The sequence below is a fragment of the Pogona vitticeps genome, chromosome 1 (genome assembly GCF_051106095.1).
Source record: "Pogona vitticeps strain Pit_001003342236 chromosome 1, PviZW2.1, whole genome shotgun sequence".
Lineage (NCBI taxonomy): Eukaryota > Metazoa > Chordata > Lepidosauria > Squamata > Agamidae > Pogona > Pogona vitticeps.
In genome coordinates, this window is record NC_135783.1 from 311,648,082 (window position 1) to 311,720,170 (window position 72,089).

Consider the following 72,089-nt stretch of genomic DNA (forward strand, 5'->3'; position numbering starts at 1 on the left):
CAAAAAAATAACAAGAATTTTGAAAGCTCTGTTATGATTTCTGTAAGTCAGTTCCAACTTGAAGGCACATAACATTCATCTGCGTATTATTAAGGCTATAGAACTGATCACTTTTGAGAATATTGAAGAGAATGTGAGAAAATATACCTTTTTTAAAAAAATACCCTCTTTTCTAGAGAGAAAGGAAGTCTATAAAATTTTCAAGTCTCTGTCACCCACACACTTTAGATTTCAATAAGTGTAGAAATTAGTATACACTGTAATTATGAGGGGTTGTATCTAAGGGTGGTGATTCTACTGGCGGAGGGCATCCACCAGCCATAATGGCTTATAAGCTATTTCAATTGTGCCCTCTCTATTCTGTGGATCTTGTTCTCTCAAATTTGTTCCAGAAGATCTGCCAACCACACATTGCTTCCTTGCCCATTCTGTGGGTTATTAATGGACTGACAAATTGAGAGTCCAATTAATGAGCCTGTACATACCTAGTAAGAAGTTGTGTTACACTGAGCTTCCTTCCTTCCCAGTACATTTGTACATGACTGCAGACTGAACCTATTAAAGCTCATGGTCTTCTATGGAAGCAACCACAGAGAGAACACTGAATAGAGGTGGTACGCCAGAAAACCTTGGGTTCCCTCTCTGTGATCTAAATTCTGTATGACCCAACCTGTAATCTTGATAGGACACACCTCTGTATTAGTGTTTGAAAATATCCAGAAGTTTCTTTTAGCCACCACAGATTGCTCTTTGCCACTGCTAAAATATAATAGCATTATTAGAATACCTCATGTAGGAAAAATAGTAATAAATAGTAATATGCCAGGCAAGAATCCATAGCATTCATTCTTTGAGTACAATGCAGCAAGCAGGGAGCTGATCAATTTTTTTATGGTTACTCTTTTAAAGGATAATTTTAATTTCAAATGTATAATCATGTCCCACAATTTCAGATATAGCTGAGAGCTCCTGCTTCCCCAAGTTAGTGCTGGTTAGCTTTCTGGAATGAATACAAAGTTTGGGTGCTCAAACAGCCTGCCCAATGCCACAATGGCTTTTCAGTGGGGAAGAAAGATAGTTAACAGAACCATAATGGTCTTTAAAAGGTTTCTTACAGGGAAATGATAGATATGTAATTTACCCAGGAAACTATTCAGCATATACCTAATGGAACCCCCTGGAAATAATTAACGGATACTATATACAACCTTTGCATTTTTTCATATATATGCCCCTCCCCCATTTTTATAAAAGAGTACATGGCATGTTTTTGTTTTTCATATGCATAACATGCTCTGCCTCCTATTGGATGCACACTTTAATGCAGTGAGGGAGTTTTTGTTAGTACTGTGCAGAAGAAGGCAAAGTTCACTACTGAACTTTCCTTACCATGACAACCCTATGATGTGACAATCCAAAATGAGACAAGAGACAATGCTGGAAGATGAGACTCCTAGGTCAGAAAGCACTCAATCAGCTACTGAGGAAGAACAAATTACAAGTATGAATAGTGTTGTTGTTAATGGTGCAACTAGATTTAAGACAAAAATATGTATAGTGACTGACGTGCAAAGAGATGAAATGAATGTTCGATGCTGCACAACACATACTGTACAATTAGAACAAACATGAGAAGTATGAATCAAGGAAATCATAAAGCAAGAACTGGAATGTATACACATTGCAGTGCTTGGTGTCAATGAACTAAAGTGGACTGGAATGGGATGCTTAGAATCAGACAACTAAAAAGTGTTCTGATCTGGAAATGGCAAACTCAGAATAAATTGAATGACTCTAATACTGAAATAAAATGCAGCATAGGCAGTTAAGAGCTATAAAGCAAGGTCTGACTGAATAATATCAATCAGATTCCAAGGAAAACCTATCAAGAAAACCATAGCTCAAGTCTGTGCTCCAGCTAATAATGCTGAAGAAGATGAAATTCAAAGCTTTTATGCAAGCATTCAGGAGGAAACTGGTCACATATCAAAATAAGATGTGCTTGAAATAATAGGTGACTAGAACACTCATACATATGCAAGTAGGAAACAAAGCAGAACCAAATATTGTTGGAAAATTTGATCTAAGGGTCAGAAACAAAGCAGTAGAACAAAATGAAGTGCTGCTTTGAAAGAACACAGAGGTGGAATCTGACAAAATTCTAACAAGATCCAAAGAAACAAAACAAAACAAAGCAATACAAGAGAGAGAGAGAGAGAGAGAGAGAGAGAGAGAGAGAGAGAGAGAGAGAGAGAGAGAGAATGAGAGAGGAAAACATGTGGCATACTAACTATTATATTTTAATATAAGCTTTCGTGGACACGTCTACTTCGTCTGACATTAAGAGACACAATCAAATGGAATGAAATGTAGATGAAATATCAGTTTCACATTCTAAATGTTCATTAGTTACATGCAGTAATTAGTTCTAAGTTTTACAATCTTGTTGTAAAAATACTTGAGGAAGATGGAAAACAGACACCAGGTCTGAGCAGAGATGAGAGATGGCGGGGTGGGGAGAGAAGAGGGAGGCAGTGGAGGGCTTGAAGATGCAGTTAACCTCAAGGGGAGAAAGGAAGAATGAAAGTTAGCAGAGGAATTACATGTGTTACTGTAGGGAATGTAGACAGTTTTTATCTCAGATCCTTGTGATGAGAGATGGGCATTGTAATGGTGAAGAAAATAACAGTGGCAGTGGATAACAGTAGAAGTGTTAACATTTAATGGTTTATATTCCATCCATTTCTATGGGTATTCATCATGTGTATAAATTTTATTTTGGCTGTTTCCCTCTATTCTTGATTTGCAATGATTCTGTTTTAAAATAGTGACTTTTAAATCTTCCACACAGTCTTCCAGGTAGACTGAAATGGTTGGAGACAGATTTCTGTGTATTGTGGTTTCTGAGATTTGTGGCTACTGATCTATTTCCATATAGATTGTTCTGTTTTTCTTATGAAGAGTGCAAAGGGGCATTGTTGGCAAAAAGTGGTGTAGATTACATCAGCTGAGGAACAAGTGAAGCTACCTTTGATATTGTGTGCAACATTGTTAGGTACTGTGATTTTGTTGCCAGAATAGATGTGTGGACAGAGTTGGTGGCTGGGTCTGTGGCAGGGTGTAGAGCCCCGGGTTGTATTGTTGCTTCGTGGTCCATTGTGTGTAAGTATTTGCTTGAGGTTGTCTGTAGGCAAGTATGGGTCTTCCATCAAGGGCTTTGGAGAGTGACGTGTTCTTGTCAAGGATGGGTTGGAGATCACTTAGGATCTTTGTGAGTGTCTCAGTTGTCGACTGTGAGTGTCAGTTAATGGAGTTATGTCCATGCCTTCTGGATTTCTCTTGCAATAGGTTACTTCCAGCTATGTGCCTTGCTTTGTACCTCCTGAAAAAATATAATTGTAAGGGTTGGACACAATGGACTTACAAGCCCCCTAGAACTCCATTATTCTATGATGCTATGATTTTGGTGTCACACGTGCCTCCTAGTGCCAATGCACTGCACCTGTTTCAGATGCTAACCTGGACTGGGACCCTCAAACAAGCCCCCTCCCTCAATGCACTTCAGACTGCTACAAGGTCATAATACTGAGGAATCTGACTGCTCCATTAAAGCATGAGTCTATTTTTAAAATATGTTTTCTCCTTTCTCTGTTTATGCCATTTGCTTGAGTTGCTGAGGTGTTTACAAAACAATAACAGTTTCTCTTCTAAGGAAAAAAACCCTTCAAAAAACACCACCACCCTCACATTATTTTTGCAGCTGTCGGTGAATGCTGGCTTGCATTCCATTTTGGTTTCCCCATGTTATCACAGATCTAATGATAACCAGAGGGATTCATTTGGGTAGCGCTTCAAAAACTGATGAAACATGTCTAATAAGCAATTAATAGAAATCACTTTGTGGATTTAATTGTTGTTAAAGCTCTAATGCTTTGCATAAAATTATGTAGATATCTAAGCTCAGTATCATTCATGCTAATGTGCATTCAAATGATATTGATTATTTTGTTAAAATATTAACACTTTGCATTTTACATTAAAAAATTGTGTGTTTTTTTTAAAAAAGTGACCCTTTCCTAATCCTGCATCTGAGCACAGTCCTTATTGAATCAAACTGAAGTCATACTGAGGCCATTTTCATACACCTAAATATATATTGGCACTGGAAGGCATGCTCTCCTTGCCTTCCCATGTTTGGTGTTCAGGCAGATATATTCTGCAGGCCATCATCCTCAGGTTTTTTTTCAGCAGAAATCCAGGGACTGAAAATAAAACTTTACAGGTACAAAGCCGGTGTTCTATTATAGGCTGAAAAGACATGGCAAAAAAGGGACAGAAATCAGACTGATCTAGTAGAGTGAGGAAGTATCACTGTACGAAATGGTCAAAAAGATAACACAGTTGTGACTGATTCTTTGACAGCTTTGTTATGCCAAACAATTTACCTTAAACAAAAGACTGAGACACGAAGGCTTTTCTATTGAAGTTCATTTTATTTACATAAAAAGGAAAAACAAAAACAGAACGCCACTGCAGTTTGGTGGGAAGAAAAACCAATTTCACCTTAATTGTGGGTGATTAGGATTTCTTCAAAGAACAAAGGAATTGGTACAGTCTTATAGCTGTCCCCTCAGGGCGAGAGGGGTGGGCCTTTGAGGTCATTAAGTTAGTTAGCAACAATTCATTGGATTAGTGAAAACACATTTTAGACATGCGCAGAACAATTCACTTTCCCTAAATTGGGCCTTTGTCTCAACATTCCATGCTTATCTAGCTTTTAGCCTTGAGTTGTGAAGAAAGAAAGCAAGGAGAAGGGGGGGTCGAGGAGCCTGTTTTTACAAGGCTGGCTAATCTCTTCTGAATACACACACACACCAAACAACTTGTTTTTCTTTTTCAAGTAAGAACAATCTTTTATGAGGCAATTGCCTTAATTGAATAAGTCAAACTTTTACTTCTATCAATTATTCCCCCGTTTTTCTTTTTATAATTTCTTTTGACTTATTCACAACTATGAAAACTTCCCCCCTCCCCCAGACCGACCAAAGGTGTCTTTCACTTGGACAGTTTTTCATAGGAGCCCCAGGTACAATCGAACTTTACAGGCACCTTCCTGAGGCTTGCAGGGCGTGGTAGATCAGGTGGCTAACTTCACACAGTTTCATACAGAAACAAACAGGTGAGTTTCTAACCTGCACTTGCTGCTATTCTCCATACCATGTTGTGCTGAACCCAGCCTATTCCACCACATTTAATTCTAGTCCAGCCTCCATTACCAATTACTGTAACACGGAATTCAATCCAAATTCTCTCGGGGTTTTCTCTAGGGTCATAACAAGTTTGAGTTCCAAGGGAGTACTCTACCTTGCCAAATGCACAGGAGGTAATATTATCAACACAATTGAAGATGGACTTATAGGTTAAGGTCTGCTGTTCCCTGCTTCCCTGCCTTGTCGTTATTACACAGGGGCAGGTGGATCCTGTAGCTTGTAGCACAAGGCTCAAGAAGAGCCCTAACACTATCCTTATTTTGCCATCAACCCGTGGTCTGCCAATAAACAATTGCCTGATATTTCTCCAAGACATTAGAGGGGTGGGCTTTACCTCTGCTTGTAGTGGGAATTCCATTCCTCGTCCTCTGAATCTAGACTGGGCACTGACCAGGGGCTTGCGTTCTTGCACTTCTAACACGTTTCGTGGTGCACCGAAGATGCGTAACGGAGCCATCCCTTGGGAATTGGTCTTTGCCTGCGCCGAGCTATCAGATTGAATTCTCCACGGACAGCTTGCAATTGGCGTTTTTACAGCCTACAAGCTTCAGTCCACAACCCTTCAGGATATCTCACCTTAAGCACATACCACCTCAAAGCCGGGTTTTCGTCAAATTTAGTTATTCTGGCACTCCAATGGTGAGGGCAAAAATGGCAATACAAATAACAGTAAGGCTCAAAAGGATCCAATCCTATCAGGGGGTCTTTAAGTTTCAGATATCACCTGATGCTCCGAGTAAACTGCCGGGAGATGAAAGTATGAGAGTAGAAAGACCACTTTCTTCGGGGAATGACCTAGTCGGAGTCTGACTCTGATCCAGGGCTGATGTTGCTATCTCTGATTTTAATGAGGGGGCACTGCTTGCAATCTCGGTTATGCCAGAACTCTAGACTTGGTTATATAGGGAGTTATAGACATTACTCTGACAGCAATTACCCAAATAGTGGTAACCTGGGCAGGACAATGAAATCCGACAATCCTCATTACCACCGAGAACCCCACAAATCTGTAAAAACTCCGTTAAAGATTTTCCTTTCCTCCTCCCAATCAGTGGTCCCCTCGTCCTCCAACACTACTTGATCACCAATTGAATATCTTTTTAAGAAATAGAGTCCCCTAAGACTCCTGTCTATTCTCAAATGTACCTGCCAAGTTTGGACCAGATTATTAACTTTTCTTACTTCTATATACACACTAAAGAAAGGACAATATTTATGCGCTAACCGACTAATGGACATTACATATGTCGTTTAAAAATAGTCTTTTAGTCCGTCCTTGGACACAGGCACAACTTTTCACCGTCCCTCAGGGTCGACTGTGCACTTGGCTCTGGTATAGTGAGTCCAACCAGCTTCCTCAGTTTGGATGACAGTCTCTGTTGTCAACAGTATCTGGAACAGACCAAGCCATCTTGGGGCGAGCGGTTCACTCTCCCATGCCTTGATATAAGCCCAATCCCCGGGGTGGAAGGAATGCACTGCTACCTCCAATAGCGTCCGTTGCACTGAAATGCCTCGCTCCCTGTTATCGGAGAAAATAGAGAATAGGGCCAGCAAATACTTTCTTATAAAGGCATCCTTGAACAAATCTAAATTAAGGCTCACTCTCTGTGTATCTCTGTGCATTAACATCCCAAATTTCCATTCTGCACAGGCTTCAAAGGGCGAGAGTCCTGTAATGCCATGCAGCTGCTAGGGGCAAACCCTTCGGCCAGGGCAACTGCGCTTGTTGCATCAACTATTAATTTGCTCTTTCAAAGTCTGGTTCATCCTTTCAGTTTTTGCCTCTGTTGCTAACCATTGATTGGATTAACCCATATCTACAAATAATTTGTTCCAATAAGATTTTACAAACTGTCCCTGCCGTTGCCCGAGCCGTAGGGTATGCCTCTACCCAGCCAGTGAGCTGATCAGTTATTATCAAACACTGATTCCAAAGTCCTGACTTTGGCATATCAATAAAATCACATTGCAAATGTTCAAAGGGGTGGATGGCCAGAAGTCGTCCTCCCATTTCTGTTTTTCTCGGGTTATTCTTATTTACTCTCTGGCAAGGAATGCAGTGGGCTAAAATGGTGTTGGCGTGTGACCACACTTTTCTTCCCTGTATATTTTTACAGAAAGGCTGAGACCAGAGCCTTAACTCCCCAGTGTCCTCCCTCATACAATGCCTTGAGGACTTCCCTGACCACCCCCTCGGGCAGCCATTGTCTTCCATCTCTCAACTTTAGCGTGCCGTTCACCATTGTAGCTCCCTGCTCCTCTGCTAATTCAAGCTCCTTTGTGAATACACCAAAGGGGCAGTGATCTCTTTACTGGTAGGAATAAGGGCTGCTAAGAGGGCGGGATTCAATTCTTTTCCTGCCACCTTTCTTGCCACTTCGTCAGCCAGCCGGTTTCCTACTACCTCCGGGGAGTTTCCCTTCTGGTGCCCTGGAATGTGGATAATAGCTACCTTGGACGGGAGGCTCAACGCTTCCAGAGTGTCCAGTACCAACTGATGGTGGGCCAAATTCTTTCCCTGGGATGTAAGTAGTCCTCTTTCACTCCAAATTTTTCCAAAAACGTGGACTACTCCACATGCATACTTAGAGTCTGTCCAGATATTTACAGATTTTCCTGTGCTTATTTCTAAAGCTCCTTTAGGGCATATAATTCTGCTGTCTAAGCTGACATGGACAGGGGAAGGGGTCCAGATTCAACTTCGAACCCCCCCCATCCTCTCTACCACTGCATATCCCGTTATTCTTTTCCCATTCACTACTCTAGAGGAACCGTCAGTGTACAGGTTCCATGTTCCCTCTATTGCCTCTTCCTGTAGGTCTTCCCTAAACTTTATCTGTAGACCAGTCAGGGCAATACAATCATGTTCATTACACAGTTCCTTCCTGACAGTTTCTGATAAACCCTCAGTATTAGATCAAGTTTTTCAAGGAGAATAGCCTCGATCTGTAGCAGCCTACTGACCATCATCCACCGCCAAGGATAGTCCTATGCTGGTGTGAAGAATGCAGGACAATCGCTTCCTTTGTTCCTATGTTGCATTTACTCCTGTTCTCAAATTCTTCACCTTATAACTGAAATATATTTTCTCCTAACGATTTCCGGATTTAGGCTCGATGTAGTTGTTTGTTATAGGAATTAAACCATAACCCATAGTTTATAGTTTGCAAGGCATCCATGCCAATGATTAGATCCTCTGTGGCTTCTAGATAATTCACTCTCAATAAAAATACTACACATTTTAATCTCTTAAAACTGGTAGTGACCCCTGAATGCAAAAGTGACTTCTAAGGAATTCCCACAGAAAGTGCCTATGTAAAACAGGCAAACCATTCCTGGTGTGAAATCAACCCCCCTTGTCTCTCCAGCTCCCACTTTGTGCATCTGGAGAAGCAAGGAGGGGGATCTGAACATTCCCAGCAATTCTGCTTGCTATCTCTTATCTACTAACCTATTTCTTTCTCCTGTCTCCAAATTCTCTTCCCTTGCATTTCTCTATCACTGCCAACATAGTTCCTTCACACCTCCAAAGCCTCCTTTTCAATTCAGACTTTTAAACACGTACTTCTGCCAATCAATCCACATACTGCATCTGTCATTTTCCTGCATGATTTTCTGTGGGATTCCATAGTCAACAATTCCCCTAGTGTCTTTTGTGTGTGTGTGATTTTCCCCATTTTCTAACTACAAATTTTACAGATCCAGAAGTGTAGCTTTCCAATAGGCTTTTACAGCCCCTTTAGATGGAAAAGAATTACCCTGTTAATCACTAAAGTCTGCATGTGTTTATACAGTCCTAACGCTGGCCGGGATCTCCCTCCCTCAACACCAGGCGATTTTTTTTTTTTCTCCTACTCTGTGCCTACTCTTAACCCTTTATACCCCAGTAAGTTTAACAAGCCAAAAGAGCTTTTTCTCATTCCCTGTTTTCCATTCGCTCCTATTTCTCTTAGGACTCCTCCTGAGGATTCCATTTCATATACACTTTTGGATAACATTCTCTGTGTTTTTCCTGAACTTTGAGAAAGTTACGTTCCTTCTTCTCTTTTTAATCCTTTTTCCTGTCAGCTAACTGTAGTGCTCAGCTTAGAGCAAACAGTTCTGCTGTCCGAGCTGGCATGCACTATTAAGGACTCCTTTCCTGAATCTCCTTCCTCCTCTAGCTGCATCGCTTGTTGATACACACTTATTCTTATCTGATCTTGCAACAACTTTCCTTGCCTTCTTTACAACATACTCTCTCTCTCTTTCTTTGCCTAGCTTCACCTAAGCATTTCCTGAGCCACCTTAAAAGTGAACACAGTCAGGGCCCCTTGCCCCTCCTTTCTCTCCCCCCCCCCGCTTCTTCATTCCCTTCTCTTCTGAGCGGGTAGGGCAGAGAAAAACTCCTCCAGTTTCTTTTCTGTAACTTGGACTTTATATCCGGGTAACACCATGACACAAATTCCAATCTCAGAATATTTTCATTTCCTGAATCTTCTGGGTCCAGCCCAGTGTTCCTTCGCATATTGCGTTTTAGCCTTTCCAGATATTCAACTGAACTTACGGTTGACCAAAAAGCCAATTTCATGCTAACAGTCTTAGGAACTGTTGCCTCCAACCCTTTCAACAAGAACTCTTTCATTTCTGCACTTCACCCTCTGATATTTTCATCCTGGAAATCCCAATCTCCAGGGGTTACTTCTGGAAGGGATTCCCCGGCCGCCTGTTCTGTTCGAGCGGCAATTGCCAGAGTCTCCTAGGTGACTCCGGCCAGCTGCTTACAAATGTGCAGCAGCTCTGTGGGCTTGTAAATCATAATCCCTAAAGCATCTCTGAGACTTCTCTGAGTGGATACTGGGCACTAACTCCCTGCTCTTTCATCTGCCGTGCCTTAGAGCGGGTCACCGGTCCCTCGGACAGCGTCCCGTCTTTATTTTCGCCATCCCCCTTCTTTTCTTTTACTGAGGTGGAGCAGTCCAATTTACAAACTCCAATTTTGTCATTTCCTCACCTTGTAACTTAGAGCCTATCAAGTCTCTACTTACTGCCAGTTTTATTTCTTCTCCAAATTTGATTAGGTACCATATCCAAAAATCTACATAAGGGACACGGGGCGGATGGGCCAAATTTTGGCCTTTTAGAACGAATATCAAATTGTGTCTAAACTCCAGAGCACATGGACCATTCCCTTCTCTGTCTGAAACTCCTGTACCTTTTTACAGACTCCCAATGCAGCAACAGCTTGCCCACCGCACTGTTGCCAGGAATTCCTAACTCATTACCACCCCCCACAAGGGCCTGGAGTCGGGGCGTCCCCCTCGGAATTCCTACCTCGGTCCCCACTGGACCTTCTGGACCCCCGCGGGCCCTTTTTGGAAGTCTGTATTCCCATCCCACGGGAGACAAAGACATAAGGATAGGGAGGTTGCGTAGAGAGTAAGGGGTCTCTCTGACGCAGACACAAGGAGGGTACAGACAACAGTCGCACACCTTGGCCCAGGGTCCCGGACTACTTCAACGGCCACCTCTGGGAACCGCAAGGTCACTCACTCTTCATTCACACAACAACAACCAACCCTTTCAGAGTTTCCCACTACGACTTACCAGGTCCGTTGATCTGCTGGCTCGTTGATTCGTTGGCCGGCCGGCTTAAAAAAACTCTCACGTTCGTGCCTCTTTCCGAGTTCTTGATGCCAAGCAGCCAAAGCGTCGGCAAGGAAGCGGCTGCCTTAAAAGAAGGCAGAGGCGCCTTCCGATTCACTTCACCGCCGCCTGTTCTGCCTGACCTCAACTGGATAAAAATCCAGCCCCAATCGGGGCGTTTAGAAATCCCGGACGAGCCCCCAAATTGTTATGCCAAACAATTTACCTTAAACAAAAGACTGAGACACGAAGGCTTTTCTATTGAAGTTCATTTTATTTACATAAAAAGGAAAAACAAAAACAGAACGCCACTGCAGTTTGGCGGGAAGAAAAACCAATTTCACCTTAATTGTGGGTGATTAGGATTTCTTCAAAGAACAAAGGAATTGGTACAGTCTTATAGCTGTCCCCTCAGGGCGAGAGGGGTGGGCCTTTGAGGTCATTAAGTTAGTTAGCAACAATTCATTGGATTAGTGAAAACACATTTTAGACATGCGCAGAACAATTCACTTTCCCTAAATTGGGCCTTTGTCTCAACATTCCATGCTTATCTAGCTTTTAGCCTTGAGTTGTGAAGAAAGAAAGCAAGGAGAAGGGGGGGTCGAGGAGCCTGTTTTTACAAGGCTGGCTAATCTCTTCTGAATACACACACACACCAAACAACTTGTTTTTCTTTTTCAAGTAAGAACAATCTTTTATGAGGCAATTGCCTTAATTGAATAAGTCAAACTTTTACTTCTATCAATTAGAAGAAGTTTTTATCTATCTGTCTGTCTGTCTGTCTGTCTGTCTGTCTGTCTGTCTATCTATCTATCTATCTATCTATCTATCTATCTATCTATCTATCTATCTATCTATCTATCTATCTATCTATGAACAACCCTCTTAGCTAGTCTCCCAGAGTACACACTTTCCATTTTCCCATGCTAGCTAGAGTATATATATAAAATATCTCTCTATATAGGCATAATGTTCCCAGAATCCCTTTGCTAGCAAAGTCAATGACTTGCTCTTTGAGAGGCCCAACCTACAATACAGGTTGCAATGAAGTAAATTAATAAAGGAAACCAGACACATGATTGTTGATCCAAAATTGCTGGTGGTCAAGTGAAATGTGAGGTCACATGAGACCCCTTGTGAGACATGCTTGCTAGACATCAAACAGGCATGAATCAACATGCAGCAGTGGCAGCAGACTGGTTACAAAGGGTTACAAAAATTGCTTCCCCAAAACATCTTGCAAGGATAAAAAACAACAAACCTTCATTCACTGAAAACGCTGCAAAGGGCAACCAAAAGTTTAGAATAGCACTCCTAGAAGAAATGGTTACAACATTCAGACCTGTTTATTTTGGGGAAAGCGGGGAGTAGAGGGAAGCATGGCCCAGAATCTTTGTGCTGGTTTACACTTGTGTAAAATATATAATTATGTTGTATGTACAGGCAAATTGGCACTCATTAATGAGGTGATGATTGTGTTCCTGACAGCATCATGTTAAGACTTGTCATTTTGCTGCCATGATTTCTCTTATGCATGGGTAACGTGGCTGTAGGATCCTGGCTGTGGTATATAAAATAATGAATAGGTTAATATTGATATGTCTTCACATAGGTAAACAGTGAAACTGTCAGAAGATGACATATTGTCTATCAACGTTGGCGGCTTTTAAAATGGTCTTAGATAATGTCATAGAGATCAGGGTTACCACTGTGTACAAGTTAAGATTGCAATAGATGACCACCAAAATCAGGGGCAGTACATAATTCTTCTGCATACGTATCTGTTGCTGGAAAATGTGAGATGTGAGATTTATGTCTTGCTTTTAAGGTTTCTACAGATATTGGCATGTCCCTTGTGGGGTTTTTTTTTCAAGATTTTTATTATTTTTTTAACATAAGGGGTGACAAAAAGGGGACTTGGAAATTTATGAGGAAGAGGAGAGACAATAACATATTAACAACCATTCTGTACTTATTGCCATATCAAAGTTTTGAGTTATTCTGTTTTCTCTTTTCTGCCTTTTAGATTAAGTTCTCATTTCAATATGTGCTATTTACACGTTGCCTGTTAATTTAGTCCATTTGTTGAATAGGTCCCATCTTTCTGTTGCCTTTTGTAGGGGATAGTCCTTCATGACTTCTGATAAAATGTCCATTTCTGCTATTTCCCGTATTTTTTCGATAAGATCTTCTTGTTTCGGTATCGTCAGACTTTTCCAATTTTTAGCATATAGAATTCTAGCTGCCGTAACAATATACACAACTATATATTGCTTTGACTTAGTCCATATTGTCAGGTATCATACTCAATAAGAACAATTCTGGAGTTAATGGCACATTACAAGCATGTCCCTTGTGTTAACAGAATATTGAATTAGACAAGATTTAGGCTTGATCCAACATTGCTCCTCTTGGATTTTTATGGTCTTATGAGTTCTCGGGATCACTAGAGACAGGGAGTGGATTTAAGCCTCCATCTTGTAGTGTCCCAGAGTACACACTTTCCATTTTCCCATCTAACTAATGATTGCATTATATTTGAGGGTAAAGAAAAAAAATGCTGCTCTGAAGATTAATATTACTGTGAAGCCTGACTACTATGCCTGATTCTTGGTCGCAGGGGTTCTAGAGGACAATGTCTTATGCAAAGTGCACAGAGGTGCCCTACTTGTTCTAATGAGAGTCATTTTCCTAATAAGTGAATAATTACAGGCACGAAAGCTTCTTCAGAGTTTGCATCTATTTATGTTCTGATGAATGTTTCCTGTATTATTTTAAGTTGATGTGGGTAGCCAGGATACCAAAGTAGAATCTCTTCCCAATATAACTATGGGGGTTATTTATACTTGCAGCAGCTCATTCAGTTTATAACGTGCTGTGCCATTCTTACTATATTCATCTACATGCCATTTGCTGTGAAGATTGGTCAATAAAGAGACTGCTTAACACACAGTGGTAGCTTGTTTGTTAACTTTCCACTGGATGCATGAAACTACAAGGGGATAAGATTTATACCATCTAATCACATGACAAAGGCAGTTCTCCAAATCCTGCTCTAAGCATTGACTAGAGATGTCAGTGCCTAGAAAAAGTCCCTTTTTTGGACTACAACTTCCATAATCTCTTGAGGTAGTGCTAATTTTTAAAAAGTAACTTTTCTTGTAATCTACATTTAACAGTGATATAGGTCTATAATTTTTGGATCCTTTGGATCTCTATTATCTTTGTGGATAATTATGATGTTGGCTTCTCTCCATGTTTCTGGTTATCCTTCCAATAAAATCTAATTTGTTTCTTTTAATGGAGGCATCAGTTCCTCTGATAATATTTTATAATACAGTGGTGCCTCGCTTAACGAGTGCACCGTATAAAAGTTCCTCACAATATTTTTCTAATGTCTCCCTTAAAATCTTTGGGTTGGAAAATATTTCCTCTCCCTTTCTGATTTCTCTTATTATATTTTGTTCTTTTTTTCCATATTTGGTAAGCTAACCATTTACTTGGTTTATTTCTTTGTTTGTATAATTTTTGTTTAGCAAAGTTTTTTTTTCTCTATCCCTCCTAGCATGAGTTCCGACAACTGATTCTGTAGGGTTTTTTTATCTCTCTCTTTTTAAAAAAAATTCCTGGAATTTTTGGAAATCTCTAGTTCTTTCTCCTAATTTTTTCTAAAAGTTTTTCTTGCCTTTGCTTTCCCTTTTTAATTACTTCCCAGGGTTTTTTCATTATTAATCCATGTAGGACTGATTTTCCTCCCTCCAAAGCTGTTTTTATTTTTGCCTTGATTATTTTTATTTTTATTTTTATTTATTGAGCTTATATGCTGCCCATTTAGACATAGTCTACTCTGGGTGGCTCACAAACACGTAATAAAAATAATCAATATAAGGTAACGGTTCCCAAAATTAACTCAAAACAGAATAGATAAAGAGAGAAAGAGAATTACGTAGAGTCTGGAGGGAAGGCCTGTCTATATAACCAGGTCTTGAGTTGGTTTTTGAAACTGCCCAGCGAGGGGGCCAGAGGGAGTGTGTTCCAAACCCTGGTCATATTTTATGTCTACTTGAATAAAAAGTGTATTCTCTGGTATCTCCATGTTTTATTCTCCAGGTATCCTCTAATGTGAAAACATCCAACATGTCAAAAAAAAAAACCTGATTCTCTTTTATTTTATTTTCTGATTTCTGATCAGCTTCGGGACTTATTACTCCATTCATATCCTCTACTATAATCAATTCATTCTAATAATTTTTTTATTAATTTTTGAAAGAAATTCACTTTTCCTTCTGTTGGTGCATATACTGAAATTACATTTATTGTTTTTCCTTGTATTTTAATTTCTACTCCTATATATCTTCCTTCCTCATCATTTAATATTTCTTTTGATAGACAGTGTTCTGGCACATAGATAGCTACCTCTCTCTCTCTCTCTCTCTCTCTCTCTCTTTTGAGAAGACTGAAGTATAGCATTTCTCTATTTCCCCATTCTTTAGATATTTTGTTGTTTAGTCGTTTAGTCGTGTCTGACTCTTCGTGACCCCATGGACCAGAACACACCAGGCCCTCCTGTCTTCCACTGTCTCCCAGAGGTGGGTCAAATAGATATTTTACATCCTGTTTTCTAATATGGGTTTCTTGTAAGCAGATTGTTTGGTTTCCTTCAGTTCCCAAGAAATGGACCACTTGTTTTTGATTTTTTGCAGAGTTCAGTCCCTAGACATTCCAAGTCAACATTTTATTTGCCATTTTAGTCCTCTACTTTCTTTGCTTTTAAATCTCTTTTTCTCCTTCCTCTTCTTCCTTTCCTGATTTCTCTGAGTCTATCCCTTCTTACTCTTGTTCCCTTGCCTCTAAATTTGTGAAGTCTCTTTTATCTAATTCTGGTCTTGCTTCTTTAAGCTCTTGTGACTCTAGAAACTTTCCTTTTTCTTTCACCCTATTTCCCCCTTCCTGCCCTTCTTCTGTCTTATGCAAATCTGTCCCATATTTCCTCAAAAATTCTTCTGCCTTTTGAGTGGAATTAATTCTAAACCATTTCCCTCTGAACTGCAGTGAAAGTCCCTCAATCATTTCCCATATATATTTTATCTTAATCTTTTGGAATATTTTTGTCAAAGAATAGTAATCTCTTCTTGCTTTTAATACTTGAGATGGAATATCCTTATATATTTTCACTTCATTTCCTCCTATTTCTAGTTTTCTAATATAATTTTCCTGTAGGATTTTATTTAGTGTATTCATGTGTAAAATATACTACAATATTCCTTGATAGATTCTTTTTCTTCACCACTATTGAGTCTATTCTAAAAACTTTATCTATTTTCCATTGGAAATACTTGTCAGTAACTTGACTTAATTTTTATTATAATTTTCTCTTTTCCCATCTTGAGCATTACTAAGCATTATTCTCTTGAATTGTTTTTAACTGTTTTTAACTGTTTTAGTTTGCAATGGTTAATGGAACTTGCCCAGAAAAGACTTTGTCTAAAAGGGCGGGATAGAAAGCTAAAATAAATAAATAAATAAATAAATAAATAAATAAATAAATAAATAAATAAATAAATAAATAAATAAATAAATAAATAAATAAATAAATAAATAAATAAATAAATAAATAGTTATTCTTTGATTTTTACCTTAATAAAAATGGCCAGAGCTGGAATTAGAATTTTATACAGGTCTTCCTGTTGTCCCTCTTCTGGAATATATCTAATTTTTATGCATTTTACTCTCTGTCTCATTTCTAATCTAACAATTGACTCTTTGAATTCTTTCTGTTCTACCTTTTCCTCTTTTTTTAGCAGCTCCAATTTACTAATCTTTTCTTGGGTTTCATTCAGATCTTCTTTTATTGTTTTTACCTCATTTCATTTGAGATATAGAGCTTTTTAACTGTTCTATATCAGATTTAACTTGCTTTTTACCTCTCACTTATTGTTTGATTTCATTCATTTGTTATAAGCTCTTATTTTCCATACTTTTAAACTCTTACGAAAGCCTTTCCACTGGATCTTGAACAGAAGGGGGGGGTTGTTTGTAAATCTATAGACAATTTTCTTGCCTGCATTGGCTTTTGCTTATCCTTTTCTTTCTTCAGTCTTAACTTTTCCAATCTAATTTTTGATATGTTTTCAATATTTAAAAAATCCGGAGCCAGAGTCCCGGGGGCAGTTTGTGTCATTCTGGCAACTCCTGCGACATCGCTGGAACCAGTTGAATTGGCTCTTGCCTTTCCATTGGACTGTTTCAGCAATATGGAGAGGGGGGATCTGCTGCTTGGGTAACAGCCTATCCTCCATATTAATTTACCCAGGCTGCGTGGGTTACCATGGTCTCTCAAGACTGAAGGATGCCATTCTCTCAGTACTTAGTGTTTCCTTTGCCACTTTCTACCTTTTAAAACATATCCATTTCTGTCTCCAATCTTTAGCTTCTCTTATTTCTTAATATTCATTATGAAACAAAAAGTTAAATATCAGTTCAAATACCACCAAAGCAAGTATGCCAATAAGTTTTAAACCAATAGTCACAGTAAATAAGATATATTTCTAAGTCTCTAAACCTCTTCAGTCTTTATTAATTCCAGCCCTTTCCCCCAGCTGCTACTTCTAATCACTTTTTCACAGCTGGTATATTGGCCAAGGTTAGTTTAAACAAACCTTTACAGTTCTTTCTTTTAGTTTCTATTGTAATCCACTAAAGCTTTTTGAATGTTCCTAGAGACTTTAAAGATAGTCTTTTGAAATCTCAAACTCTTATTATTCATAAACCAACATTATTTCTTGATTTTCAAACTGTTAGTCATTCCAGTTTATCCTCAGTTTCTTCAGTGTTTTTCCTTGTGTTCCAGCCAGTCTTACTCAGTCCTCCTTGTGGTGTTTTATTTTTTCTTTTCATATTCTTTTCTTGCTCTCAATTTGATCTTTTCAATCACAAACTGTTATTGAAAATGTTATCCTATGGTCCTTTGCTATTTTCTCTTTTAAAGGACTCACTCTGCTCTGACGAATCCTCATTTTGCTTCTCACCTTGCTTTGTTCTTTGTAATCTTCAAACCCCCTCCATTTCTCTTAATTGTTAGTTAATAGTCCATTGAAAAGGTCTTTACTCACAGTATGTTTTGCATTTACACAACCATCTCATCTTTTAAAAATAAAGTGGCCGGCTTGGTTTCCATAGACACTGGACTTAGTCCTGTGTTCACGCAAAGTCCCTGTAAATTCAGTAGTATTTTCACAGATATATATGTAGAGTGAATAAAGTCCAACAGTGTGACCCGATATGTACTTACTCAGACATAAACCCCCAGTGCTTTCAGTGAGACTTACTCTTAGGTAAGTTAGTACAAGTTTGCTGCCATGACAATGTGCAAAATAACTCCAGATATACTATCATTCTTGCCATGAAGTATCCCAGTGTGGTGTAGTGGATAGAGTGATGGACCAGGACTCTGGAGAACAGGGTTTGAATTCCCACTTGGGCATGGAAACTCACTGAGGGAATGGACCTGGTAAAACCATGTATTAAATATTTCCCTTATCTTGAAAGCTGACGGCACAGAACAACCTACCATGATATCAAAAAGAGAATTGAGAAGAAGAAACACCAGTAATTATACTGTTACAAATGAATGCCTATCTCATATAGATGGCCAAAGTAAACTCACGTTTTACCCATTCCAGTGCTGCAAAGCTTCATGTGGGACTGTCTTCTCTCCCAAATTTATCCTGAACTACAAAGGTATGAGCAGGGATAAGTGACATTTCAAGCAGCTATCATGGAGGGATTGCTCTGTGATTTGAGTGTGCAGACTCACAGTGAATTGGTCCCAAGAACAAAATAATTCAACTCCTTTTACTCATCAGACAGCCCTTAAGTGACCACTTCACTATTCTAGGCAACCAAGTTACTAACATTCAGTGTACATAGGGAAGAACATTTCACTGTTTATTTTTCTTCCTAGGTTCAAAACAATTAAGCCTAGATGCATAAGTAGCTACTTGAGGCAAATTTGTTCAAGAGATAATAATGATAAACATTTTATGTGCCTGCAGTCCATCCCTTCACACAAAGAAGTGGCATTTGCGGAGGAAAGATAAATATCATGAATAAAACAAGCTGATAAATACACCCTGACATATAACTGTCTGGCGGGGGGGGGGAAGAGCAATAAAACTTCCATGAACTTCCTAGTTAAGAGTTATTAGAAACAGAGCATGACTTTGAAATCCAATATTTTAGCACATCATTGTTATCTCAGATAGGAATCAATATACAGTAAATCCATAAATACTGTAAATAACTAATAACATAAATGGGATATGGTGGCACTGCGGGCTAAACCGCAGAAGCCTGTGCTGCAGGGTCGGAAGACCAAGCAGTCGTAAGATCGAATCCACGCGACGGAGTGAGCTCCCATTGCTTGTCCCAGCTCCCGCCAACCTAGCGGTTCGAAAGCATGCAAATGCAAGTAGATAAATAGGGACCACCTCGGTGGGAAGGTAACAGCGTTCCGTGTCTAAGTCGCACTGGCCATGTGACCACGGAAGATTGTCTTTGGACAAAATGCTGGCTCTATGGCTTGGAAACGGGGATGAGCACCGCCCCCTAGAGTCGAACATGACTGGACAAAAATTGTCAAGGGGAACCTTTACCTTTAACTAATAACATATTTACTTAATATTTTAATATTTTATCTAGTCCTGAGCTGACTAGATAGGCGGGATATAAAATAAATAAATAAATAAATAAATAAAATAAAATAAACATTTTATGCACACATACATTTTATTCTTTTAAATAGGTGGGATCCAGACAGCTTAGTTACTTCAATGGTTTAATTAATTTTGATTATTTTATTTTTGCATACCTACAAAATCTAAAGCCTGTAAAACATTTGAGAGCCAAAGTTCTAAAATCCTAGTTTTCAAATTAAAAAAAGTTATTACTAAAGCAGGTTAACAAAAAAAGAGAAACTCCATATTATTAGAGGTCCCACAAAAGGAGCTGAGTCTGTAGCCACTGAAATAAAATATCAAATCTTAAAAATCAGCAGCTGGTGGATATAAAATTTGTAGCCACTGACATTGATTTGTCTTCTTGGTTTGTACCAGATTTATTATTTATTGTATTTCTCCGGCATCCATCTTCTTCCTTCTTCTATCTCCCTGACAACCTTATTCATTTACAAATTCTAGTATGAGAATGATTTGGTCGAGGATTTCCCTGGTGAGTTAGAGATAATATGTGCAAACACTTTGCTGCCATGAAAATAGCAATGCAACTTTTTCTTAAAAAAACACATCAGTTTTATTATGTGGCATGTTCTCATGGGAGTCAACTGAAAGATAAACCAATGGGGGCTGATTTACATGTGACAAAATACAATGCCTGCTTACGAAGGAGGAGACCTTTTACATAGTACTGTATTCTAAAGGTGTGGCTTTCTGCCAGGTATACATTCAACTAATGTTATTTGTAGGAATGATATAGTTAGAGAGAGAACAATGTACATTAATCAATATTTTCAACAGAATAAATGATGCAAATGCATTTCAATAATGTACAAGCTTCCATTCATTTTGCTAAATTTCAAAGGAGTAATATTGTCTTGTCTGTGTATCAGATGACATTGATGCTGAGCTGGAATAAGAGTTTGGGAAGATCATCTCCTTAAGGAACTGACATGTTTGCAGACCAGATTCTGTGGGTAAAGAGGAAGTTGCAAACTTGAATTAAGACTTGGTGAAGAATAGGTCTCAGGGTACCAGTTGGAGTCTCATGGAACTGCTATGGAGCCTAGGTGAGGAGCCAGATCTCATGATGAATGGTGCTGGATGAGGAAAAAGTTTGATCTTTGGGTGTGAGGAAGTTTCAAAGCTTGAGCACCCATCTCGCTGCATTCCCATTTTGCTCACTGGCTTAGTATAAGGTGTTTGTGTTTCTTTTACTCCAGATGGAAGAAGAATGAGTTTACATTCTGGCTATTTCTCCAGTCTCCTCTTCTCACTCCTGCCTTTTTCGCATGCCAGCATGGGGCCCATCCTGCTATTTGTAGCAAGGTAGGAAGTGGAACATTAGAATCATGTGGGCCTTCTGACAACAGCCACATTAGTCTGTGCTAGCATATCAAGCCAAAAACTAAAGAAAAATAAAAGTTAATAAAGAAGAAAAAAACATTGCAGCACCTGAAAGACACTGTCTGAGGAAGTAGACTTGTGCATGAATGCTCACATTAAAATATAGCCATTAAACTTTAAGGGACCACAATGTTTTTGTCTTATTTTTTATTTTTATTTTTAATGCACAGCTCCGTGCCAGGATGGCTTCCTTTCTCAATTGTTCCCTGCACTTGCCTCTAGGCTGTCTTTGGGGTTGTCACCCCATGAAGTCATAAATGTCTGCCTGTTGGTGGCAGATTTGGGCAATGAAATATGAGGAATGGGGTGTTGCTGCTCTGGCAAACCTACTGGATACAATGTAATTTCTCTTACAAGCTGGTGAATGTAATCAGCAGCAGTTATTGGATGGATACGGCATATGGTACATGGTAGCCATACACCACAGTGTATCAGGTCCTCACTTTAAATGTGGTGCTCCAGTTCGTTGTATGATGAAATTATGTGCATTGACAAAAACGTGTCAATCAGGCAAAGTATTTCAACATCAACACATCTGATATAAAGATCAAGTGGTACACATGTCCTTGACACATTTTAGAATGTTTAAAAGATTTCTGTAGAGGGAAGGGTGGAAGGGGTCATCTCAAGGTATTTTGGCCTGGTAAGTGGAAAATTCAAATGAAACACTGGCTTATCCATGTAGCCCAGTAAAACTATAATGGTAACTCTAGACAAGAATAGTTTTGCATTGTTTAATTGCACCCACTGTTTGCCTACTATAGCAGTCTTGCTGTGCAGTCCTAGCCCTCTAAGAGAGCCAAGGAAAGATAGACATGCTAAAGTTGTGTTGAATTCCACCCCTCGCAACCAAGGAACATTGGAAATTGCTTAAGACTACCCTCCCCTTGCCCTAGGTTTGTGCCATCATTTGGAACTGTGTCCCTGGTCTGGAGGGACTTTGGATCAGTCCCATATTTTTCCAGACCTTCTCATCTTCTGTCACCCTGCCTCTTTTCTATTCTTCTCTTGCTAGCAGATGTTATCTAGCACATATTTCTACTGGAAGGTCATTCATTTTGTGGATCTCGGAGATCAGCCAATAGGAGAAGGTTCTGTCGGGAAAACAGCATTTCTGTTCAGTGTGTTGGATCAGAACTCAGGACAATGTAGTGTGACTCTTCACTTGGCCATGGATGAAGCTCATTGAGAGACTTCTGGTTAATCACACACTCTCAGCCTGGCCTATCTCACAGGGTTGTTGTGAGGAAGGTGTAAAGCCTCACATACGCTTCCTTGAGCTCACTGAAAGAAATATGGGATGTAAAAGCAAACAATGAATAAATATTAAATAAACAATCCTTCCTAACCTTCCAAACCTCCCAACTTGTAGGATTGTGCTTTTAAATTTGCAGACAGAAGGGACAGCTGTGCAGAAAGATTGAGTGGAAATGTTACTACCTGGGACTGTGAGCAAAAGCTGGATATGTAGCTGTAATGTGATTTTCTTCTATTGTGATCTGCTGGCTTTAGCTTTATTTTGCCAATGATTGTGTTCATGAAGAGGTATAAAACCCAGTGCCCCTCTCAATCTCTCTCTCTTCCCCCTTGGTAAAAGCATGAACAGTTTGCACCTTTCCACAACAGTTAAGACAAAATGAAAAGAATCCGTCCTTCAGTCTGTTTCAAGTATAGTTTTAAAAAGGGGGGAAGAGGGAGGGGAAAAAAGGATAGAAAAAGAAAAGAAAAGTATAAACACTGAATTCCTGAGCTCACTGTGAGATGGAAGGTCATTAACAGGGCACTTGAGCAGATTGGAATTACAGTCAATTGAGAAGCTGAAACATCCTAAATGGCCTAATGCAGCAACTAAGTGCTTCTTAAATTCCCAAAGTTTTTTCACCCAAGCATCCTCCTTGCATTCACAGCCATGGAGAATTTCCATTACCTTTCATAAATAATGTCTTACATGGTGATGTTGGTAAGAGGCAACAGAGAATTTAAATACTGATGATGGGACAAAGTTTAAAATGGAGGAACAGTTCAGATGTGTTTGGAACCACAGAACAACAAAATGGTGGCATTCAAAATGTGAAATCTGATGCCCAGGTAATTACACAGAGTGGCACATTAAAATTTACAGGAATTACATACATTTCTGGGAAGGTAACACATGTTTTATCCCACCAATACCAGCATACTTATCTAATATGGTCGCAGAATTGTTTTTGTGGAATTGTAGTGAAACATGAAACAAGTAAACCATATTGCTGAGCCTGGAAATAATGAATTACATCTCACATGTTAACATAAAAATAAGCATGTTTGGACTAGCAGGAGGGCAAGATGGCTGATGCATCCAAGAAATAACATTGGGGAAAATAATGTTTTTAGCATTTTAATAGCACTTCCAAAGCTTTACTTTTTAAAAGTTGAGATGCATTCACCTAATTAAATAGAAATTAATGATTTCAGTATGAACACATTATGCAGTATGTATCTAATGCATTATTTTGAAGCTCTGAATATGATTGAGGTGGCAGATTGGCCTCAATCAGGGAACAGGGGACATTGCTTCTCTTTGTGGTCTGCAGAGAGACACATTGGCCAAAATCCTGTTTACCTAAAATCGTACTCCAAACCAGAAGAAGTCATCATCCTGCACCAATAATATTTCATTCTGCAGAAGTGCCTCTCTGTGAAATTGTCCACCCACACCACTCTCTCCTCCCAAGTTCTGATGCTGTAGGATGATACCCTGAGAGAGGCTTGGAAATCTATGACTAGGAATTGAGCGTTGGTTGCTATTTTATGGAGCACCCTGTCAGGGGAGATGCACCAGGCCGTTTCCCACTTAGCATTTAGAAAACTAATAAAAACATACCTATTCAGAGAATCTCTTCATGATATTGTCCTCTCATAACAGCCTAATATATGTTACATTTTAATGTGGCTGCCATTGCTGCTGGGCTTTTTTGTTGTTGTCTTGTTTATATGTTTGACAGAAAGGGATTTTGATACTTTTATATGTTTTTTATCTGTGTCAACCACACAGAGTAGTGGCATGCCACTAGATCGGCAGTAACCAAATTGAACAAACAAACAAACAAATTAAACTAATTTAAAGTTTCCCGTACCCCCTCCCGTTTTTCAGGTTCCAAGGCTCCCTGGTATTCCTTTTCCATCTGGGGAGGTCATTGGAAGCCTAGGGATAGGGGCTAAAGACTTTAATTGTCAAAAATTGCATTTGGATCACAGCACTGTAACTTTACGCAAGAGAACTTGGCCCACTGGTTCCAATGGTTTTTTTCCCCATTCCAGAGTTCGCCTTAGTGTAGACCAGGGTTTTTTGCCCCCTGAATTTCTTGCCAATTAAAATTATTATATAATTCAGTTGGATTCACTGAGAAGTGAGCCCATATTTTCACCACATCTTCAGGCCCTTACAGTCACATTATATCTTACGTACTCTATGTTGGTCATGTTCCAGTGTGACAAATAGACTAAAGGGCAAACTTTTTTAAAAGGTAGAATGGATAAGAATGATCTTGAAGCATTGTGTGTAAACAAAGTAAGGCTTTATTCTATTTCTAAGCAGCGACGAAAGGGTCAACTTCTTAACCAAACTCTTCTTTGAAAGATTCACTTGCTTCCCTGGGTTGCTATGAGGAAAGTAAGTGAACCTACTTAGTGATCCAGTCAAAGGTCATTTGTTATTCATTCACATACTGTATTTATGAGATTAGTAACAGTTTCCTCATGAGGAAGGAGTAGGAGGGGATATGAGCATTTTCTCTAGATACATAAGAAGTAGTGGAAAGCTTTCTATGAGCCTTCTGCACCTGATAGTGAGTACATACGATCTTGAAACCTGCCCTCCCCCTTCTGAATAAACCATTACTAGTTCATCTATGTCTGATCTGACACTAACCCCTTGAGATAAGGTGGGAAAGAAAACTAAATAAGTTATTGTAGATTAGAATCACTGCTCTATTCTTTCAATGTGCTTTGGAAAACAAATCTACTTTTTTGTTCTCCTTTTACCACCATGATTGTATGACAAAGGGTTATTAAAGTGTGTGCTGTTAATGAAACACTAATCCACATCAGTGACTTAGTGAAATGTCTTAGAAACATAGAGGGCAGCTGTGCATAGTTTTGAAATGGCATATGAACTGGCACAATTAATTTGGTCAATAAAGTGCTGTAACAAAGTTGGAATGCCAGGGCTTGTGTTTGTCATTTTTGTGTAAAATGGATACTTTTCCCCTTCATATTAATTTTTTAAAAAATTTAAAAGCTTTCTATCATCTGTAAGTGGCGCATTAATACATTTGTGGTTTTATCAGCTCTTTGGAAGTAAGACATTATGGACATGATTTTATCAAGATCTACGAAGGTCTTTTCTACTGTCCATTCTACAGAAATTTCCTGGGAGAAATACAAATTTCTATATAACTTTGCTGTTTCCAAAGTCCCAGATGTCACTCTCAAAGTGGCTAAATATTGTGCTGCTGTAATATCATACCTTAGCCTCCTATCCTTGTGGGGCTACTAGTTGCCCTGGCCTAACGTTATGAAATTGAACCTTTAATGATGCAATAATGGCTTTTGGCCTATGCTTTATCCGTGCTTGTTTACTGTGTTATTAGGTGTCTTAAAAGAAGATGTTAACATGGAAGTTAATGTTTTACTATAGATCACCTGTTTTTTGAGGTTATGGAAATTATATTTTAATTGTAATGCATTGCTGGTCTCTGATCTTTTACGCTTCTTGACTTTTTAAAGTTCCCTTTCTGTTCAGTTGGGTATAGGGAGTTCTCAGTTAAGTAATTATATATTGATCTTGCAAGTACTCCTGTGAGAAGTTTGAATATAGTTGGAAGGCATGTAATTGGTCGATAATCACTGGGTTCATTGCCCTTTTGATGATCTTTTATTATCAGAAATGTGTGGCCTGTTGTCATTCAGTCTTCAGTTGTAGAATTTTGGAGTAAGTGGTTAAATTGCCCTGCTATACATTGACAGAGACTTGTTAAATGCTTCAATGAAAATCCATGTAGCTCATCTGGACCAGGTACACTCCAATTTCTCACAGCCTTTATTTGCCTCTTAATCATTTCAGTTGTTATTACAATATCATCCATTTGTTTTTGTTCAGTTTCTTTACAAATGTCTTTAATCCATGAAGTGTTTTTGTTATGTCTAGTTGGGCTTTTCTACATTTGTTTGCAAAATTTTAGAGCATCATCAGGGTCTGAAATCTTTTGCCCTGCAATTTCTCCTAGTGATGTATAGACTAATCATTGGTTATTCTGAAATTCTGTGTTTTCTCTATGTTGTTTCAAGTGTCCATCATATCTTTCAGTTTTCTTTGCTGTAGGTGTTACCTGCTCTTTTAATTCTTCCATAGTTTCAATAATTGTTTTCCTTTCTTGGTCATATATTTCACATAGTCTGGCTTTTACTTTTAAAGTTTTGAGTCTTTTAAGTGTTTTAAGTTGCTATGTGTGCGCATAATTTGCTAATTTTTCTTTCCAGCTGAATTTTCCATTTGGAGTGCCATGAGTTTTCTGATTTGTTTCCTTTAGTGTTTTTTTTCCTAGGTTTTTTTTTGTGGCTTGTAACCAAGTTCCATGGTTATTATGTTACCTAGGCTCTACATGAGCTGGTTTGTTTCCTTAGCGTGTTGGTCAGGATTGTTCTGATGACAACATTTGCATCATTCACTAGATCTTTTATTGGTTTACTTTGTAATTGGCGCAAATTGGGAAGCCTTTGCCTTTCTGTGTTCTGGCTAATATTTTTCCCCTCAGTGATGTTTGCCGTTCTGTCAACTCATAATTTTTGGGTTGTTCTATAAGTTGTTCCCCTATTGATATATTTTCTTCCACTATTGTGTCTACTTTTATCCTCCGTTTGTCTTCCACATTATGGTCATTGTTCTGTGTTGATTTTGCCACTTTTCTAGTTCTTGCAATTCCAGTTCTGAAAACACTTTACTCTGGATGATAAACCTTCTCTGGTCATGTTCAGTTATATAACTACTTAGGTGTTTCCTTTTCCAAATTTCCATCATTCTTTTTTTTTAAAAGCATGTGCTGTTGGGTTTGCTTCATAATAACATTTCATAATTTCTCTATTTTAAGAGAAAGTCCAAGCTTTGTGTTTCCATCGTACCAGTAGCTTTGCAGCAGCCTGTCCTTGTTCCTCAACAGGGTCTGCTGAGCCTGTAGCCCATTTGTCACCAGACTCCCAGGGGCTATAGCATCTGACCCGGTCCTTGTTGACCCGAGTGACAACTGATCTGGTATGGATTTCTGTTTATTCCCTCTCATCATAATTGATGATTGGTGGACACAGTTGGTCTGGCTTCTGAGCTGAGACATGTCTGGCTTGGGATACCCATCAGCATAGCTCTGAACCTCACTGAAGCATGCAAGCCCCTCTGCCTCAACAAGACCTGTGCCCATGGAGGGGATGATGATGATGATTGTTTTTGTTAGTAATAATAATATATAGACTACAAACACATGAAACTTACTAAATATATAAACACAAAATATGCACCTCTTCCCCTAGGGACCATTATATTTTACATACTTTTACTTATAATCATAATATTCTTTCTCCTTTATCCACCCCTGAAGTCCTTCCAAAAATACATATATTTATTGACTGGCTTTTTCCCTTTCCCTTTACACAATACACGTCAAGGAAAATTACAGGCCTGAGCAGGATGGAGTGTATTAATGAGAATCCATAATGATCAGGTGTGTTGAAGCTGAGTCAGGATGACTCAGCAGAGCTGATGCAACTCATGGAAGATGCAATGTGTGACCTGATTGGTCCTGTGTATGTATATATGTATGAATTGTACAGTCAGTTGTATCTTCTTCCTGCTTGAAGATCACTTCTACATGTTATGCTGCCAGACTGCTGTAAATACTGGTGTAAATACATGTTGCTGAAGGAAATGCTGCTGGACTGTGTGTGAGTTATTTCTGGACTGCATGGACTGCAAATTACTCTGCTAAAATCACGATTTGCATTAAGAAACGCTGACAATACAGGTTTTATAAATCCTTCCCATATTTCATTGAATCTATTAACCTTTATCTCTCCCCTTTTAAACTTAAATTACAAAGTCAGTTTATCATTAATTGCTATATTCCATATTTTATTGTTCCACTCTTGTGAATCCATCGTGAAGTAAACTCTTTCAGTTAACGCTACATATTCTCAAAAAGTTTTGCAACTAAAATGGATCATTACTGGACCTGGTAGTCCCCAAGCAGAAATAATGGAAAAAATAAGTAAAGCTTTACTGGCACAGCTTTAGTCACTACAATGCCCACATATTTTCTGTATCAATAAATAAGATAGACATGTGCACCTTATAAAAAAAGAGGAAATGCACCAAGCTGACACAGATTGATTGACTGATTGATTGATTAATGTCAGTGCATTGCAATGTAAGGATTGCATTAATATCAGCTTATAAGACATTATTTAAAAACCTCTAAAAACATTAAGGGATGTGGTGGTGCTGCGGGTTAAACCACAGAAGCCTTTGTGCTGCAAGGTCAGAAGACCAGCAGTCGTAAGATTGAATCCACGCAACAGAGTGAGCTCCCGTTGCTTGTTCCAGCTCCTGCCAACCTAGCAGTTCAAAAGAATGTAAAATGGGAGTAGATAAATAGGTATCACCTCGGTGGGAAGGTAACCACGTTCTGTGTCTAGTCGCGCTGGCCACGTGACCACAGAAACTGTCTATGGACAAACGCTGGCTCCATGGCTTGGAAACGGGGATGAGCACCATGCCCTAGAGGCAGACACGACTGGACTAAATGTCAAGGGGAACATTTACCTCTACCTAAAAACATTAAATGAGGATACATTAAGCATTATCTTTTAATGATGTAAACCACCATTATATGGTCTTTCAATAATGTAAGCCATCTTGGGTTCTTTTTAAGGAGAAAGATGAGGTAAAATGTTTTTTAAAAATTAAATTAATATATACAGGTACATACGAAATACAGCAATGGCTGAAAACCTGTTGAGTAAATATGGGGACATAAATGTCAACAAGTTGTGAACCTATAGATGCAAATGTTACTCTATTTCATCTAGTCATAAAATAAAAGAGTTGTGAATACTATGATTGTTGAACTTTCCAAGTTTATTACTTGCAATTGGCAGGCAACTATGATTTTTTTCTCTTTAAGGAGGATTTGGTCAAATAGGCTTTTAAATAGAAGATTCTCCAAACAGAGGACTGCCCCCTCCACCGGACTCCTATAAAAGATTATCCCCTTTCAAATAAGATTCATGGCTATTTTATAGAGAAGAGAGAAGCCTTATATCATATCCCAGCAGATTCCAGAGGTTCACCCACATTCTCCAGTATACCATAGGTGTCCAAATACTCAGCACCATCTGCTTTAGACTACACACATAAAACACTGAGGGGAAAGTTTGAAGCCATTAAAAAAGATGAAAAGCAAGCTCAACTTGTCCTAGCACAATTATGTGATATATTTAAATATCATTCACTTGTACCATAACAGCTATGAGAGGGACAGTATTTCCCTCTCTCTTTACAGGGGAATTTGAAACTCTTAATAGGCATAATTGCTTGTGTGTTTTTTAAAAAAGAAAAAAATATCTTTCATTTTATTTCTTAATGAAAATGAAGCAGAAATCAGAGTCATTAAATATGTATAAAGACTTGCAAAAATACATTGTAAAATTGTAGAACTGGGAAATTGTTGCAATGCTTTTTATTTGTTCCCCAGTGTGTAACATCTATGGACCAACCAAATATGTAGTTATGGACTTCAGAACATTGAATTTAGTTGGGAATCCATAATGGTTCTCAGTAGTCTATAAAGAAAGAATATATATATATCTATATTAAAATGGTTAAATAGTTTCCTTGATTGACCTCATAGCAGAGTGTGACAGAAGAATCATTGTGCTAGGCTGTTTTTGCCCTGGGACCATGCCAACTTAAATATGTGAAAAGGCATTCATAAGAGGCTCTAAAACACATATTATTTACTCAGTTTTAGTAGTGTAGTTTTTCATAAGTGTCTTTAAAATTTCAAGTAATTTTTTCCTAATAGTCACTCTGGCTAAACATGGGCTATTTTAGAAGTACTTCTACAATACAATGGGCCATTATTTTTAAGCCTTAGTGGTTTTAAAATGTAAGAATATATTACCCAATTTATTTTTGTATTCAAATGTTGTCATTACTTGTATTTATTATTTGTATCCCAATGATGCCTAGTGTCCTGACCTGAGCAAATTGGAGTTTTTGCTGACCTATGAATATTTTGAACAAGTCTGCAATGCTCTGGCAAGTTCTTCTGCAGTTGTGTGCATTTAAATGTTGTTGAGATGTTCTTGGAATTCTGATGTGCTCATGACCTCATGGAAAGGAATGGATACTTGGCTATTGATCAAGGATATGAGGAAAGGAAGTGAACTGATTTTATTTATTTATTTATTTACAGTATGTTTTAGCCGCACCATTACCAGTGGCTTCTGGGCGGCGTACAACAATATTAAAACTTTAAAACATTAAAAATATTTAAAAGACAATATAAAATATCCTATATTAAAAGCTAGAGAATACTGTTTAATTAAAATGCTGGCTAAACAGAAAGGTCTTTGCCTGGCGCCGAAAAGCCAAAAGTGTTGGAGCCAGGCGGATCTCTATAGGGAGGGCATTCCAAAGTTGGGGGGCAACAGCCGAGAAGGCCCTATTTTGACATGCCATCCCCCTCAACTCTTTCAGGGATGGCACCTTCATAAGGGCCTCCTGGCCTGATCTTAGAGGACAGGCAGGCTCATATGGAAGAAGGCAGTCCTTTAGATAACCAGGTCCTAAGCCGTTTAGGGCTTTATATGTCAAAGTAAGCACTTTGAATTGGGCCCGAGCAGCAACCGGCAGCCAGTGTAAATTTTTCAGAACTGGCATGATATGAGTCCATGCGGCGGCACAACTTAACAGCCGCACAGCCCGGTTCTGTGCCAGTTGCAGTCACCGGACCATCTTCAAAGGCTGCCCCACATATAGCGCATTGCAGTAGTCCAGTCTGGTTGTTACCAGCGCATGAGTGACTGTTGCCAGGCTCTGCTCATTCAGGTAAGGGCGAAGTTAATATATTCTCTGCAGCTGTAAAAAGGAACCTCTGGACACCGAGTCCACCCGGAATTGGTAAATTCAATTCAACTCAGATTAGTTAAGTAAAGGAAGGACCAGAGTTCTAATACAGTCAGATCCAATTTATTTTGATTATTTCATTCACTTGCATGTTCTCTCTAAAACAATGAAGAGTTGCACCTTGTATGTGTTTCCTAGATAGGCTCTCATCCAAGTAGCTCACTGTACACAAGATCTCTTAGTAACAGCAGTAAAAGTTAATCAATCAATCATTTTTGTGTCTGTTTTTCATATATAATATGCTCACAACAAAAAGACTACTACATGCTTTGGAGAAAAATCATGACATTTTATAACAAGAAAATAAGGCATCAATGAGAAAACGGTGAGACTACAATTATATTAAAAACATTAATAACATAATAAGTAAACAAAGCAATAATAACAAGGCAATTACTTCACTATTTCATAGCCAGGTTTGTTAATAAAGACATTTTTTTGGCTTTGCTAATTAAGAATAGCAGGAGGAGGAGAGGATTATGGAAAAGAAGAATAGCATCCTAAATGTTTCAGCAGCTGGCTGTCTAGCTCAGTGGTAGGGAAAGGTAAGCCACTTCTGAGGATTCTCTACCCGAAAAGGGTCGTATTAAGTCAGAATGGACTTGATAGCGCATAATTATTTGAGGTAATCTGTGGTTCAGTTTTCTGCCTGTGGATCCAGAAGAATTTGAATTTGAGAATTTGATTCCCCACTGTGCCTCCAGTGAGTACAGCAGCCTGTGTGGCCGTGGGCAAGTTGCACGGTCCCAGAATAAGGACATTGCAAATCGTTTTTGAGCATTCTGTACCTGGAAAACCCTGAAAAGGGTCACCATAAACCAGGGTTGACTTGATAGCACATGATGATGATGATGATGATGATGATGATGATGATGATGACGACGACGACGACGACGATGACGACGACGACAATGACGACAACGACAACAATGACGACGACGACGACGACGACGATGATGATGATGATGATGATGATGATGATTAAGATTAAAAGTTTTACCAATTGTCAACTTCAGGTGTCATAAGAAGATTAAAACTTCTTCGGGCCAAGATGTTCAAAAATACTCTTTCCTCTGATGATGGGCAAAGCAGTAGTGGCGCCTCCAAGCACTACAGAGATAGGCTCTTCTGGGCGTTGCAATGAAGAAGATAGATATCCTCTGGCCTAGACAGTAAACAAATAGCAAACAATCTAGATAGTAAAGAAATAAAAACAATTTATTTATTTATTATTTAAATTTATATCTTGCACCACCTGGCAACCAGGCCATTCTGGGCAGCTAACAACAATATAAGGCATAATATTAAAAACACGATAAAAATAAATTAATACATAACAAATGGGGAAATTAAAACAGATGGCAATAAAGGTGGTTAAAAGGGTGATGGAGAGGATGGCCAAAGAATGGCAAAAAGGGAGGGCGAGATCCTAGTGCTCCAGGAAAGCCTGGCGGAGGGTGCCAGGCAGATCTCAATAGGCAGGTTGTTCCATAGGCAGGGGGCAACCACAGAGAAGGCCCGGTTTCTTGTTCTTTCCCTCCAGGCCTCCTTCGGGGTCAAGGCCCTCAACCGCCCTGCCTGTGAAGAATGGGTATTACAGACAAATCTGGCTGGGAGCAGCTAATCATGGAAATGGGCAGAAGAGGAAACAGGCCCAAAACCAGAGGGGGAAAAAACCCATTTGGGGGGCAGGCAGGCAGGTAGCCTAAAGGTTGTTGCAGTTTACTTACCTAAAGTGTAAGTGAAACCTAGATCACTGAGCTATCCAGCAGTTATGGTTGTGGTGAGAGGGCAATGGGTAGGCGACAGTAATGATGATGGCATGAAAGCAAAGGTGATTGTTGGCAACCAGGGTGCAGTTGCTGTCCTTTGCCTCCTGCTTCATGAGGCAGGAAAGGCTGGGCTAAGTATCAGTGCTTTTGAGTTCAGAGTTATTCCTTATGTTTCGCTACTGCCCTATCCAGTCAGGTACAAGATTTCCACAAAGCACATGAATTCCAACAATGATAATCTAATAGTTTTAATAACAGTAAAACATAGCTATTCATAAAGTAAATGAATACTCTAAATGAATACTGTGGAGAAGGTAAAACACCACAACATACAAAAGCATTGCACGTAACTTACAAATTATTATTATATTAAGCAACAAACATACAAATGTAGATAATATAGCTCTCTCTGTAAACAATTGTTTAAAAATCAAATTAATATTTTCTAATGTTCAAGAGATTTTGGTTAATTAGTATTGCAACCTTATTTATACCTGAATAATATGTGTTAATATATTTATTTTGTTTTGTACACAATTGTGCATGGTCAAATCCTCCTGATAGCTAAGGCTGCCATTCTATATTCACTTTCATGCAAATTACCGTAAGCTACTTTAATGAAATTGTGTCAATTTTCTGCAGATGCTTAAGACTGGGGCTCAAATAAAGTTGTGCACTGAGCTGTGGCTGTTCACTTGAACATCTTTCCATGGTTAAGGTATTGCAAAAGGTATATTTTTACCACTCAAAATGCCTTTTTACACCTCAGGGTGTTTTTACTCAGGAATGTTTTCTGAGGTCATTACCTCAAACAAAGCTGAATCTTAAAAATTAGTCCACTTCATCCCAAATGAGCTTGATGGGTCTCTAACATCTAGTCTGGATCCAACATATGGGGAACAAATTTTGTCAGTATTTGGGTCATTAATTCCTAGTTCTTTACTGACACAGCGACGTCTACGTTGGCTTGGGCACGTCATGAGAATGGTTGATAGTCAGATTCCAAAGGATCTCCTGTATGGAGAATCAGTGCAGGGAAATCGCCCCAGAGGGAGACCACAGCTGTGATACAGGGACATCTGCAAGCGGGAACTGAAGGCCTTAGGAATGGACCTCGACAGATGGGAAACCCTGACATCTGAGCGTTCCACCTAGAGGCAGGGGTTGCATCACGGCCTCTCCCAGTTTGAAGAGACCCTTATCCAGCAGGCCAAGGCAAAGAGGAAGTCCCGAAAGCAAAATCAGGGAGCTGGACAGGGGACAGATTGGATTTGTCTTCAGTGTGGAAGGGATTGTCATGCTCGAATCGGGCTCCTCAGCCACACTAGACGCTGTTCCAAGTCCTCCATACAGAGCATGTTACCATAGTCTTTCGAGACTGAAGGATGCCTAACAAAAAATTCCGAGTTCTACTGTGTGGGCCAGTAGAACATTCACCTAAATGGAAAAACAAACAATGCATGTTTCAGCATATTTCTTTCTGCATATAAGTGATTTAGTATGTTAGCACTATAATCAGATGTTTCTTGTGATCATTTTTCTTGGAATAACATGACTCCTGCTCATTAGGGCATTTATTGATGTGTTAAGGAGATGAGGTCAAAGCAAAATCTATTGTACTTACAAAAATAATCTTATTTTTGCCAGTATTTGTGAAATATCCTAGTTAAAGTAGTTTGGAACAATTTGTTGGCCTGTCGTCATATGCTCACATAGAATTTGTCACCAGACCCAACATCATAACACTACTGACCAATGCTGTTTGAAACATTAAGTCCTTTTCTGATGCCTTTAAAGATGTTTGCATTCTCCCAACACATTTTCCCCCCTTCCTCTTACTGATCCTCAGTTTCTGCTTTTAGTAAAGACTCCATCTGCCATAGGGAATTGCTACCATTTTCAAAAGGTACAACATTCCTTAAGCAACAGTTTCAAAAAGAGGGAAAGGAAATTGTCCAAAATCCTTTTCTTCCATGTGATGTGTCTATACCAATATCAATATTGATGCTGATATCTATACAGGTATAGATTTACTCCTAAATATGTATATATAATATTCCTTCTATTAACACACTCCTCTGTTCCATCACAGGCAATGTTGTTGCCGTGTCTGTGTTTATGCTAGCAGATCATGACACCTAGAGGAGTCCTGACTCAACCATTTTGGAAAGAAAACAGAAATCCATACCTTGATATATAAACACACATTTATTTTCTGTTTAATGAAAACAACAACAGAAAGTAATAGAAGTAACATTGCTTTGATTTTAATTGGAGATTTTAAAAGAAACAAAAGGTAAAGAAATAACATGGCTTAGATTTTAAATATAGTTTCCTAATGCTATCCACAGATTAGTTCTGAAAATATCTGAATTAAATCAGAGATTCCTCTCATGCTCGTACTGATTGAAGGCCGCAATCATCTTTACAGTTGCCCTAACACACGAGGCTTAGTGGTTCATAAGACTTAGTAAATCAGGAACTACATGATTTTTCAAATATTTCTCCTCCTTCTGATTCATAACAATATATGAGATTTCTGTTTTACTCTTGGTAGTTGTAAATGGCTTTAAATTTACTGTACATAAGATCAGAAGTTATTTGAAAATAAATGCTTCCAAAATGTATGTATTGGAACTAGCAAAGTTCACAATAAAGTTAATAATAGAACCGTGTCTGGCTTAGTATGTTTTTCTTTAACTGTAAATTCTGCAGATCAAAGAACAAGTAGGTGAGAATGAAAGCCGAAGGGAGAAGTGTGTATCACCTATATCAGAAATAAAGAGTTATGTATATGTACTGGAGGAGTGGGAAATGATATATTTTAGATCAAGTAGCCTTAAGGCACATACGTATCTTTCAGTTGTCTAAAACCCATTCTACTGTTCTTTATCTCAACAATAACATCAAATTTATTCTATAGGGTAGCTATATATCTTCAATACTTTTTTCAGAGTATACTGTAGTTTGTTCTGTGTTTACTACCTAGAAAATATTTTTGTAACTGAGTATCACTCAGCCCATGGTATCTGAGACATTCCAACCCAAATAGGTACTAACCTTTCTGCTAATTTTCATACAAGTTGGGTCACACACTCCTGAGGCTTTTACAGACACTATGCCACTCAGCCATCCTTTAGTACCTGACCTCCTAAGTACCACTCCTTCATGCCACCTAGGAAGGTGTTAAATTGCACAAAAACCCATTCCCCAAATCCCTTTCTAAGTTTATTGGGATTGTTCCTCATACAGTGCTCCAGCCCGAACCTCTTTTGTTCCAAACTGGTATCCCAGATAATTTAGATGCTCTCTCAAAGTGTTTTTCAATCCAGATTTTTATTAAGAACTATAGGTAACAGGCATGAAGGGAAAGGTAGGTTCTTGGATGTAAGCTATAAGGGTAAGATCTAAATTTCTTCACAATTTAAAGTTCTAAACAATTATATTACAGATTCCCAGTTTTCCTTATATACACCCTCTTAATTAATGTAGACAAACTTCTCTTCATAAACTCTGAAACAGACTACTACTCCCGAATAGGCTTCTAAACTCTGAAACAGACTACTACTCCCAAATAGGCTTCTAACTTCCTTCAGTTCCCTGGTCTATCTTTCTGATGTCTCTCCCTAGGCAGCCAGACCTCAACTTACTCTCACTAAAACCCTAGACCAGCCATCCACAACATTCCAGCCATGCTACCCATTCAGCTACTCAACCACTAGTCACCATAACACTCAGCCCATGTCCATCCACAATACAGATATTCAAAACTGCTTACAGACAAACCTGATCTGTGTAGTCCTGCATAAATACATACATGCAAGCTCCAAATGAATAGAATTGACACAGTATTTACTAACAATTGTAATTTTTAAAAAGTCCACCATGGACCACTGGACAGGTGAATAAGTGAGTGAATAAGTGAAATCAAATCTGAAGTTTCTCTGGAAGCAAGATTGACTAAATTGAGGATATTGTACTTTGAATATATGATAGGACGACTCACTGGAACAGAGAAGTATGCTACAAAAAGTTGAAGGCAGCAAACAAAACAGATGAAGACCAACCATTGGATGAATTGACTCAATACAGGAAGCTATAGCCGTAACCTTCTGAAAATCACTAATTCATATGATTCCATACCTTGGATGGAACTTGATGGCACAACCATTTTAAGAGCTGTAGGTCTTCTGGATGTCAAGAAGGAAATTCTAAAAACCTTAAAACATTTGTCGTTCTTTGATATGGAGAAAATCTGGGATTATTGACCAGCCAACAGATGCAGTATTAGCCCAGGAATGATTTTGATCTTGGAAATGCATCCACATCCAGTATGCATGTACACTAGCATGAGAGCCCATGTAATGTAATGAACAGAGTGCCAGAAGGGGACTCAAGAGACCTGAGTTCAAATCTGTGCTTACTGGGAAGGTAGCAATGGTAAACTATCCTTAAATATACACATATGACTTGATGGGGAGGCATTCAGATTTTTCCACATCAGTAACAATAATTCTTTAAAAAATAACTCAGTCCCTGCTGTGATGCTTATGATGCAAAAGGAAAAGAGAATGGAGAAATAAAAAAAGTAACTCAGGCACATGTTCTTAGTGTTATGAGGTTCCTTGGTATGGTAAAATGTCTGCTGTCTGGTGGAAATGGCTTCTTTGGAAGATTGATGGTGTCCTACTCCTCTACTCATACAGCCTATGTGTCCATGAAGACTGTAGCCTTCATCTGTTTATTTATTACAGATATGGTGGACTCTCTACATAGTTTGTTACTCATTTTATCAGTCTAATTCAGGTTACCCAAACTGGTATATGGGGTGAGACTGAGGAACAACAAAGAGCACAAGAACTACTTCCATCTGTGGTGTGAAGAGAAGACATTCACCTTCCCTCCTGTCTGTAATCCTTGTCTGCCTTCAAAGACTTTTTCCAGAGGGTTGTAGACCTTTGGAAGGGGGCATAGGAAGCTGCCAGGGGGAGAAAGGGAGGAGGGAGCAACACTGTGTGAGCCAACTTCCTCCTCACAACATTTGCTTCTGCACACTGTCATAAATCAAATACCAATAAATAACTTAAAAAGGGAGCACTAACAACCTGATCTTTCTCTATTCACAGCTATTTTAATATGAGCTAAAATAGAAGTAAATGGGCTTGGAAAAAGGCTTGAACGAACATATTAAGTGTTCGCTTCTCTGACAGAGATGTTGATAGGTTTCTTGCCCAGCTTGAGTGCTGGTTGTTTTGGTGGCTGCTGTTACCTAACCTAGGCCCTTAATTGTCTCTGTCAGTCACTGACATGATGCACTTCTTCATCATGGGTGTGATTATAAACCATTACTTTCCTGAGCAAAGGCCCTCTGCTTTCCCCTCGCCTCTCAGCTCTTTCATAGAATATTTCTCGTGACAGAGAGAATTCCTCAGACTTTTACAATAATGTACCAAGGTGGCAAACTGACAGTTTGAAAAGCTGGGTTTCATTACACGCAGGCTTTTAAGCTGTCTTGGAAGTGAAGCTCCCAGACATTTCAGACAGTGACTCCAGACTTTCCTTTCGAGGAGACTTTCTTTCCCTAAAAACCATGAAAATATTTATTTTTTAAAAGTATTTACATAGTCACAGTCACCTGTGCATTTTGGTAGAAGAGGCAGTGCTTTAAGGGGTAATTGAGAATGATGTTTTTCTGGCAAACAGGTAGAGGTAGATGTGATATTTGCCAAATACATTTAGGGGCTGGGGTTGAGTTCACTATGTATTATTTATATAAAATAGAAAAATTTTCTTCCACAAGGTTACATCTGTTTACACTATTTTATTATCTGTTCAGTGGTATGATATGAAGTCTTTTTATTGCAGTTTAACTAAAGAAGAGCCAAGCTTGTGATGGAAGTGTCAATCAGCATTTAGTCATGCAGTATCTATTTCTATTCCTGTTCTGCTTAGTACAGAAGGGCTATTATAGTCTACATTACGGTAGAGCTCATTGGGATATAGATATCCTTGAGGGGATGGATTTATTTTGAAAGAAGATCTTCAACATAACATTTAGACATTTTTAGAAGTATACTCAGAAAGGTATAGAAAAGTGAAACACAGCAACAATTATGGTTTAAAAAGTGGATTTTGTAATTTACCAACATACTCCTTTTTTAGCAAAATACTTTCTAGAGTTTTTTTTAAATCCAACTGATGCTACAAATATTTTATTTAAACACATTTGTAATCAATGTTTTCCTCTTTTTTAAAAAAATAAATGCAAATAAAATAAATAAATTAGTCTTTAAAAAATAAATGTCGCACATTAATGAAAATGTGAATGCTATGATAATTAAGCATGTTAATAGGAGAAAGTGAAACATAGGCCCTCCCTGTCATTCTTGGTGCATAGCTACAGCTTGAAGGGGGTGGCACTTCATTCCAAACTTTAGTGACCAAAGTTTTGGAGTGAAGTGCCCTCTGCTTGGACCACTGCCTGTGCTATGAGCCCACATAGGATGACCTTCTTTAGGCTACCATGACCTGCTTCCAAAATGATGAATTAAAAAAATGGGGGGCTGTATAGCTCAGTATGGCATTTAAAGTCTTGACATTAGCAGGGACAGGGCTTCAGGCACCAAATGATCTTTACCCAGGACTGGCTGGACACAAGTGTTGGCTTACAGACAACATGGCATGACACCAAATGAAAGGGGAAGGGAGAAGAAAAAAGAAAAACATGCGAAGGCTATCTGGCAAAATAATATTGTTTGATCCATAGTAGATTCATCTTACTAAGGGTGATACTACATTGCAGCTTAATCTGCAGTGTCTTTTATTAATTTGGTTTAAGTGATCACACAGACCCTAGATCGTTTCAGTGCCAGAGTCCACACTGGTTCCCAATCTGATGAGATTTGATATATGCTCACAGCCCATGGCTCTTTTGATACTGCTGACCTGGCAATCTCTGGCTCTCCTTTCTTATGTTTTCCCCCCTGTACAAAGGTGATTTAGGGCTAAAGTAATGTATAAGTACATAATAAAGTGAATGAGTGCTAAACTCAGAAGTTTGATTTTTAAAAAAATGACAAAATACTTTGGGTTGAATAGGGAGAAAGATTGTGGCTTTGCTGCTCTTACTGTCCCAAAATATCTTGCCCAGCTTAATATATCACCAGAACACCACCCAGAGCCATGCCTTTCCCAGTCCTTTTGTACAATAAACCAAATAATCACATAGAAAAAACACTATTCAGATCATTCCAGCTTTTATACAGTCAAAGCTCCTAGCAGCAGTGGGAATGCTGCAGATTGGAAGCAAGAACCGCCAGGATGATTTGCACTGGGCTTTGTGATAACTGAAAAAAAATACTTCAAATTTGTTCATGCTAATTATCAAGTGAATCCCAAAGTATTTGTCAATGTAGTTGCAGTCTGGAGATAAGCACCCCATGTTTTTGTGGTGTTCATTCTTTGAGGAAAATCGGGTGATAATTCCATTATCAATCCTACATCACCTCAGTTTCATGTGAGACAAAGGTCTCTTTGTATCTGGTAGCATCCACTGAGGTCTAAATTGCTAAAGATAAGAGAGCTTAACCCAGAAAAGTTGAGTCACCTATATAGACTGTCCCACAGCTTATGAGGAAAGTCCCATGCAGGGAAACTGATACCCTTATATTTATGTTGAAACTGAACACCATCTGACTACTTGAATCACAGATATTCCATCTGCACATTCTGTGAGCCCTTTCTGACAAAAAAAGATTGAAAAATGAAATCTATAAGCAGGGTTTTAGTGGCCAGTGAGGAAGAGTTATCTCTAGAGCAATGGATGATGCTTTAGTTGCCTCAATTAATTTTTGATACCTGTGAGGGCCCCCCATGTTTCATTCCATGGTAACACTGACAGTAGTTTCTGGAACAGGTTCTTTTATTGAGCAATGGAACTTTTAAAGGGCCACTAACATAAAACCAGTAACTCAAGGCACCAAGAAGTTAATTTGAACTTCCTCTGTCTTTGGGGCAGTGCCCCTGTATAGTCTCTTACAGGGAGGACTGGAGCTCTGCCTCCTCTACCAGGTTCAGGACCCCTTGCAAGTTGGCTAGGCACAAGGTGCCACAACAAGGCTGCTGGATACATGTGGTCAAGTGTTGCTGGAGGGGGGTGGCAAAGACACCTTGTCCAGCCACACCTCTGTAGGTGCAGCTGGCAGCCCATAGGTGCAATAATCCTCCTGAGAGGCACGGCTGATCTCTGTTCAGACCTGGCTGATGTAGAACAGGGAAGAGCAGGAAACTGACTTTCTTGGGGCCAGGAGGGAAGCTGACCATGGAACTTCTCTTGTGAGGTGGCTTGCCCTTGCTACTTCCTCTGCTGGCAGTGAGCTTGATGCTGGTTCTCAAGCCTCTGAGTCTCTCGGTGCCTGGCCTGGTCTCAATGAACCCTGGTGGTGTCCTCTGGCAGCACAAGCAACTCAACCAAATAGCCAGTCTCAGGATCTTGAATGCGAACCATCTCCCATCCAGCCTTCAACTTTTTCCAGCAGTAAAAGCATCTCCTGAGCTTCACATGCCTCCCAGTCTACATTGTCCATCCAACAGTCCTACTCTCCTGTTTCTACTTTGTCCTTAAGTCAGAGCCCTGCCATAGCCACGCCTGCAGCCTTGAGGACATCATCTGCCTCTCCCTCATGAGCACCCCAGTCCACAAGTGATCTGTGGGTAGGGAATCTAGCCATTGCTCTCTGCCTATTCTTGTAGCCAGGGGGACCCTAGTCAGTCCCACAATACCCCAGTCCTAAATCTTTGAGAAAGACCCAGTAATACCACTATAGGATCATGTCTTAAGCCTCTGTTAGTAAACACATTAAATCTCACCATTAGGTTGTGTAATTGTTAAAGAATTCATCTTCTAGCCTTATTTACTACCAATGTATTATTATTACTCTCCATTTTATTTTTTTAAAAAAATATTTCAGAGAAACAAAAGAAACTTGGGCTCCTGTTGTACTTTGTCCTTTATTGCTACCTTAGAGTCATAAAAGGAAAAGGACGCATGATGCTGGACATTTAAATGCCACTTATATTGCATTTAGGTGGAACAACATGTTATAAACTCCACTGGCAGAAGTGAGAACATTTATTACAAGCTGATTCTTCATGCCCCCTTTTGTGAGTAAGGAAAGGGGAGCTGGCAGATTAAATTAACAAAATGGCTTCCCTGGGGCCTCTGATTGGTATAGCTTTTAGTGGATTATATAAAAATGGTGTCAGATTTGCTGCTACTGAAGATTTCACCTTTAAGAATATTTTCTTCCCTGTTGGAAAAGAAATTGGTTGCACCCAGAATGAATAGAAATGTCGTGCTGTTTGTCTAAACAGCTAAAAGGCCTGATAAAACAATTGGAAATGAAGTTTCTATTGATGATTTACTGTATATTTGGCTGTCTCCCACTGAAGAACTGGATAATGAAATGTTTCACAATGCATCCCTTTTTCTTCAAGTATGTCTGATGTAGTGTAAGGAGCACAGGTATTTTTAAATTGTGATGCTGTTAATCAGATCTGGACAAGAAATATGACTGAAGTAGCCATACTTTTCAAATGGTATAATATCATACCAGAACCTTAATCTCAACCATTCAATCCAGTGTACGCACCTGCAATGTTCAAATAATAACATGAGCAGCATTGACAGGTAAATTCTTCAGCTCTGACTCTATTGCCATGAGTTTTCTTCGTAACTGACTCTGGTCCATGTGCTTGTAGTCTTGAGATTACTGTAATGTACTCTACGTGGGGCTATCATTGAGATTGATGCGGAAGCTTCAAATGGTGCAGAATGCGGTGGCCAGATTTCTTACTGGGGTGAGAAAACATCAACATATCTCCCCAACTCTGGTGGCCTTTCATTGGCTACCTGTTTGTTTCCGCATTGATTTCAAAGTATTAATGATGACATATAAAGCCCTATACGGTTTAGGACCTCAATATCTGGCGGAACACCTTCTTCCACCTAAACAGCATGGGCCCTGGACACCTGAAGGACTGCCTCCTTCCATATGAGCCTACCCAACAGTTAAGATCTAGTCAGGGGGCCCTTTTGAAAGAGCCATCCCTCAAGGAGGTAAGACAAAGGGCCTTTTCGGCAGCTGCCCCCAGACTATGGAATGCCCTCCCGACTGAGATTTGTCTGGTGCCAATGCTGGTGACATTTTGGCACCAGGTCAAAATCTTCCTGCTCCAGAAGGCTTTTAATTGAAATTACATCAACTGTAGGTCCTGATGGCAATTTTTAGACTGAGTATCTATTTTAATTGTATTTTAATAATTTTATCTTTTATTGTATTTTAATTGTATTTTAATTGTTATAAGCTGCCCAGAAACCTTTGGGTAGAGTGGGCGGCATACAAGTTAAATAAATAAATAAATAAATCTACCCATATCACTCGCTCTAGCCAGGAGGAGCGGTTGAGGGGCCTAACACCGAGGGAGGCCCGGAGAGAAAGAACAAGAAAACATGCCTTCTTGGCAGTGGCCCCTTGGCTCTGGAACAATCTCCCACCTGAAATTTGTCTGGCTCCCTCGCTGGACATTTTTAAGAGCCAACTTAAGACCTGGCTCTTCAGACAGGTCTTTCCTCCTGTCGATACCTAACTTATTTCGCCATCCTCTAGTGTAGTAATATTGTTGTTTTATTTTATTTTAATACCGTCGTTAGTCGCCCAGAGTAAACTTCGGTCTAAATGGGCAGCATATTAATTAATTAGGTGGCATAATAATAATAATAATAATAATAATAATAATAATAATAATAATAATAATAATAATAATAATAATAATAATAATAATAATAATAATAATAATAATAATAATAATAATAATAATAATAATAATAATAATAATAATAATAATAATAATAATAAATTTTATCCCAATGGTAGAAAGTTGGAGCTGTCTTCCTCTGTACCAAGGAGCCAGTTCAAATAAACAGCTCAGATGATGGCTTCACTACCTCCTGCAATGTCTCTGAAATGTGAACGGAATGATAAAAAGATACTGAACTGTGGTCACACCACTTGTCCATGATGTGCCATGTGATTCAAACATGTTAAAACAAAACAAAACAAAACAGTGGGGAGAGTAACAAATATCAGAGCTGTTGGCCTCAATTTGCCTTTAGCAACCCATGTGAGGCAATCTCCCGCAGTAGAAATATGTGAATAACTCTATGTGTACTGTGCTAAACTATTCAGGGAGAAGGCTGACAGAAAACAGCTCTTTCACTGCCCTTTCAAGGCCTCATTATTAAACAAGGATGTATTGGGAATATGTCTGAATTATATACATGAAAGACCTTTAACTCAGGAGTCTGGTGAATATCAACCCAAAGAGCATCCCACAGACTAAGACAATACTGAGAATACCCTCTGGCTTGTGCTCATCCCTCTAATTGTGGTAACTAATGGCCATACAAGAAGGGCTGGTGTTGATCTCACAGTGAAGGCAGGTCGCTACTGATGATGGCAGCCTTTCAAATGACTTTTGTCCGTGTGTTAAGGCCTTGAAGGCCCATACTAGCTCTCTCTAATGGGAATCAGCTTCCCCTCTCTTCCAAACTTCCATTTGGAGAAATGGGTAAACCGTAGTATGTCAGAATCTGTGGCTACCTTTATTATTTAACTAAACAGTTTAAAATACTAACAACAACTCCAGATTTGGATTTTTCCCCAGCTTGCCAACTGTGCAGTTGTTCTCAGAATTCTGAACTGTCCAGTCCAAGGGCAGCTTTGAGTGGGAGATTCCCACATGGTCCAGTCACAAGGAGCCCTCAGCAGAGTCCCATCTCATTAACAACCTTGTAATATCAAATTTTAATTTATCTTGTTGTTATGTGCAATCAAGTCACCTCACACCCACAGCAACCTTGTGAATGACTGGCCTTCATAATGTCCTATCACTAACAGAACCACTTAGCTCTGGCAAACTCAAGATGGTGGCTTCTTTTATGGAATGAACCCATCTCACATTTGGTCTTCTTCTTTTGCCACGGTCTTCAATTTTTCCTAGTATTACTGTCTTTTCCAGTGAGTCTTGTCTCTTCATGATGTGCCCAAGGTAGGACAGGCTCAGCTGATCTCTGTAGACAATTGAAATCCTTATTTCCTGCCAATCAACATGTTTCTTATAATATATTTTATCAAATACTTCTTATCTTACACATTCCACCTCATTTTGTGATACACATTTATGAAGTCAGCCATGTGTTTCTATCCAAGATTTGCACATGCAGCTTAAATAATGCTTCAGAAACTGCCTGACTGGAGAAGCAAAGAATGTGGATTCTGCAGAAAGTGTGTATGCATTATACTCCCACTGCTCTGAAAAAGTTTACATCTTGTCAGAACCTTTATTACTAAAGATGGATCTTAATGTGAGTACAGTTCCTACTCCTTCTTACCCTCTTATCTTAACAAAATTGTTGGATTGTTTCTAGAATTGCACTCTACACGTCTGACATATTTGCCTTAATATTAGCACTTATAACTATCTTCTTTATTTCAAAGTGTTGCAAGAAATCACCCCAACCTCAACACACCCTGTGTTAAAACCTTAACAATGATAATTTTCTTGATGTGCCACAAAAACCTTCATCCTGTGGATTTTTGAAAGTGAACAAGTATAATTAATAATGCTTCACAAAATGTAGTTTATTCATTTGTTTGACAAGTGTAATGTTGTTTTGATAGCAGTACTAAACTATAATAGTAAATGTGACACAATGTATGATACACAAATAGCAATTGAAAATTATGAAATGTTGGTTGAGACTACAGCAAATGTTGGTGCACAAGGGTCAGGATTAGTCCACCTATCATGTCCAAGGGTGTACTGCTTGGATGCATCTGTGAAACTGATTTTTTGATGGCCAACATAGAGTTCAGGGTAAATATTCTGGATTAATAAGAAGCACAGCAACATTTGAGTTATCTTTCTTAAAGTGCCTGGCTATTATCATACATTTCCTTTATTTAATGGGAAATTGTTTCTGCATAAAGCCTACCATATTTCGTAATATATCCAGCAATTTATGCTTTCATTTTAAACTGCCACAATTACTGTAATTTCTGCTAGGTAGCACTTGCCCTTTCCATTAGGTAAAAAGTACTAGACTAGATTTCCAACATAGATCAAATCTATTAATCTCATTTTTCAGTATGCTTTTGAAATATTTAAAACATGAATTTCTATTGGCCAGGTCCAACTGAAACCCACAGGTTGGAAAAGTTCCTTGTTTGAAATATAACTTCCAGAATTGCACAGCCAGGATATTACTATGGTCTTCTGTGGTAGTTGTTCATCTTTTTATTGTATTTTATTTTATTTTAGATAATAGAATGTGGAGACAAAATGAGCAGCTGTGAAAGAGGGTAGGTAATGTAGAGAAGCACTGCAATGTTGAAGGACAGAGCTATGGCTGTTAAATGACCTGTCCTGCCTTTCCCCCATCATCTTGGCATCCTCAGGTGAGAAGGAGATGCCTCTCCCCATCTAATACTGAAGTTTCATTCAGCTATCACTCAGGATGGCTAGAATAAGTAGAATAGTGGATGGACACTAATTATTCTTTAGCCTTGGGTGGGGGCTGCAAGTTCCACCTCTTGAAATTAGTTCACCTACATTACAGGCAAAACGATTTCCTGCCTTCCTATGCATCTAGTTAAAGAAGAAAAAGACAAAAAGAGAAAGATAACTACGTACAAAATAATTTAATAATATTATTTGGATCTTGGGATTAGAGAAAAAGTTAGGTGTAGCAACATTGAAATCATACTAACACCAGATGTTTAGGGTAAAAAGAAAACATTTCAAAAATGAATTCAATTGTATCTTAGTAGTGATTGGAAAAGAACTGTAACTCCTCTTGCAATACCTACAACAAAGATTTTAATGAAAGAGGGAAAATGTATTTGGCATTGGCTATTTTGGAATTCTCTGTGAAAGTCGTTCTACTGGCTGCATATACTGGCTCATATATATCATACTGGCTCATATATCTTTGCCTGAGTTAAAGCATAAAATAGGCAGCAAAAACTGGAAAGAGCCAGGTTCACACAGTAGTATCCAGATACCCACATAAATTAGTCCATAGAAACTGGGTAAAGCAACTCTAAAGTTGAAGAGCTCCAGTGTGGGAGCATCTAAGTCTTCTGAACACCACCGCACTACCACACTGCTGATATTTACTGGTGGGCCAGGTGGGCCCAGCTATTACAGGGAGAGGATAGCAGAGATGCTTGCAAGGAGAATTTAGGGTGTGATATCAATCCATGGCATATATCTAACTTCATGGAAGTTCTCCAGAGGACACACACATCCTGTACACCATGGTTTGTCCGCATGTGCTCTTATGGCACACATATCATTTTTGAGGAATTGTCACTACTGTGTCATTGAGATATACTTATTTGTTATATTTGTATTCCACTTTTCCTTCAGTCAATTCAAGGCTGTGGGTATGGTTCTCCTCAGTTCCACATTATCCTCAAAACAACCATGTGAAGCAGATCAAGCTAAGAGTGTGATTGGCTCAAGATCACTCTGTGAGTTTCATGGTCAAGTGGAGATTTGAACCAGCATTTTCTGAGTCCTGGTCCATTGTTCTAACCCAGTGGTTACCAACCTTAGGTCCCCAGATCCCCAGTGCTCTTGGACTAAAACTCCCAAAAGTCATCTCCACTAGCTCTGCTGCCCAGGGTTTCTGGAAGTTGTAGTCCAAGAACATGTGGGGACACAAGGTTGGGAAATATGGCTCTAACTTCTTTGCCACATAGGATTGCATTCAGTGTTTTCCTTGTTCACTGCTTTTCATGCAAATGTATTGTTGGGCAGGGGGTCTCTTCTTCTTCTTCTTCTTCTTCTTCTTCTTCTTCTTCTTCTTCTTCTTCTTCTTCTACGTGCTGCTCCTATCAGGCTGGCTGTTTGCTGACTTGGCTCTTTCAATTCAGCACTTTCTTTCATCGATTGACAGGATACACTGCTTTCCCAGGTACTGAGTCAGAGACACTGAGCACGACCGAGACAGCCTGGCTGCAGCAAAAAGTTTCCTGAACCTGAAGTGGTATAGAACCTAAATTCAATACTATAATCCTCCCAGTTGGCTCCAGAATACTTCCAATACAACAGTAAATACTGGTAAAAATTATTATGAATATAAGGATTGTCGAAAAAAATTGCACATAGCATTTTTCAAGATGTACTGAATGGTTTTCAAAATGTATTTGTGATGTTTGTTTCTTCACTGTGAAGGCTCCCTGGATGAGTCATCTTATAACTTATCAAAAAGTCTGGCACTGATATGTAGCAGGACTACCATGTGCTTTATTCTCCAGACCATTCCATATTTGGGGGGGGGGTCTGAAATGACAAGCAGGGGTGCAGTGGAGCCAAGGCACACAAGACCAGAGTGCCAGGTCTTAATTAGCAAGAACATAAGTGGAAGCATGCTTTCTGTTTTGGTGTTTGTTTTCTACCTCTTTTCCCTTTCCCTTTCCCTTTCCCTTTCCCTTTCCCTTTCCCTTTCCCTTTCCCTTCCTTCCTTCCTTCCTTCCTTCCTTTATGAGAGAAGAAAATTCTCCAGATAGTAAGTCAGGTAGTGGAAGGGAAGAAACAGAACGTCTGAGAGATGGAATAAGGCAAAGAGGCAGATGTATAGGAAAAGAGAAACACTCATCTATAGTAAATTATTTAAAGTGAGCAGCTTTCCACAGGTAGATTGAAATATAGACTAGCAAAGTCACATCTCACAAAAAAAGAGGACAGACATCACTAAGGAAGAGGACAGACAAGGGCCCTGATTTGCTCTAAATTGTCTATGTTTATAGAGACCACTGCACAATTAGAACAGATTCATGTAATTTAAACAGAATCACAATGTATCTTGCTCAAGGGGAGAAAAGGGTGACCAGATGACTTGTGTGCCCACTGAGGGTGCCACCAGGTGTTACCCATCAATGGGCAAATTCTAGGTCCCTGACAATTCTCCTTTTTAAAAAAATCTTTCAAGAAGACTGGAACTGGACAGTCCTTCAAGCAGAGGACACCTTCAAAATGCAGTAGTTTCCTAAGGCAACCTTTCAAATGGAAGACAGCCTACTCTATAAGAGAATGTGTGACTACACTAAGGTAGACTTAAGGCTGAGAAAAGTAAAAACTGTCAATGCCAATTATTGTGTCTGAGATATAGTTAAAAAAAGGGCCCTCTACCTTGAAAGAGCATATTACCAAAAGACAATCATGTGATTGTGGTGAAGAAGAATCTTGAGCTAATCCCTCAAGAATGAACTGCTGGATAGCTCAGTGTTTTACGTCTCTGAGACAGGAGTTCAATTCCTGGCTGTGCCTCCTTGACAGGAGCTGGAATAATTGATCCATAGGCTCTCTTCCAGCTCTTTAGTTCTAAGACTATTATTAGTATTATTAACAATAAGTAATAACAAATTAAAGAACAATTTTCTGTCCTTTCATGGCACTCAAAATCTATTCACATAGTTTCTAACAGATGCAGTTTCCCCACTGATTGATCCATGTTTGTGTTCATTTTTCAAAAATACAAATTTTCACTTTCACTGTATTTTTTTTTCTTATATAGATTTTTGAAAACATTGTTTCTTCACAGAAATGCAGTTTAAGCCTCAGAAATATTTGGATTACTGATGAAAGATTAGATTTATCCTGCTGCTAGACTATGAAGATGGAAGGACTTTCCCCCCACAACATCAAAATGTCTTTAACCATTTCAGCAGCATATTGAAAAAATGTGGTAGGCAAAATTTCAACTTCATTCCTGCTATGCATTGCTATAATGGTCCTGTCAATTCCTCTGCTGTGATTTTTTTTAAAAAAATTGTTCTAAATGACAGAAGTCATCCTGTCACTTTGTTTCATAAAAGTGACAGCTTTGGGAATTCAGCACATAATAATAAGGCAGGGATGGCTGCTTCCCAAATTCCTGGCTGATAATACAAGATTATTTTTCCTTAAAAATAAATAAATGGCAGTGAAGTTTTCTCTTCCCCTCCTCACTTTCCAGCATTTGTTTATACACCACAATGTCTTGAGAAATGCTTTATTTAGAAGAAGGCTAGTATCTTAACATAGTACAGTAAAATGAAATAGGACATGCATTTTTGAAATGCATTGTTATTGCTGATTGTCCAGCCCTTTAATGAGTGAAAACATAGGAAAAACCCAGATGAATCAATCAAAAGTCCATACTGTTCAGCATCCTCTTTTGAATGAAAGTTAGATGACACCCTAGTCTTCCAGGGAGTTCCAGTTATAGGATATGGGTACGCTCCTCTGTTCATAACAATGTGTGTGTGTGTGTGTGTGTGTGTGTGTGTTATACGTGCCTTCAAGTCAGAACTGATATGTTGCTGTTGTTTAGTTGTTAAGTCGTGTCCGACTCTTCGTGACTCCGTGGACCAGAGCACGTCAGGCCCTCCTGTCTTCCAATGCCTCCCAGAGTTTGGTTAAATTCATGTTGGTAGCTTCGATGATTACTATCACCCCCCAAGTTTTAATGGCTGAACAGAGCTTTCAACCTTGGTCTCCTGAGTCCTAGTCAGTCACTCTATCACACTGTAATAGAACAAAGGACATTATGGAACTAAGGAGTGTTGCTCTCTTTTTTCTTCTCACAGAACAATGTGAAGAGGATTCATGGCACTGGGACACAAGGAGCCACAATCTGGTGGTGCTTGCATGGAAAATTTCTGATGGTTCAATTCCCTCACTTTCTCTGAAAGAGGAAATATTTCTGGCAAAACTCTGGAGAACCAACCTGGTGACCTCAAGGAATTTTTTTACTCAACCTGGTGACTTCCAGGAGCTTTAAACTGAAGTTCCCATTAGATTTAGAAAGTCTGACAAATGGTCAGGAATAACAGGACTTTCAGTCATAGTAATCTGGTGTACACCAGTTCAGGGAGGACTGGTGTGGACAATATTGGGTATTAGACCAATGATCTGAGTAGTATAAAACAGCTTTTGTTTGTGTAATATCGCCATTCTGTAAACAAAGGATTGTGCAGAGAGTCTAAATCATGTGTAGAATTTTGTGAGGCAGTACCTAGCTCAAAATCAATGAGGAAGTCAATATTGATAATGGTAACCATTTGTATTCTAAGAACAAGATTGTGAAATATCACAAACCAGTAAGTCTGATTTCACTTGGCCAAGGAGCACAGACTGAAAGGTGCTGCTTCCTTTAGGCTAGGCACATTAGAAGCTGCCTTATACAGAGTCAAGAGATGCAAACCTGATTGCCCAGGCAGGTGAACTGTACCACACAATGTTGACTCATTGGATTATGGCTATGCTAGATGTGCTATCACTCTTCTCAGAAACAGAGCAGGATGCAATCATAAGCTATTTGGGGAGGGGGGAGATTCAGCAGCAGTTATGTAGTGGTGAATCTGGAAGTGCAAAGCTCACCCTGACAGCCCTCATAGTGACTTCTCCCCAAGCAGGAGTACAAACAGACGGTCTGCAGAATATCAGCAATTATGGAGCAGGTCTTTCATAAAGGTGATGCATTTTAATTTCCCATTCAAGACCAAACTACCCTTAGACATTTTGCACTACAACAAAATAGATTTCTTTCCCATGTACTGAGAGGACTACAGCTAAACTCAGAAGCAACTCTGAGAAAGAGTTGGAAGACAATGTTATAGTCCCTCTTATGCAAAATGTTCTAGGGATTCAACCGTGTAAGACCTGGCTCCACCACACTACTGTTCAGCAGGACTCCCCACCAACACAGTAGATCTAAGGAATACACATGGATGGGGCACAAGTCACTGTCAGCTCTTGGGTGATAGCTGCTATGACTGTTTTGTGCAGATGTTCTTCAGTCATTATTGTGCAAAAACTAGGCCAAAGTCACCATAGCTTTAGGTGTGCTTCAGCATTTATAGCTCAGGTGTCTACACTAACAAGGAGGGCTGGACCTATCATTAGGTATGGTGAAAGGACCACCTCAAATGGTAGATGGGTGATGTGGAGGGTGCTGTTGTGGTAATCCCCCTGTGTGTTCCAAGCAATCAATTGTGTCTACTAAGCAAGGCTTATTCCTCCACTGTGAATATTTAACTACCAGGACAGTTGGTTTCTGTGGATAAAACCAGAAGCATCTAATTATTCACAATAGTCAAGAAAACATCTTAGGCTGATTCCACAGGCACAGGAGAAAAGTGAGACATCACTAGTGCACAGTGAAGCAAGTCTATATAACTTTTTTATTTCTTCTTAACCAACCATTTTTATATTAGAGCTATGCACCAGAATCACCCAGTGCTTGTGTCACTAACTGAACTGGCCTAATTCAGGCCAGGTTGTGTGAGTTCAGATTGAAGCAGACCAACAGGGTCACTTTGGGTATGATGAGAAGCAAGTGAACAAATTGATTTGGATCTAGAGCACAAATCAGATCAAAACAGGGCACAAATCACACATGAAAAAAGGTGTATAGGAAACAAAACCTTGAAGCTATCTGTGTAAAATTTGGCAGGTTACCTCCTTCTTTGAGGTCTATCATATTGCTAAATTTCATGTGAACAATATAAAACTGAAGAAGTTATAGCCATGTTGGTTTTCCAGTACATACCAAAGGGACAGTTTACAAATAAGTTCAAAACTGAGGTACATACTGAATTGGATGGTGCACTAATTGGTCTAGGATCTTTCAGAAGTTCCAAAATACCCCCTCAAAATGAATTGAGGAACACATGTACATCTCCCATTTGTATTTCTGCCAAATTAGTCAAGATGGTTACCATGTCACATTGCAGCCTATCTCACCCAGCACAAAGTTTTTTTAAAAAGAATTAAATCTGAAGAGAAACATAGCAGGATTCAACTTTTTTTTTATTCTCTTATATAATGAGGTCACACAATAACAACCTGGGGGTGGTGATGGATGGTCACCACAAGCTGTGGTGCTATCAAGAAGGGGCAATGAAGTTTTAGAACTAATTGAGACATTTTTTTAAAAAATCAAGTCAGTGAGGCCAGATGGAATACACCCAAGTGTTCTTGAAGAACTCAATGTGAAATTGTTGATCTCTTAATTAAAATATATAACATTGTGAAAATCAAGCTCCCTACTAAAGAATTGGAAGGTAGCCAATTGAGCATCATTAAAAATGGAGTCTGAAGATTGAGAACTCTCCAGAAACATAAGGACATAATTTGTAATTCTTAATTGTGATTTTCTGGATCTATTTCAAACTCAGTTTAAGCCTGGTTTTGACACAGAAGTTGTGCTGGTTGCCTTCTGGGATGAGCTTTGCAAGGAAGAGATGGAAGTGTCACTTTATTGATCCCATGAGATCTCTCAGAAGCTTTCAGGACCATCAACCCTGACATTGTTCTGCATTGGCGTTCAAAACTGGGGCATAGAAGAACTGATTTTTCTGGGCTCCATATTGGGACAGCTGATTCCATAAGATGGTGAGGGGGGGGGCTACTATACTTGTTTGAATTTAGAATTTGAACTTTTACATACTTCTATTTCATCTTCCCTACATTTAAACATTCTCAAGATATTACTGAACTTGGTCATCCTTAAATTTGTCATGAAGTATATTGCTAGAGACGGGAGTATTCATATTCGTATACGAATACCCCCATCTCTAATCATCGCTTCATGTCAATATGCAGATGACGTACAGATCTACTTTTTATTTAGTGCAAGGGCTTAGATGGTATAATGGACCAGATGAGTGTCAATACTTGAAGATCAGTGGCTTCTGAATCTGGCTATGAGGCCAGAAGTTGGGAGTTCAGTTCCCCAATGTGCCTCCTTGACAGGGGCTAGATTTGATGATCCATAGGGTCTCTTCCAGCTCTGCAGTTCTATATTTATAAGTCCAGTACTGACATGTGGTTCACCACCCTAGATAAATGATATTTAACGTGTTCCAAGAGGGTTCACATTCTTTATGCAGTTCCATATATATATGGTATTGATGTTAATCTCTCCAGGTGAAGAAACAATTCAAATAGATACACACACCCTTTTTTGTAAACAATCATCTCAAGTTCAAATACGCAATCAGAAATATGCTCCTTTTACAATACTGGTGATCCTGGTTTACTACCGTGAGAACATAAACTGTTTTAGTTAAATGTAACCCCTTAGAGTAGAACAACTGGAGTCTGCCCCAGGCCACCAAAATATATAGGGCACTAAAACTTAAATATGAATCTACTGATGAATGTTAGGAAAATATGAGGCAACACTTCCTGTTTCTGTCCAGTAGTCCCCACCACCTTTTTTAAAAAAAATAAACTTTCATTTTTTGGGGAACACTACAATATCTTCCTTTTCACACATAGGCCTGAGGGTAGAGTGGGTGGTAGACAACACCAATTGCCCTGGGTACCAAACATGTCAGTTACAGCTTGGCCCCGTATGCTCTCAAAGTTAATGTTCTCACTGTTATTTGTAAATGGTACATTCCTGTGAGGAGGCCTTGCCACCATATTTAAACAAGATTTTAGCTCCTTTTCCACAGTTCTTGGTTCATCAAATAAGAAATAGTTTCTGCTCATAATTATACCCAATTTGTCAGGTAGATTAAGTTTACAATTAGAAGCTGATACTACGAAACTCCCACACAGTTTCTGAATCTTTAGTGAAGAGGGGGAAAAAATCTGTTCTCCATCAAATTAATTGTAAATACTATGGCAGACAGCAAGATAATATATTGACATATTTTTAGAGGTTTCATGGTTACGTTTTAGATAAGGTTAATTTGCTGGTCCATAGATGTTTATATATATTTTTGTAACAAAATAATAATGACATGGTTTGTCATACATTTCTGTTACATAAGCCTTCTATTGATACTTCTATGCTTCATTAAGTAGTAAGCTGCCAAAATAAATACAGTAGTACACATCTTGTCATAAATTTGACAAGGTTTAAGGGTTGAACTTCCCCCCCTTTAAATTACACATATTTTCCTGCTTTGGGTACAATTTTTCTTTGAGGCTTTTGGATTTGGCTTAATATTATTTAAGAAACTGACATGTATAGTTTTGATGTTTTAAAGATTTCTTGCAAATTGTTCTTTCTCCACATGATTAACCTGACATATGTGTAGAACTGAGTGCCTTTTAAATAGAAATGTGCCATGATTGTCAAATTGCTGACATCTCCTATTACTTACGTTACGAAACCCAGATCCAGATTTGTGTTGCATTTGATCTACTGCCTGTGTTCATGGTCTTCAGCACTGGAACCCACGTGTTCTGATTTGCCCCCTGCAGGTACTGCGCGTGATCCTCTGGGCAGAGAGACAGATAAGTGGCAGTCCTGAAATACAACATATGGCAGGTAGCTGAGAAGCAGGCTGCCAGATGAGAACAGCAAGTCATGCAACATTTCAGGTCACACACAGACCTTGCCAGATCCTGAACAGTTCCATGGCAGGAGGTTACTTACTGTGATAATCTACAAAACACAGTGGGGAGTTTTCCATCCCAGAGACAGGAAGCTGGTGATTCTGTTGAAAATGTAAATGGTTGCCATATCCTGAATCAGACCTTGAGTCAGTCTTCTGTACCAGTGAAGGAGAACCTTTGGTCTTGGGATGTCAAATTCCAGCTTCTATCATCCCTGACCAATGGCCATGCTGAAGTTAGAGTCTCAGTAATCACTCGGAGAGAGCAGACTCTCTGGCCCTGGTCTATACTGATTAGCAGCAGTCCCCTATAATTTTGGACAAGAGTCCTTCCATGCCCCTCCTTGAGATGGGCTAAACCTGAAACTATGTATATGCAAAATGTGTTCCACTAAGCTGTGGCCTTCTCCACAACTAAAAGCATATGCCTTTCATCTCCCATTGAAGGGCCTTGTTTCAAGCCCTTATGAAGCTTAAAGGGGCATGCTTCTGCAATTCTTCGTTCATTCTTCATTCTTCATTCAGGATCATCTACCAAAAGAGTCGATAGGAGAGTACATCCCAAAGAAATAAAGGATAGGAGATCAGAATCCTACAGAGAAGAGATGAGGAGCCCAAAATAAAGTGTTTCAGCTCATAGATGGCTTTGATGGTATAATAAATTGTACACACATGCACAGCTTCAGGAACTCCTGCATGGTGCAGGCTCCACCCACCCCTTTTAACTATGACTGTAACTACAGTTGGTAAGTGTAAGTAAACAGTCGTTTCACTAGATAAAGTGTTAGTTTGTGTGCAAATCAGGAAAGGTGTGTGGTGAGACTGGGCTGATCTTTCAATATTTCTCTGTGTTTTTCTGCCTTACGTTCTACTAACTAAAGGAATAAACAAATTCCTAGAAACCCCCCTTTTTACAAAAAATTCCCCAATATGGACCTCTAGATAAGACAATGCCTAAAACGTAGTTCCCCATTCTATACAACAAAGGGGAATATAAATTAGTATGCTGTGTCAGACCCACAGTACTTTTTCTCAATATGTTCTCCCATATGTCTCAGTTTTGTTATTTGAATAAAATATACCATTCATTGTAATGCTGGATGAAACAGGTGAAATCATATGATGGACTCATCATAACAGAGTGTTCAGTGCAGTGTTGGAATGTTGGACTTTGGTTAGGGAAATCCTGGTTTAGGTGCCCAGGGAGCCATGAAACCAATGTTGAGCCTGTCACTCTTTCACATACAGAGATGGGGAAGCTGCTTTTTTTGACTGCAACTCTCAGATTCCATGGCGAGCCTGGCTACTGGGAGTTCTAAACCAAAATGTAACTTTTTTCAAATCCTTCATTATTGTTATGGAGATAAAAGTGCAGAGGGCAACAGCAAGAAATATGGGCTATAAATGGAACTAAAAATGATTTAGAAACAAATATTATGCATGTCCACTTCTTTGATGCACACTTTAATGTGGTGAGGAGGTTTGAGTGTGTCAGGAAAGCTAAAAGGAATACCATCAGAAGGCTAGAGTCTGTAACTGGTCTAGACTCCTAGCAAGATCACCGAAGGAGGACTGGTAAAAGCTGAGACACTAGATTAAGATACATCGATTCTCTTCAGATCATTCCAGTGGTGAGGGCTGTATGTGAAGAAATTCTAGAAGAGTAACTGCTGGACAGCAGCAATAGGAGAAGCTAACACTGGTGGAGGATCTTTCAAAGACAACCATAACATAATTCTTGTTAGTACTGCACAAAAGGCATATTCAAATTATATTCAAATCATATTTGAATGTGAGAATATGGTGGATTTGGCCTAGGAGTAAGAAATAAACCAGGAAGATGCACTATACCTTTAGACAAGAGAAAATAAAAACCTTGATTGACACTACTCTTAACATTGTTAGTGACAGTAAAGAAGGAAAAATAACAGATGACAGAAATGGGATGAGAATCCTTTGTGCATTTTTCAATGACTAGCTCATAGAAACAAAGATGTTTTTCCAGATATCATGTTCTGAGGAAGTAAGTACCTGTAAACAGGGGAGAGTGGGTGTCAAAAGTTGGTTTATGCTAAACATTGACTAGTCAGAACGAAATTTCAAAGAGCAGAGTCAGAGATGAGAGCTGTAAATCATGTGCACACCAATTTGACAGGACCCAGCAGGAGGAAACAAGAGCAGAACTACAATAATCTAACAGAAAGGAGATCAGGCTGATGGAGGGCTAATGCAGTACAGTGGTGCGTCCCATAGTGACGATAATCGGTGCAGCAAAAATCGCTGCAAAGCAATTTCATAGCTATGCTATATTAAAAAGCCCATAGGAATGCATTGAAACCCCTTCAATGCGTTCCTATGGGCTTCAGACTCACCTTTAAGCAAAAATCCTCCATACGGTGGCCATTTTCGCTGCCTGATAAGTGAGGAATCCATCCCAGAAAACAGTGGGCGGCCATTTTTTTTACCCGGTGGCCATTTTGGAACCATCAATCAGCTGTTAAAAAATCATCGCTTTGCGACGATCAGTAAGCGAAACAGGGTACAGATCATCGCAAAGCGATTTTCCCCATTTAAAACATTGCAATGCGATCGCAAAAGCGATAACAAAAAATTAATCACTATGCGATTTCATCGTTAAACGGGGCGCCCGTTAAGTGAGGCACCACTGTATATTGTAAAAATAACAACTGTGATTTGACTAAGTTGGTGGTATTTATATACCATGGCCTGGGTCCCCTCATTTGTGTGTGTGTGTGTGTGTGTGTGTGTGTGTGTGTGTGTGTGTGTGTGATCTTGATAATACTCATCCTGCCTTTGTTGTTTTCTTTGTTCAAACACTTGGCATCACCAGCATTTTCTAAGGTTGGGAACTCTTTGTTCATCAAGTTGTCATTGTCTTCTGGATGGATTGGTTCCTCCTTGGCAGTCTGTCTTTACAATCAATCAATCAATCAATCAATCAATCAATCAATCAATCAATCAATCAATCAATCAATCAATCAATCTATCTATCTATCTATCTATCTATCTATCTATCTATCTATCTATCTATCTATCTATCTATCTATCTATCTATCCACAAAGGTATGTATATATATACCGCTTTGTTTTCTTTGGCAGAGTATACATATACTCTAATTGCAGCTTACAATCAGTATATATATATTGATTGTAAGCTGCAATTAGAGTATATATATACTCTGCCAAAGAAAACGAAGGGGTATTTATATACTGATTGTAAGCTGCAACTAGAGTAGGCCCATTGAATCAATGGAACATAGAGGAGGTGATTTACCAAATCCACAAGTTACTAGACAACATGTGTTGATTCCTGTGTCATGACTCTGGGACTGGGGGGCGGACCCCGATAGGGAAGGAGCCTGAAGTGGGCATGGCATATTCTTAAAAATCTACTAGTCTTCACAGGACCATTTCATATGCTATTCAACCTTGAGTTAATATGTGTTTTCACAACAGAGACCTGCAATCAAAAAGAACTTACTGGCACATGTGAGCTCCACTTGTTTTCTTGTAGTTATATTTTATATTAGAAAGTGCATACCTTTAAAAACGCCATCTATAGAGTAGGTTGCAGCAGAGGCTAGGTCCCACTGTTCTGTGCAAAAGTCCTACGGAGCTCTCCGAACATTTAACCCAAATAACTACTAACTTATGGTTTCTTTTACATTTCATTTTGTTTTTACAAAGGACAAAAAGAAGAGGAAGCCAGAGTTTCCCCACAAAGTTATATTTCCTTTGCAAATGGATTGCTTCTGGGTAGAACCTGTCAAGGAATACTTAATAGATGCCTGCAATAACATTTGTCAGGTTATTCCTGTCTTAAGTCAGCATTGAATTTCACAAGGAAGGCTGAATAGGTGAGAGCAGTTTCATAATATGTAATACAGAGCTATCTTGTTGCTACTTGGAATTCCTTTGATCTCAGTGAAATATTGTAGATTTCTGTTTATTTTCTTTACGTTGGGCCTAAAGGTAATGTAGGAAGACATTTACAAGGAGATAGAGGATACTGCCATCTTACATGTCACTCAAACTCTTCAGTTCATCATAGACAATGACAATTACACCCATAATAAGCCAAATGCATTAATCCAGTGTGAAAGCTGACAATATGGTATTTTGGTATTAACATAACTCTATAAATGTGTGAGAAAGTCTTAAAGCTGAATGTGAGTGGCAGATTGCAAATGGAATTTGCTTTCATTTAATGGCCAAAAGGAATGTTCCAAATTTCTTCTGAAGGACAAAATATATGCCAAGCTAAATACATGATTAGCTCCATTTCCGTCAGACACTTAGGTGTGGGAAGAGTGAACTTACAATGTATTTTGTGCAATGTTTTAACCAACTCAGGCACTGAATACGATAATTTTTGGATTTCTGAACTTTCTATGCTTCTGAACTGCAGGCAATGAAGCGAGAGGGGAGATGGCTGGAGCGCAGGTGGAGGAAGTCCCACTGGGAGTCTGATCGACCACGACTTAGAACCCATTATCGGGCCTATTTCATGGCAATACGGCTGGTGAAATGGCAATATTTCTCCAGCCGTATTGCTTCCTCAGAACGTCATCCAACAGAGCTGTTTCGGGTGGTCCAGGATCTTCTTCAACCAGGAAATCCGGTGGAGGTCTCGGACTGCTCAACTCGCTGGGATGAGTTTGCCATTCATTTTGAGGGAAAAATTGCTCAGATTTGCTGTGGGTTGGACTCCACCGTTACTGCAGAATCAAAGGATGTATCCAGTGTGCCATGCTTAGGTCAAGTATTAATGAATGAGTTTCAATCGTTGAGACCTGAGGATGTGGATAGGGTTCTTGGATCTAGGAATCATGTATTATCATTAAAATATGAACCTACCCGGCAGTTAAGATCTAGCCAGGGGGCCCGTTTGAAAGAGCCATCCCTCAAGGAGGAAAGAGGGATGGCTTGTAGACAAAGGGCCTTTTCGGCAGCTGCACCCAGACTACGGAACACCATCCCAACTGAGATTCGTCTGGCGCCGAAGCTGATGACATTTCAGTGCCAGGTCAAAACCTTCCTGTTCCAGAAAGCTTTTAATTGAACTAGTATCAACTGTGGGTCCTGATGGTACTTTTTAGAATACATATTTTAATTGTATTTTAATTGTTTAATTTTTTTACTGTATTTTAATTGTAAGCCACCCAGAGAACTTTGGGTAGTGTGGGCGGCATATAAGATAAATAAATAAATAAATAAATAAATAAATAAATAAATAAATAAATAAATAAATAAATAAATAAATAAATAAATAAATAAATAAATAAATAAATGAATGAATGAATGAATGAATGAATGAATGAATGAATGAATGAATGAGTGAGTGAGTGAGTGAGTGAGTGAGTGAGTGAGTAAATAAATAAATAAATAATAAATAAATAAATAAATAAACAAATGAGTGACTAAAAATAGATAGATAGATAGATAGATAGATAGATAGATAGATAGATAGATAGATAGATAGATAGATAGATAGATAGATAGATAGATAGATAGATAGATAGATAGATAGATATAATGTGTTTAAATATATATATATAAATGCATATGTAAATAAAATATCATCCTGAGCTGTCCTAAACATCATACTAGCTTGTTAACATGGGTCATGTTGCTACAATGGATTGAATCATTATGATTATTATGAAATACCAGCAGTGCACTAAGCTGCTGCCCATGACTGAGCTGAATATAAGTGTTGTGCAACTGGAACTACAGTAAGACTGCAATCTATCCTTATAGCATCCTATTATGGTCATGATGTTTTGCCTCACATAATTTGAGCTATAGTAGTGCATCCCTAAGTGTGAAAAATATACAACATTCCTGAAAATACAAGTGCCCTGGTATGTAGCATGAGTGTGCTGCCTTTGCCAAGTGTAATCAATGTGCTGAATGCAGAGATGGACACAAACCTTGATTCGGAGGCTCATGTTGGTTCATATGTGTGTCACCACAGGTGCCACACATTCCCTTCCCCCACATCCCTGGCTGGATCCCCCACTCACCAGCTGATGCACTCTCCTCTTTTCCTCTTTGGCTGTTAAATCAGTTTCGAGCAGGAGCACAGGCTTCCCTGCCCCAGCTCCTTGGCTAGTCTCCCAGTCAGACAAAATGGCAGAACAGGCAACCCCATGCTCCTGCAAGGGATTTGGTCAAACAGCCGAACAGGAGGAGAGGAGCATGTTCCAAATGGCGAGTGGGTCACTGGCTGGGAAAGTGGGGGAAGAGAAAACTCAGTACCTGTTGTGCCATGCATACGAACCAGCATGAAGCACCAAACTGCTGTTTGTGCCATTCTATCTGCCACTGTAAGCATGCGCATCTACATCAAAATTATCAAACTGAATTGTGAAGGAATAGGTTTTGATGGGATATGGTTCCAAAATGAGTCCATGAAACATTGCTCTGTAGTAGGTAGGACTGATTGTTGAATTTGTTGACTGAAGCTGAAAATATATATTAAAAAATTAATAGAAAATATGAAGCACAGAACAGTCTGTTTATTTTTCTCAATTAAAAGAGTGCTTCCATTTTGACAGTGGCAAGTGACAAAGACAATTACATTTTCAGCTTGAAATCCCATCTATATTGTGTATGACCAAGCTGTTACTGACATGTGTTTATTTCATTCTACTATATCTTAACTTTCATTTCAGCTAGAAGAATATTTCACCTACTCACATTTGGGGAGGGGAAGGAGAATTCCTCTAACAGGAATAAAATTGTTAACATTTACCCAAAAGTGAACAGTGATTCAGTGAATAGATCATTCAAAGGTGTCTCTAAGTGCCACCCCAGTTAGATTACCAAGGAGGGTTGAGATCATGGTTGATGATCTCAAAAGTTGCTAAGAGGATTGGGAACAACAACAGGGTGGCATTTTCCCATCTGTTTCTGTGGAGGCATTTTTAAAGGTGAAGGAGGCTGTTTCAGTGCCAAAAGCAAGCAAGAAGCCAGACTGGAATAGATCCAAACAATAAGTGTCATCCAAGACTGTCTGAAATTGAGAAGCCACTACCCTCTCCTGCAGTTTGCTTAGAAATGGTAAAATTACATACTGAACAAACATAATACAGAACAGAAGGGTTCATGCTAGCCTTTCTATAAGGATTAAAGTAGCACATAGGCAGGAAACATGTCACCTTGCACATGTTCTGAACAGTCATTCCCACTTACCCTGGCCAATGTAGTTAATGCTTCAGAATACCAACAGCATGAGGGAAGTGGCATACATTCTTCATCCCTACCACCTCCGGCAGACCGCCGGAGAATTGATGCCTTTGAATTGTGGTGCTGGAGGAGGCTCTTGAGAATCCCCTGGACTGCAAGGAGAACAAACCTATCAGTTCTAAAGGAAATCAACCCTGAATGCTCACTTGAAGGACAGATCCTGAAGCTGAGGCTCCAGTACTTTGGCCATCTCATGAGAAGAAAAGAGTCCTTGGAAAAAACCTTGATGTTAGGAAAGTGTGATGGCAAGAGGAGAAGGGGACGACCGAGAATGAGATGGCTGGACAGTGTCTGCGAAGCAACCAACATGAACCTGACACAACTCCGGGAGGCAGTAGAAGACAGGAGGGCCTGGCGTGCTCTGGTCCATGGGGTCACGAAGAGTTGGACACGACTAAACGACTAAACACACCACCTTCTTAAGGGCAGAAGGGGTATCACCCTTTGTGGTGCCCAAGCCTCCCCAAGGAGCACTTAGCACTCAGTCAGAGAGTTCCACAGGCCACTTACCTATCATGTTTGCACTGAGGCAAGTCCCAAGACCTCAGCAGTGTGTAGCGTAAGCCCCTGAACAAGTATGACCTTAAAAGAACACTTTACTTTTACCCAGTACTTCACAAGTACAGACACATGGGCTTTGTGATTCTTTAGAATGGAACTATTGATTGGTTCAAAATTGGGAAAGGAGTACGACAAGGCTGTATATTGTCTCCCTGCTTATGTAATGTATATGCAGAATACAGCGTGTGAAAGGCAAGACTGGATAAATCCCAAGCAAGAATTAAGATTGCGGGAAGAAATGTCAACAACCTCAGATATGCAGATGATGCCACTCTGATGGCAGAAAGTGAGGAGGAATTAAAGAACCTCTTAATGAGGGTGAAAGAGGAGAGTGCAAAAAATGGTCTGAAGCTCAGCAGCAAAAAAACTAAGATCATGACCTCTGAAGATGCTGGCGACAGAGACTGGTGAAACGTTAGGAAGAACAACCTTCAGAACACGGCCAAAAGCCTGAAAAACCCACAACAGCCATTAGATCCTGGCTGTGAAAGCCTTCGTGAATACATATTTTACTTTCTTGGGCTCCATGATCACTGCAGATGCTGACAGCAGCCACAAAATTAAAAGACGCCTGCTTCTTTTAGCGATGACAAACCTAGACAGCATCTTAAAAAGCAGACAGATCACCTTGGCGACAAAGGTCCTCATAGTCCACTAGCGATATATGGAAGTGAGAGCTGGACCATAAAGAACGCTGAGCACGTATTGATGCTTTTGAATTGTGGTGCTGGAGGAGACTCTTGAGAGTCCCCTGGACTGCAAAGAGAACCAACCTATCAATTTTGAAGGAAATCTACCCCGAGTGCTCGCTGGAAGGACATCACCAAGTGTCTAACTTTCTAGTGTCTATACTTAGCTAAACTGATCCTTGGACAGCAGATATGGTTTGCTTCTGGTGCTGTACCCAAAGCCCTACCAGCCTGCTAAAACCTGTTAGGACTTACATTCCACTGAAGTATCCTTCAGGAAACCAGGATCACCTTGGTGCCCGCTCCAACAATGGAGCAGGATAAACACATGCAGACCTGTCTCCTTGCCCCTTGCTGTTGAATTAGGACTATCTGACTCACCTTGCAATTCTACTGGAGGATTTTCTAAAGAGAACTGGATTGTTATTGGCCCAGCACCTCCACATTGCACACTTATCAGCTCGATTTGAGCAATGTATGGTCTACATCCTAATGTTTTATTTCTCTCTCTCTCTCTCTCATTCACTCACTCACTCATATCCTGCCTTTCTCCCAATGCAGGGATCCAAATAAATTGTGAATATGATGTAATGTGTGCCTACAGGTCCCATTCCAGAGAGGACCCAGAAGAATACCATGGTTGTTAGTATCAATAACCATCTAGAGGTCCAACAGACTTAACAGAAATGTACTCCTAATCCAGTTTGCAGAGCAGATAATCCACAAAGATGACCACAGCCATCTAGGTTTCATAACTAAGCCTGAAGTGGAACTAAATCTAGATAAATCTATATCATCCAAGAATTTCTGAGCCTGAGAAGCTAGCACATGCTTCAGGACCTTGCCCAAGAACTGAATATTGGGGAATGGATGGTAGTTGTTCGATATAGTTGAGTTTAGGGAGATTTTCATCAATTACAGTCGTAGCCTCACCTCATTTAAGCAGGCTAGAACTCTGCCTGGCTGCACAGACTTGGTCAGCACCATGCTTGCTCATTTAATATTTCCCTTCTTGGTAAGCCATTTTTATTGACTAGGAAGCACACATATGATGACGTTCACATCCCACAAGGATCCTGCACATATCTCTGCTGCACAACCTGAAATACATCCATTAACACAGGACACAAATTATTTGAAGGTACTTGAGATAAATTGACATCAGATATGAAGACATGTCTGGGTGCAGTTCTCTGCATGCTCTTTTCAAATCAGAGAAGGTAAAGGTTATTTTTATGGACTATGTGAACTGCAGCTACCAGAATCGGTAACTTTCCCCATTTTAAAAAACAAACAAACATGGAAGCTGATTGAAAAAGGATCAGGAGGTTCTTCTGACTGTCCTGCATATCTAAAGAATATCTAGGCTGTCTTGAACAAGAATGTTATTAGAAAATCTGTTTTTAAGACAACAGGGAAGTAATTAATTAATCATATGATCTGCATCATTTGAAGATCATACTGTTCTAGTAATACAGATATCATCTGGTTAGGAATTAGCAAGCTTTGCTATTTACACAAGTTTAGCACATTTGCAAAACAAGTTTTCAGATCCTCACTAAGTCCTGCATTAATTAATGTCATCATGTTCAGCAATGTTTCTCCATAGGGCACAAGCCAATGGCACTTAGCACTCTGACACAAATGTGGTCAAAAATTCTTCTTCTTCTTCTTCTTCTTCTTCTTCTTCTTCTTCTTCTTCTTCTTCTTCTTCTTCTTCTTCTTCTTATTATTATTATTATTATTATTATTATTATTATTATTATTATCATTGCCTATTTTCAATATTTCTTCTTAAAATAAATTATCTGTATGTTGAGTAAAATTGTAATTATCAGCAATCTTTTGCTGCTAATGTCAAATCCTTAAAATAGAAGCACTTTAAAGCTAATTTAAAATTAAGGTGAAAATATCTCTTTCAGAAAATACCTATGATACATACCTTGTTTATCCGTATACTGTATATTCATAAGAGATTAACTGTCTATTATCCTTTTCCCATTTCTGAAATACCTGGTTCATCAGATACTCAGAATTAATGGCCATGGGGTGCTAGTTCCAGCCTATGACAAAACTACCTTAAAATGTTCAGCTTCTATGAAAAAGCAAACAAACCTAGAACTCAAATCCACCCAATGAAGCTGCTCAAGAGATCAATGGTTTAGGTATCTGGCTGCAGAACCAAAGGTTGGGAGTCCAATTCCCTACTGTGTCTCCTTGAGGGGAGCTGGACTCGATGATCCATAGGGGCTGTTCCAGCTCTGTAGTTCTAAGATGATGATGATGATTATGAAATGTAATGATGAATGTTTCATGTTTCAGGACAGACAGACAAAAGGAGTTTATTTTGCTGCCATATAGCTGCAATATGAAATTCAGTGCCAGCTTGTATGACATTACCAGGGGATTAGACAAATTAATGCAGGTAATACTTTTCATGTCTAACTATCATGACCATATATTACCTCTAATGGTGTCAAAGACAATATGGTCATCAGTACCTGTAGCTGGCTAACCAGTGCTAACCCCAGCTGTTTGCCACAGGAGGTAGGATGAGGTGCACTGCCCACATGGGAAGTAGAGAGGGAGGAAAAAGCCATTGGATTTGCCTTCTTTCTCCAAATCTCTGCCTGCCCACCTTTATAGCTTATGGTCCAAATAGGATACCTTACCCTAAAATTTGGGAGTGTATGTATCCCTTCCACCTCTGGTCATGCTGTTCTTACAGTTCTATTGCTTCCCTGTGATGCCTGAAAACTTCCCAAAGGCATCTGACCAGCCACCGTGCAAATAGAACACTAGACTAGGTTGGTCTTTGGCCTCATCCAACCCAGCTCTTTTTCATGTTCTTAGGCACATGAAATGTGAGACACTTGTATTTCCTGTATCCTCTCACCCCATATGCAGAACATCTGGATACCATCAGTTTGGAGAAGACTAGAGTGGACAATACTGAGCTAAATGAGCAATCCAACTGGCTTCAGAAGCTTTGTGTCTTCTCTACTGGTCCTCCAAACATAGTCAGAGTTGGAAAAAGTTATTGACTGTTTTTGGCTGGGAAATTGAGAGTTGTCATCCAGGGGTAGTAAGCCTCTCAGCAATTGTGCCACTTTTTTGTCCTACTCACTGAGGACATTTTTTTTAAAAAAAGTGTATCATCATACATTTGAAGCATTACAGCACTATGTATGTACCTAGAATCATTGTTGTCTATAACCTTGTCAGGGTCTGAATAGAAGTACAGTTTTTCTTCTAGAAATTATTTTTGTTTGGGTGCTTTATTGCCATATATGTGACAGAAAGAAAATGATTTAGTTGTGGTCTGATTCACCCTGACACTTTAGTTATTTCAAAAATGCATTTCTAATGTTCACACTTCTAAAAAAGATCAGATCCACAACCAAGTTCGTTATAATGCTGGCTCTTCTAACACTAACTTACTATACCTTAGCTTCTAAATCCATCAAACCCACTCTAATTACCTTGTTAACGCCTTTTTCTTGCTTTCCCAGAGTGCTGATATAATGTGGGTGGAGTGCATTGCATTTAATGAGCATCTCAAAGTCTTTCAGCTGACAGTGGAGATGTCCTTAATGCTGGTCCCAAATTTTCACCATGCTACTCAGATAACCTTTCATTACATTTTACGACTAAGGTAACACACACTGAACTGATGAGCCAGATACTCTTTTAAAAAGTAACATATACTGTGTGGCATGTGTATTTTGGTAGCCTTCGGTTAGAACTCAAAATATCCAGAAAACTAAATCAGTAACTGCAGTATCCAACAGCTTACACTTATGGCAACAGTTTATCTACATCGTGGTCCTTCTGAAATATTATTGTTCAGATGCAAAATACATCATATTATTTTATGTAATCAAACAGTTGCATCATCTCTGAGAATATGACATATTTTAAAGTATTGAGTGAAATATTTGGAATGTGATGCTTTATTTGTGAAGATTCACAGTCATCCAGGTGAGGTTATCTGGAAGTTGAGTCATGGCAAACTGGACTCTTTCTTGTTAGGTTGAAATGTTTCACTACTCATCCAAGTAGCTTCTTCAGTCTCAGGAGAGTTGGTTGGAGACTCCTGATATATCTTCCATATTGGTTTCACTTCCCCCTGATCTGAATAGGCTCAATAGAAGGACAAAGGGGGGGGGGGTGAGGGATAATACCACTTCTGCAGAAGGGTTGCTAACAATCATTAACAGTAGTCTTTCTGGTGGGTGTGGTCCTGAACTTTGTTCTTTAATTTAATACAAGAGTGAACTGTAAAAGCCATGCCATGCTGATACTTCAGGAAGAAAAAAACCCCTAAATATCCTTTATTTCTGGCCCTATTTATTAAGGCTGATGAAAAACTACTGTGCAAATGTTGGCTAAGCCAACAGCACTGACCTACTTAATAGAAACCTAGTTGAAAGCAGTAAGACATGCTTCCAAGTAAACATGTGCAAGATTGTGTTGCATGATATTTTATTTGAAAACATTTAATCTCTGGCAACTTCATTTCGTATGTCTGAAACGATACAAGGTGCAAAATTTTCCTTCAAGAAAATATGCAGTACAATTTGTCTGAAACATGGCAGCTCAAAATCTTATTGCTGGCCATGTTTTATAATGGTTAGCCACTATTGTGTGGCTGAAGCTTGGAATTAAGTAAATATAAACAATGACTCCTTTCCCTAGTAACAAGGATACAACAAAGTGACATTAAAATTGTAATTTAACAACCAAAATCCAAATGAATATTTACACCTATGTAAATGCAATGATATAACTCAAGAGTGTCAAATAGCTGCTAATCTGATGAGTTCTAATTGAATTACTGGTATCGTGTCAATTACATGAGTTGGCGCATGGCTAGGAATTTGATCAGGGAATCATTAATTGACTGTTATTTGCTACTTTAAGTTACACCATTGAATGAATAAATATTTACTAGTTTTCTGGACCACAAGAGATAACATCACTCCCTTTGTGACAACTGTTGATGTTTTCACCTTTCAGGTTTCGGGGATTTGGTCTCATTGAACAGTGGAGGAAGAACATCTCATGGTGCAACTGCAGACTCATGCTGCGCCTCATCCCAGTTCTTTATGATATGTATGCTGCAGTTGCAAACATTAGGTGGGTGAGAGGAAAATGTGCTTTGTACCAATGGTGGATGGCTTGTATTATTCAGATTCCTGTTTCAGTAAGTAAAACTAACTAGGTTAGCTGTTTTTGCAAAATGGGAAAGTGTTTAAAAATGTTTAGAAAAGTAGCAGAGTTCCTTTGTAATCTATTGCAAGAAAAGCCAAAAAGAATCTTGTGACACCTTAAAGACTAACAAATTTTATTTGGTTTCAGCTTTCATGCACATCTCAAGAAGTGGCCATAATAAGACTCTTTACTGTTACTTTAAAAAATGTAATTATAATACTTGCGTGGAGAATTTCAGCAATGTAGTCATCTAATTATCTTTAAAAGTAATTTGTGAAGTTCTTCACATGACCAATATTCTGTTCTGCTTAAAATTCACTTAGGAAAAAATATATAGGATGCCTCTACTTGAGATGAGATAGTTTTTAATATGGATTTAGTTGGTGGGGATGACACCAAGTGAAATCCATGTGTAAGATTATATAAATATTCTTGCAGTATGACATTTTCATATCCAGATGCAATTGTGGTAAAGCACTTTTAAGGCACATGGATTCATGCTGAAATACCTCCAACTCAAATGAGTGGAGCTTAAATGTGTGCATTTTAGAGAATTGCATGGAAACCACTTGTACAGCATATATATATAAATGTCTACACATTTTCTTCCACCTTTAAAGTTAATCTGGGTATCACTTGTCTCTTTCAGTTCCACAGGTTGGGGGAGTAGTTTCACTTCACTTCTCTTCTCAGTGCCTATACTCCAAAAAAAGAAAGAAAAAAGTTATGTTTTATAATACATTATAGATATTTTTGCAATTCTGCCAGGTTGACTTTGTTACTGTAATTTCACTACTATTTCAATTGATAGGAAAATTGCCACCTCATTCAAAGTTATTTATTGTGAAATTCTGGTGAAGTCAGTTGGCACCTGTACTTGACTCGAAGACTATTTTCATTCCCCCCCTCAGGAGAAGTTAAAAAGAAGATCTGACTTTTTCTATATTAGTACCTTGTATTTTCATAGTGTTAAGTGCCGTGTTGTTGTTGTTGTTGTTTAGTCATTAAGTCGTGTCTGACTCTTCATGACCCCATGGACCAGAGCACACCAGACCCTCCTGTCTTCCACTGCCTCCCAGAGTTGGGTCAACTTCATGTTGGTTGCTTCGCAGACACTGTCCAACCATCTCGTGCTCTGTCATCCCCTTCTCCTCTTGCCTTCACACTTTCCCAACATCAGGGTCTTTTCCAGGGAGACTTCTATTCTCATCAGATGGCCAAAGTATTGGAGCCTCAGCTTCAGGATCTGTCCTTCCAGTCAGCACTTAGGATTGATTTCCTTTAAAATGGATAGGTTTGTTCTCTTTGCAGTCCAGGGGATTCTCAAGAGTCTCCTCCAGCACCAAAATTCCAAAGTATTAATTCTTCGGCAGTCAGCCTTCTTTATGGTCCAGCTCTCTCTTCCATACATCACTACTGGAAAAACCATAGCTTTGATGATGCGGACATTAGTTGGCAAGGTGATGTCTCTGTTTTTTAAGATGCTGTCTAGGTTTCTCATTGATTTCCTCCCAAGAAGCAGGCATCTTTCAATTTCATGGCGGCTGTCTCCATCTGCACTGATCATGGAGCCAAAGAAAGTAAAATCTGTCACTACCTCATATCTTCCCCTTCTATTTGCCAGGAAGTGATGGGACCAGTGGCCATGATCTTAGTTTTTTTGATATGGAGCTTCAAACTATTTTTTGCATTCTCCTATTTCACCCTCATTAAGAAGTTTCTTAATTCCTCCTTACTTTCTGCCATCAGAGTGGTATCATCTGCATATCGGAGGTTGTTGATATTTCTTCCGAATATCTTAATTCCGTCTTGGGATTCATCCAGTCCTGCCTTTAGAATAATGTATTCCACATATAAGTTAAATAAGCAGGGAGACAATATATAACCTTGTCATACTCCTTTCCCAATTTTGAACCAATAAGTTGCTCCATATGCAGTTCTAACTGTTGCTTCCTGTCCCACATATAAATTTCTTAGAAGACAGATAAGGTGATCAGGCACTCCCATTTATTTTAGAAGAAGGTAATGCTATAGTTTGCTATGGTTCACACAGTCAAAGGTTTTTGTGTAGTCAATGAAGCAGTAGTAGATATTTTTCTGGAACTCTCTGGCTTTCTCCATAATCCAGTGCATGTTAGCAATTTGGTCTCTAGTTCCTCTGCCCCTTCGGAATCCCGCTTGTACTTCTGGGAGTTCTCAGTCCACATAGTGCTGAAGCCTACCTCGTAGGATTTTGAGCATTACCTTCTTGAGTGTGAAATGAGTGCAATTGTACAGTAGTTGGAGCATTCTTTGGCACTGCCCTTCTTTAGGATTGGCATATAGACTGATCTTTTCCAATCCTCTGGCCACTGCTGAGGTTTCCAAACTTGCTGGCATATTGAGTGTAGCACCTTAACAGCCTCTTCCTTTAAGATTTTAAATAGTTTCACTGGAATGCCATCACTCCACTGGCCTTGATGTTAACTATGCTTTCTAAGACCCACTTGACTTCACTCTCCAGGATGTGTGGCTCAAGGTCAGCAACCACACTATCTGGGTTCTCCGGGACATCCAGATCTTTCTGGTATAATTCCTCTGTGTATTCTTACCACCTCTTCTTGATGTCTTCTGCTTCTGTGAGGTCCCTACCATTTTTGTCCTTTATCATGTCCATCTTTGCACAAAATTTTCCTTTAATATCTCCAATTTTCTTGATCTTTGCCCTCTTCATTTTAGAAAGCCCTCTTGTCTCTCCTTGCTATTCTTTGGAAGTCTGCATTACATTTTCTGTAACTTTCCCTATCTCCCTTGCATTTTGTTTCCCTTCTCGTCTCTGCTATTTGTAAGGCCTCGTTGGACAGCCACTTTGCTTTCTTGCATTTC

At 39.1% G+C, this 72,089-nt stretch overlaps 1 long non-coding RNA gene across 1 annotated transcript; it reads left to right on the forward strand.

Moving 5' to 3' along the window:
• Positions 1 to 20,232: 20,232 nt before the first annotated feature.
• LOC144588731 (uncharacterized) lies at positions 20,233 to 26,971 on the forward strand. The gene is made up of 2 exons (XR_013544416.1): positions 20,233 to 20,700; positions 20,854 to 26,971. It is a non-coding gene; the product is annotated as an uncharacterized LOC144588731 (long non-coding RNA).
• Positions 26,972 to 72,089: the final 45,118 nt, after the last annotated feature.